The 67,445-nt window shown below is 43.3% G+C and overlaps 1 protein-coding gene across 1 annotated transcript; it reads right to left on the reverse strand.

The window, feature by feature from the left end:
- Positions 1–22,498: 22,498 nt before the first annotated feature.
- LOC306977575 (homeobox protein Mohawk-like) lies at positions 22,499–58,796 on the reverse strand. Its single transcript, XM_079575966.1, has 6 exons — positions 58,585–58,796; positions 53,518–53,677; positions 47,308–47,461; positions 43,856–44,203; positions 25,168–25,201; positions 22,499–23,095 (listed from the first exon to the last, which is right to left on the reverse strand). The coding sequence occupies exons 1-6, from the start codon at positions 58,767–58,769 to the stop codon at positions 22,864–22,866; spliced, it is 1,113 nt and encodes a 370-aa protein (XP_079432092.1). The 5' UTR covers positions 58,770–58,796; the 3' UTR covers positions 22,499–22,863.
- Between the last annotated feature and the right edge of the window lie 8,649 nt (positions 58,797–67,445).

The following is a 67,445-nucleotide window of genomic DNA, read 5'->3' on the forward strand; positions in this document are numbered from 1 at the left end:
CTCCGTGTCCATGAGCAAGGCTTCACAGACTCTCTTGGATTTGCCGTATTCCCTGTTGAGAGACTGCATCACACCTTTGACCACGTTATTCAAGTTCTTCTTTAGTTTTCTGCACTGCCAGCCCTGCAGGTCAATCTCCTCCAGGGCTTTTTGAGTCAGGCGATCTGCGAAGGGACGATAACTGTCCTCTTCTCTCTCAGGCAGAGGAACGTTCTTGTAGATTTTTCGCGTCAACTCCAAGACGACAGTTTGAGTCATGAACTGCCCTTCAGTCAGAGCTGTTGCCTCTTGTGGAGTTTGAGCAGAGACGGTTTTTGGAGACGACTCTGTTTTTGGAGAAGACTCTGTTTTTGGAGACGACTCTGTTTTCAGAGACGACTCTGCTTTCAGAGACGACTCTGCTTTTGGAGATGTTTCCTCTGGTGGAGTACGCAGGACGATGGCCGGTACATCTGCTGACACATTCGAGGGCACACATGCTTTGGGATGTGTCATGCTTCGCTGGAATATGTCGTACCGTTGGCTGTTGAAGGAACGCTGCTCCATGCAGATTTCATACAGGTCCACGTTGTTAAGATAATCCAACGAATCCTGCTGCGTGAAGTTGCAGAGGTTCTTGATGAATTTTCTCACTTGACCTTGTACAAAAGTGCCCAAGACGGTGAAATGTGAACCCGTCGTTTGTCCCATGTCAAACAGGAGGGCAGATTGTGAGCCAGCTTGTCCCGTGCGAGCGGCCTGCTTTCTGCACAAGTCATACACATGGAAGTGGCAAAACATAATATTAACAAGCTTGTCCAGAAGCCTTTTCATATCTTTGCTTTGGAGGTAATCATTGACCCTTCGTTGACCGGCGCGTGACCCAGAACACGGCCCCATATTCATCTGTCGAAAGATGTCGTCAACATCTTGCTGGATTTCGTTAAACTCTTTCTCTGGCGTTCTGAGCGGGCTGAGGCTCGGAGACCCCGCTGGGCTCGCCGCTCCGCCAGGGGGAGATCCTGCAGCTGACGACGGGCTGGCAGATGAAACTTCCATCATGATTTGACTCTCAATGCTTTCCTGCATTTTTTTGAAATTCTTCCTTGCAAAAACGTTGAAACAGGGATAGCAGGGACCGTTTTTGCGCTCGTCCACTGATCCCGCTGACCTCGCGCGCTTCTCTGGTTTGGCACAGGAACACGTCATCGCGTTCAGGCACATTTTGAGACATTTCTTGGCGCGATCCAGCATGTCCCGGCTTGTCTGCACGCTTGGCATTTTGAGAGGGACGCTTAACACCCTCTCCAGTGAGTCCTGTGACCCCGTGGAAAGGATGCTGTTGACGTTCTGAGAGACCTCGTTCTCTAAGAGCACGGTGAGCTCTTGAGATTCGTTGCTCAGATCCACAGCTTGAGTGAGGGGGACGTTCAGAGCCTGGCCAAACATTAAACCGACTGACTGTTGTAAAACGGCTGTTATGGTCTGAAACGCCCGGTTTGCCTCGTCTTCACTCAGACACCTCACTCTCACTTCGTCTCTGGGTATGACCAGTCTCAAAACGTTTGCTGACAAGGTCTGAATCAGCTGTACGAACATTGAGAGCAGAACGTTCGTCGTTTCAACATCACAAGTCCCGTTTGCCAGCATCGCCCACTCAGCAGGGCTGATCCGGTTAAAATGGCTCCTCACAATTTGTAGGAGACCTTCCGAGGTGACGGTGACCTCGCCGCGAGCCTGTAGCCTCATCATCTCCATCGTTTATTTTGTAGCTACGAAACAGTCGCAGAGAAATGTGTGAGACGCCTCTGTCCTTCACTGTCTGAGCTGTAATGGCCGACCCTCAGAGAACCACACGCTTACATCACCTTATCAAACATTCCGCATATCATTATAGAGTTCTATACCCATATATGGTCATGTTCAAAGCAGCCGACAGGGGAGAAGCAAAGAACACTTCTAATTCTCCACCGTAACTTTAAAGTACATATGACACTTTAGACACAATTAGATTTTAGATTTTGCTAAAGATCGTACTCAGCTTTCTATAGTTTGGACATTTCTTGTGATGTTTATAGTTTCACTTCCTTATTGGACACTGACAGGAAGTGACATCGTTGAAGGTAAATAATTCTAAACTGTTGCTATGCCAACCATGTTAAGTCAATGGGAAATGAGTTAAACTGCTTGTCATTAACTTAAACATTAGAACAACTTTTATTTTTTGTTACTTTATTGTGCCATAAATTTCATATTACAATTACATGATTAGCATATATATATATATATATATATATATATATATATATAAATGTATATATTTTTAATATATATTTAATAATAATAAATGAAAAAGAGTCCTCTTCGTGTAAGCCAAGCGCTTAACAAAAACTTAGACCAATGAAATGGCTTCCACTTGAACAAGAACTTTCCTCATGGGACATTTCAAACAAACGTACTGCAACATCAGACAGTTTACAAAATATTTGCCTTCTCGGATAATAATACAAAGGACAATAAAACACAAAATGTAATTCATTTTCAATATCATTTAACTGACACAAACAACATGTCCGCTCCTCCTCTGGGACCAAGTGAAATCGTCCCGTCTCCAGTCCCGAACCTCAGCTGAGCACAGACTGACCTCTGACCTCTAGATAGGTTCATGGTCACATAGGGCTCAGGACCAATATTATCTTAATCAAAATATAAGTTCTCAACTTTGGCTTAGACAAGATATCATTTAACCATTAAAGTTTATACTTTTCAAAGTAGACTTTTTTCATTTCTCCAACGTTACATCTCAACTAGTTTCTAAAAATAAACTGGAGATAAGCATCAACAAAAATGTTCTCCATCTGCACACTCTTTGCACAGTCTTGTGTCGGACATATTGATAAACCTATTCCATAACCGTACCATGTCACAAACATGCCTCTGTGACGGTCTCTCATGGATGTTTGGTGAACCTGAGCCAGAATCAAAGTGGATTCACTTTTATAACCAACGCGAGTCCCCAATGTGATGAGAGGCCAGGACAGAGCGGTGAGTCAAAACGCGTGTTAGCTTGTGTGTTAGCTTGTGTGTAAGTGTGTGTGTTAGCTTGTGTGTAAGTGTGTGTGTTAGCTTGTGTGTTAGCCATAATGAAGCTGTGTTGCAGATGTCAACTCCTTGTAACTGTATGGTGAAGTAACTTCACTTATTGCTGTGATATTTATATTTATTTTACTGCTAATAATGCATGGGCAGATCCGCTCGGAGAGAGGGGGCGGAGTTAACTGAATCGAAGCGTCTTGTCTTCCACGTTTGGAAAATACCCCCAGAAAATACTTATATTTCTCACAAAAAATAGTTCTCCATAGCGGAAGAGGTACAACATATCATATAAATGCCTATACTTTACTTTGGGATGGCTAAAATAGCATGACACAGATCCTTTAACATATTATAAAATGATTCAGTAGCCAGTGGATGTTTATCTGTTCCCCCCAAAAGCAGAAACTTGACGGAATATGGTTTAGCATTTAGCTAAGAGTCCACTTAATGATTCTGAACAAGGATTTGATCTCACCTAAATGTGGTCGATGGTGGACAACAGCTGAAAACATCTGGATTGCTCATCATTTGCGATGTTTGATGGCTAAATGCTAACGGCTACACACGTCACACACACACGGTGCTAATACTGTCCACGCGCTTCCTTTGTGCCAAAATCAAAAACATCAACATGCAGAGACCCCGGCGCATCCATCCGGGCCAGGCCACATTCCTCTGGCAGCTCGCCCCTCTCTCCGTACATCTGCTGCTGTGACATGCTCTCGCGCCGCAGTACGCAGGAATGTAAGTCGGGTTTTTTAAGAAGCGATGAAATATTACGGAGGCGAGTCGGCCCCGCGCAACTCTTCACGTGCCGCCCCCGGGCTGTCGTTAAGTTCTGAGCGGCTTCTGTTGGACGCTGTCTGCAAACTGCTACTACAACTTACACAGCCTGTAAACGAACGACACGAGTAATGGATCAGCGGCCCGGCGGTGTGCACGGAGCGGCTACAGGGACACAGTGTACAGCAGGCACAAGGAGATCATGCACATGGAGTCAAACCTTCTGTGAGATGAAAGTGAGGGTCAGCTCTGGTCACTAATGTTCTTACATAGCGCTGGTAGTTTTAATTTGCCAATAGCAAAAATCTGATGGTGAAAAGGTCGCGGTTGTCTTTCAAAATCTGAAGAAAACGTAAACCCCTTGGAGCAGCCCATAGTTCACCCGTCCACCGTGTGCTGGTCTGTCAAATAAACAGGCCAACAAGCCAAAATAATGGTATAACCCTCTGCAACACAGACGTGAGGTTGCCCAAAGACAACACTAGCTAAACTTTGCTGTTCGGTTCATGATCATAATACGAGCCAGACTGAATGATTTTCCCAATTCAGACGTGTGGTCTGGTGCTCGTCTGGTTCTTCTCCACGAGGTCTGAAGGGCGTGATTGACCGGCGGATTAACCAGTCAGAGAAACGCAAGAAAAAACAAGAAATATCTCACTGAAAAGTACGATCTTCTGCCCAATCAACAGAAAAACTACTGTACTGTTTCAAAGACGGGGGAAAGTTATAAGGTTTGTTCTGAATGAAAAAGATTTGAGTTTGTGCCACGTTTGAGTGTTGCATTACAAATTTGTGTCTGTGATTGGATCAATAAATAAAGTCCCAGACGCTCCTCTTTTAAACAGAAAGCAGGACAGTCTAGCTGGTTAGGCCAGGTGCAGACTGCAGCAACGGCCTTGTTATTCCCCCCACAAATGACTGGACAGTATACGCTATTCACCTTATCCCGGAAGTTTGCGTGGGCCGCCATCAATTGTACCAGTCACTCCTATTAACACTGGACTGGAGAAGTCAAGATAAAATCAGTTGCTACATGAATACAAAGCCGCAGAGAAACAGTGTAGTGTGCAGTGTCAATCTACTAAACATCAGATTTTTAGCAGCAAACATTTTCCTTCGTTCTCCGCTGAATGAACGACCGGAAGTGTCAATATAGTGGAAGTGGTATCCATGGCAAAAAGAGGCAAAAGTGGGCGGAATAAGGTGAATACAGTACAGAAACTCAGACCTATGGGCATTTTTCTCCCATATCATGCCCAAGGACACAACAACAGTTTGTCTTTTGACTCTGCAGGAGCTGGGATTGGAAGTGCCAAACCTTGCAGTCATGACCATGTCATACCTCATACAAGGAGCCAGACGCTCGGACAAGTCCCAGTGTTCCCTGTGAAATCCCTGGGAGATTCCCGTGTCCTCCCGAGTGTCATCCATCAGACCAAAGCCACATTTCAGAGCCTGGTGTAGGGCAGACCTCCACAGCATGGAAACTGTCTGCCGAGGATCTTCTCTTTGGGGCAAAGCGTCGCTGCTGGAGACGCCACAAAATGCCAAAACAGCAATCATACAATCACTGTGTTATTTCGGAATACGTCCATCCACGGGAGTGGAAATGACACTCGGAATAGCAGGCTTTCTCCAGATAAACGCCTTTGTTGGGAAGACTACGTGATTATGTCCTCAGCTACTGGGTTCAAATGGGATGGGAAACACTTTCTGTTTTGATCCATCAATTACCAATTATGAAGCCAAAACTACAGCGAAAACTGAAAATGGGAGAGATGAGATGAGAGTTAAGTTAAACTAAATTAATCCCTATGGGGAAATTCATTCTGACCCAGCCTTAAAGCAACAGGCCACCGTTTTTCCATACTGTGATATGTTCTTACCTGAGCTTAGACGAGTTGATACGTACCTGTCTGGTCTTTGTGCGTGTCCGTGGAAGAGCACGGTAGCTTGTAAGAAGAAGAAGAAGAAGAAGAAGAAGAAGAAGAAGAAGAAGCTTGTAACTTCAGCCCGTTTGGAGCAATAGGAAAATGCTGGGAGAGGCCAAATGCTAACAACATCTTTGGTCGTTTTGCGTGACTGAGGGTACGCACAAAGACCAGACAGGCACACATCAATTCGTCTAAGATCAGGCAAGAACATATGTCAGTATGAAAAAAACGGTGACCTCCTTAATGCCAACCTGTAGGAGCAGTCAGCAGCCAGCACAGGCCGGCGCTCGGGGACCCGTCTCCAGGTGTGGCTGGAGGATTCACCTATCGTACATGTTTTTAGTGGGAGGAGTAACTGGAGTACCTGGAGGAGACCTACCCGGACACAGGGGAACATGCAAACTCCACAGAGAAAGGACTCGTCCAGGTGGGAATCGAACCAGGGACCCTATAGCTATGAGGCCCGAGCTAACCATTGTGCCACAGTCCCAGTCCTGTTGACAACTTTGAACACCTCTAATACAACGGAAATCTCTTGGATAATTGAGAGTTTAAAGCAAATAGCAAATAGCAAACACACTTCAGTAACAGTAACTTATTCCAGCATACTCGCAGCTAAAATGTGACCTGACATGTTCAGCAAAATGTGCAAATATGTGGTTGTGCCTTCGAAATGCCCCCGGACTCCTGAATGGGCCCGTTCCAGGAGCCATGAATGCAGCGCTGGATGGAGGGGCCCCGCTGCTGTGACCTCACCCTGACTTGGACATCGGATCCACGGAGCTAATTCCCCGGCATTATCCCCCATAAACACAGGGATCCACGATACGCTCCATTTAAGTCCCAAATGGGTCCGAGCGGCCGGAGAACCTGAGCCGTGCTGCGGCGAGCGTCTCAGTGGATTACCCACAGTTTATGGCACAACACTTTTACACAGATGTAGTTATTGTAAGCTCGGTCGTACCGCCGAGAATGCACAGAGCACTTACGTTATTGTCAATGGACAGCATTAAAACATGTGGAGGTAATGGTATCCCAATCTAATATAGGATTATCACTGCACCAGGGGAGTGCACTGTTTAAAATAAGACTATGGACCAGTCGGGATATGAAATACTTGGCTTATTCATAGATTTAATTTGATATTTTTCAGCCACAGACTATTATCCTACATTACAGTAAGCTCCAAAGACAAAATGTTTACTCCAATGTAGACCTTTTCACCACAACTGCCTCTAAAATCCTGCGCTCAAAAGGTTGTTACTTCAGGTCGGAAGTGCCGTCATGCACGAGCTTAATATAGAAGCTGCAGTTACGCATAAGACCTGAGGTGGCAGTAGTGAGCATAAAGTGACCAACTTGCATCTAGTCTCTTTAAGTTCTTGTAAGAAGAATTTTGGATGTTTATTATTGATTGTTGGGCACAGAAAGACGCAACATTTCCGTAGCTGTTGATCTGCAACTGTACAGTAACAGTTAGAGTCTATGGAACTCTCCCTCCATCTTTGTCACTAACGTTCCAGAATATATATTTTTTTTTAACTTAATCAGCTTGATGATTACTATTTACCAGTGTGGTAGTTCGGGGTGCGCTACCCCTCCCTGCCTATAAAAGGCCACTACCTTCATCCGCACTTTCCCTCACCTGACCTCCCACCCCGTGACGTCACACGCTGGCGCAGCTGTCATGGCGGCGAGACTGGGGCTCCAAGCTGTTTGGGCACGATAAGGCGCACCGTAGCTTGTAAAGCGTCAAGCGCAGTAGCTCGAGATGGTGGCGTGGGCATCGTGGGTAAGCGTTGGAGCAGTCTTGTGGTTTTAAGTAACTTGGCGTGTGGCTAATGGCCCTGTTCTTTCTAGTCCTCGGCGGCTCGGGGATATTTGCGGCTGTTGCGGGCCAAAGGGTGGCGCAGCGTCGCTCTACGTCTCGGTATGTCCTTGGTGTCATGTCTTTGTTTATATGCGGATGTTGCCTACTCATGATTTGTATGTAAACTGAATGTATCAATGTTGTCCAGGCTTCTGCTGGCGGGAGTCTCCCCCTTTTTCCTGTGTGCACTGGCCTTCGGGTGCACAGTTGTAACCACTGGACTCACTAACGGACTGCATTTTTGTTTATACCCAGTTGTGAATGGGATGTTGCCCCACGTGTCTTTAAACGTCAAAGTCGAAATTATATTTTAATGCTGTTTTATATAGCAGAAAATAAATTAATCTAAGAAACGAAACTTCCGTCCTGTAATCATGTGTTTCTGTCACTTCAGTCAACGAACCTGCGTAGCCTTTTGGTGTATAGAACAAAATCTTTCTGGTTTAACCAGTGGCGTTGTCATGGATCGAACATAATTGTATAAACAAATATCACCATCGCCCTCACTTGGTCACACCAGCACTGTCAAACTGATTGAAAACAAATAATAGAATAAATAAAACATACTAAACATAATGGCTTTCACTTGAAATGGGACTAAAAAATACTTACTAAGACAAAAAAAGGCTTTATACTGATGATGTGACTGCAAGAGTAAAATGCAGACAAGAGCACTGAAGCACTGTTGGGAAAAAAAGTTCCAAGTCATCCGTCCGTCCGTCCGTCCGTCCGTCCATCCATCCATCCATCCATCGTTCGTTCGTTCTTTTCGTTCGTTCGTTCGTTTTGTTTAGCCCTTTATCACAACGGCACTACAGCAATGAAACACTAAACACGACAATGTTAAGTTCAGGCAGATGAAGTGTCCAGGCAAAGATAATGTCCGAGCCGCATGGGTGTCTCCTACACGGCGAGGAAAAACTCAAAAACCCAGAAAAAGAAATCTCGGGGGGAACCACAGAAGGAGAGATCCACTCCCATGGACGGACAGGCTATATAGATCCAGGGGCGATGGGAGTCCCTCAGCAGACAGGGCCAGGACCGCAGAAGAACATCTAGTCCTTGTTAGAGCTTCAGTTCTTCTTGCCCAGTCCTTGTAGGCGGGGTTCCTTCGTTCCCCCGTTTATCATAAGATGGACAAATAATGAACCAATAATCAAGAAGAAAAACAAAGCTTTATCTGTGGGTAAGCAAACTCAAGGCAAGTTCTACTTCAAGATAAGCACAAACTTGAGCAATTTTAAGTAATTTATCTCAATGGAGCCTTTTTTTGGGGTAACAATCGAGGCTTGGGAGTCCTCGTGTGATTTCTTCATGGCGGCTGCACTGAAATGTAACGTAGAGATTGTGTCTATGTCCATCAGGTCTTTGATCGTGCAGCGTGAACCAGAAGAATTGGAAGAGCAAGTCACTGGAATCTAAAACATATCGACGGGCGCCAAGGCAGAGTCTCTCGAACATACCGTCTCTCTTGCATCGCTCGCGGTTGACTCTGGCATCAAAACATCACGATTCAGAAACCATTTCCCATCACCCGCGGGTCAAAACAACGCGCATACCTCCGCCGCCTGCCCTCGCGACTGCATTTGACCCTTTTTTCTTCCGAACCTGGCGCGTGTCTCCTTTTTTCCAGCGCGTTTCAAACAGCGGCGCTCTCCCAAAGCATATCGGAGATGATGTGCACCTGCAATAACAGCGGCCTGTCCTCATTTGGCCAAGCGCGGCGCTCTCTTGTGGTTCTGGAGATCTCCGCACGTTTCTGGTGGTTTTTAAGAAGTTTATTTGGAGAAATGAAGGCAGGAAATGTTTGGGGCTGCAGAGGGTTAGCGCCGTAATGAACAGGAATAAGAATCATCCATGTAGGTTTAGGAGCAGTGGAACTCAATCAGCCTGATGTCAGTGAGATGAGAAGATTTTTACTTAAATGTTACGTTAAAAAGTCTAGCAGTTAATTGATCCACCGCCTCCACTCATCAGTAATAATCTAGGCTGTTTTCTTCGTTATGAGGAGACTGGTTTGTAAAATTTCTCTGATTAAAACCTCTCTGATTATAATTTATCCATTAACACTGAACACGAGTAACTGGAGTCACATGACCTGGGGCCAGGAGGAAGTAGTCTGAGTCACCGACAAGTAAACAGAGGGCACGATGGTCTGCTTCATGCAACATCATGTCGTGATTGAGGGGGTCAGAATGGCCAAGGTTCGGGGGTGTCTGGAGATGATAAGGATTGGGAATCACTGCACTGAATCACGACCAGGGGCGGACTGGCCAGATGTCCATTCTGGAAGAGCACAGAAGGGCCACTGGCTCTAGGGCCACCGGTCTGGCCTCTCACTTTACCTTACCCTTAACCCCCGGGCGAGACCGAGCTTTACCCAAATCTAAAAGCTTAAAGGAAAAGCATCCAAAAACAAAAATGTGCTGGAAACGCAACAAAAAAGTGACAAAAACACAACAAAATGTGACGAAAATGTGACGACAAAGCGATGAAAAGAGCGATGAAAAAACAACAATAACATGAAAAAAAAAGGAAAAACATAACGAAAAAGTGACAAATAAGTGACAAAAAAGTGACGAAAACACGGCAAAAGGCCACAAAAAAGTAATGAAAAAGCAGCAAAAAGCAACAAAAACATGACAAAAATGCAGCGACAACGTGACAAAAAGTTACCATCACTTCTCTAGATTTTCGCTTTCAAATGAGGCGTCACAGTGTTGCTCTTCAGTCAAGGAGCCTTTTGATTTGGGTAAAGCCGAACTGGAGAAAATGCTCTCGGTTAAGGCGGGTGGTAAGAGGTGAACATCTGTATTTGTGGAAGTGTCGCATTTACTCTTCTTTGGGCCAGGCTGGCCAGAGTCCAGGGCTGTTTTTCAGTCCCAGTCCGCCCCTGATCACGGCCCCAGAGTTGGTCAGTTAGATTCTTCTAATCAGTGGGGGCTGTGTCATTCTAAAGTCCAGAGCGTCCTTTGGAGAGTCCAGCTTCTCTTTCGAGGAGGTTGGCCGGTGGAACTCCCCTATAGCCTATAACTGCAGATTGACATTCCTGGTTATATGTCACCATATCACAAAAGCAACTAAACTGTGACAAAACTGTGACGCATAAACAAACTCTCAGAGAGCGCAGGTGCAGAGGTCCTGCGCGGGTTATCAATACAAAGCATTTGGAGAGGACCTAATGTATTATAACTTCAGCTAACACTTTATTTAACACTCCTCTTGATATATCACACCTGCCAAAGTTAGTACTATGTAATGCTCTATGGAACAATGTGTAATGTTTGGCCAGCTCGGGGTTTCCACAGGGCATTAAAACGTATTAAAAGTCAATGTTAAGATAAAATGTCATTTAAAAAGCATTCAATTTGATTAAATCTGACATTAAATCAAAATTGCTTGGATTATACAATGACATGACTATTTAAATTCGTACAAAGCAGTTTTGGTGGAATTTGGCAAGGGGTCACATGATCAGTGGAGCTCCAGATATCCACAGGAAATCTGCTCCTCTTTATTTCCCGCGATATATATTTAAATTAATCTCAATAAGACTCCTTCAGTAAACTCCTAAGGTTAAGATTAGGTTTAGGGTTAGTTTTTAGCATTCTCCTGTGGACAACTCCCCATCATTACTCTGATGGAATGGTTGCAAATCAAATATGCACAGATGATGGCATCAAAAATATATTATTTGGTGTTAAAGTGCAGTAAATTTGTCTCGATGCCGCCTGTATAAACCCTGCTACCTATAGTCAAGCAAAGCAGCAACATCTCCATAGAGATGAGCGGGTGTTGTCCTGCTCACTCTCAAGACACATGTTTTGCCAGAATTTGTATTTTGTTGTATTTACAGAGTAAGTTTTTACTCAGTTGGCCATGGCTGTAACATCTTTATCAGTAGTGGCTGCAATTGGTCTAAAATGAGCCATGTCTTTTTCATGTTGTGTGACTTGTATGGACTGGAGTTCAAAATTAGTAACACTTTACTAATACATTTTTCCTTAAATTGCTTTTGATTTATTTACTTTTTTATAAGCTGCTAAAGATGTTTATTTCCCACACGGCTCAGTCAAATCAAAGTCAAAGTCAGGCTGAAATGAATCAAAATGGAACGCAGAAACACATTACAATCCCCCGTGCGCGCCTCTTTCATTAACTTTTCCCCCTTAATCCAATAATGTTTGCCGGTTACGGATAATTTAACCAGCATTTCGCTACGAGCTTGTGTTATGTGTCACAGGATGGTCCAGTGGAAGCTTGGCCGATTATCTCCAGACGTAGCCTTTAGCGCGCTATGCTAATTTGTGATCTGTCTACAAAGAAATGCTTCCTCGTTGAACGGCGTGTGATTAGCTCCGCTCTTGTCCAGTCGGTAAGCCATAAACTCCATGATGTAAATTGATGAAATAATTGCAAAAACAGACCTTTTTTTTTTTTCTTCTTCAAAATCAAACAAATAGCTGTAATTTTCCAAAGGGCAACAAGTAAGCTAGCATCTCTCACAGCGAGGGTTGAGCTAATTGCTTCAGCCTGCCAGCGGAGTCTCGGTTCCTCATCAAATGGGGAAATGATTTTGGGAGCGTCTGAGTGCTCGGGTTTCGGTCTGGGTGGGTTTTTTCGCCTGTTGTCGGCAAAGCTGGGTTTTCTGGCAGCCCCGAGTCGCCGAGGTGAAGGTCTGGACATTGTCGGTTCTTCAGCGCAAGGAGCGATAGCAGCAGGTGGAGCGGAGCAGCGAGATTTTTACATGTCACACTGAAGACGAAGCTTTTATTTTATAACAGATATTTTCAGCTTTGAAAAAATATCTCAAACAAAAATGTAATTTTGCTGTGAGCGGCCTCAGCTCACCCAAAGACGTGACATAACTTTACCGGGAGTGGGTGCGTCTCCAGCTCGTTTCCATGGAGATGTCGACTAAAGTCAGCAGAGTTTGAGATTTAAACAGGTTAGGTTCCCAGCCAAATCCATTCTTTGATTACCCGCTGCAGAAATAGCATTTTCTGTGTCGAGCTGGTCATTAGAAAAATGTTTTGTGCTGATGGCAACAGTACAGTCCAAAATGTTACGCATTGTGCCTTAAATAGGTGCATCATGCTACTTTATAAGCGGAAACAAAAAGAGAAACAGGCAAGTATTAAAAGATTTGGTCACAGTGGTCTCTACAACGCTCCAGGATCAATGGTTTTGTAGGTTTTCTGGTTTTCAGTAGTAAAAACCTTCCAAACAATTGTCCTAGAGACCACTGTGATCGAAAGTAAAGGTGCCATGCTGACCACTGCGTCACTACAAGGTCAAATGTCAACTTTTTTGCATGAAAAGTTGCATAATGTACCTTTGACTGAAGAATTTCCTCACAATGAGTGATTGTTCATCACATGCAGCCAAAATCTTGCAGTGCACACTGGACTTGGAGACCGACATGAAATGATCCCTATAGTTAAACATAAGCAGTTTATACATTTACATTTATAAATTGTTACGTTTGTGGGACCATTGCAGAAGCCAGTGGTGCGCAAAGTGCGGCCTTGGGGCCAAATGCGGCCCTAAAGCCTCTTGTTGAATTGGCCAGATATGGTACTTTTACTGCAAATTTATATATAATACCATGCTGTTATATTCTCAAAATGTATTATTTTTCTCTGAATCTGAGCTGCATTCATCTTCTAAGTCTAAATGAAGGTGTGGGGCACAGTTAAAGCTTCTCTTAAATGCACACAGTTGAATGTTTCTTTGCATTGACCTCCGATTTGTGGCCCTTAATGCCGTATAAACATCAACATGTGGCCCTTGATAAAAAAAAAGTCATCCACGAGATCCTAGCTTCACAGAGGGGTACGTCCAGTGCTGTCAAAACTTGCCCATAAGTGTGTTTGAGAGCACAAATCCATATCTCTGGGACTATCTTTTTGTGAACACTTTGGACTGATGGAGGAAGCCAGAGCAGCAAGTACACAAGGAACATGCAGGAACCAAACCCAGGACCGTCTAGAGTGCTTTGTTTTTCTACAACCTATTCTTATATCTGTGTTCTACTAAGTCTGTCACAGTGATTACATTTGAGGTTCGAAATGATGATACAGTAAAGCAGACCAATATGTCAGTTTAACACTGATGCATGAAAATCAGTGTATACCTACTCCTAAATATACTTCAACCGTGTTCATGAAGCTGTCGATACGGCTCAATATGTGAGGGCACAAAGTTTACTTCATCTTAAATCCAAATGTGTTCACGTGGTGACACTGTCAGATCAAACTAAAATGGCGGTGAATAGAGATTTTGGCTTGCTTGGTTTTTTCACAGGAATGAAATGCAAAAGCCACCAAATTTTTGCATTTTGGCGAAAGAAATCTGAAATGAAGACAGCCGGCCTTAGATCACGCAGGGCCTCGCTGAATTACCCATCTCACACTCACTTTACCTTCTCCCTGAAATAACGCTTTGTGAACGGGTCTACGATAATCACGACCATAATGAAACGGTTTACCCGCGTTATCTTAAAGGCTCTTGAAGGTTGCTGTTATATTTCAAGCTCAGTTTGGTTGGAAATCAAAACCAAAGCTGCATTTCACGATGTCCGCCGGCTACATTTTAATGCTCTATGACAGACAGAAGAACCACAGCGGGGACAGTCTTCCAAGGCTGGGCAGTACCACAGTCTGTGGCATCTGAGCGGGCACCAAGAGCCAACTGTCGACATCTTCATCTGCCTCCATTCACAGCGGGGACGTTTCCAAACTGCTCTCAACCCCATGTGCTAGCTTTTGTAATCATGGACAGATGCAAGTCAGTAACAAATACTGCATTTACCTTCAGTGCGTCCTTCCTCGCCTTGTTGTGGAGTTTGTTCTTGACGTCTTCTGTCTGTCTCGTAGTCTCGTAGGACGGCCTGTGCAGATCCTTCCAGACCTGATCCTTGTGGTCCAGCAACACAGGGAAAGATCTGGGCAAGCACATCTGGTGTTCCATTGAGCTGGTCAGTCTTTTGAGTGTAGCGACGTTGTGGTTTTTCACAAACTCCTGCATTCTTTTAAGTCTCTGAGGTGACTCAACATGTGACATTTCAGTGTGAAATGAAGCTTATGCGCAAATTCAACCTGGAAGACCTACCAGCTGCATTCATTCATCACCTCATCACCGGCAGCGCACTCCAATCATCCAATCACGGACCCCGCTCAAGCCGCACCTTCACAACAGCCAATCACCGCAGCTGCTCATCCCCCTCACCAACCGCTCATCGCTCAGGATCCCCTTTTTATGCTCCCTGGCCGTTTGCCAGCCGTGCTACGACCCTCCTCTACCCCTTTCTCCGCCCGGCTCCTCCTCAGCTCCGCTCATCAAGTGGCCAACCCAGGTCTCTTCCACCATCACCAGGGTCTAGGCTTCGTGGAAGATCATGGCTATCATTCGTCAAAGCCGTGCATTCCATATCGTTCGTTCAGCCTTACGCCGGGGTCTGAGCCCCAATAATAATTCATGTTCGTCAATAAAACACTCATACCGTCATTCCGTTTCTGTGAGTCTTTTCAGGTTGAAGTTAGAATCGTCTTCATCTCTCATCAGCTTCTTCATTATCTGGCCTTCTAGATTTCATTAAAGGTTGTTCCTGTTAAGAGTTGTGTTCAGTCTGAATGGTGTTGCTTGTTGCTGTAGTGACTAGTGCAGCTACGGTTTTGTCTTTGGTCATATGAATGCAGTTTCCCGATGATAGAAACCCGAAAAATACCAGTTACCCAGTAATGAGAAACCTGGATTCTCCAACTGGGATTCTCCCAACAGAAACCGAGATACAACAGCATGTACAGTATATCAGCTATTTCCCGATTATATAAACAACTTTCCATTTCTTGGGCATGCAACGTTAATTGTAAACAAACATGAGCTCCCATTTCTGGAGTGAAGAGGAGATTGAGCTTTGTATTTTAACCATGACAGAACTAAAAGTTGTGAATATTTTAGATGGAAAGAAGCATCGTAATGATGATGTATGTCTCTGATTGTTTAAGGGGTGCTGGTTTTCGTACCGGCACTGTCCAACACTGAACTCCATCCGCTCGCTGGTCCATGCGGATGGCAAAGACAGACCTAAATCATTGGAATACTCAAGCACATGTAAACGCACTCACACAGGTTTATTAAAGGAACTCGTAGTGTTTCGTACGTCCCATTGTGATCATCCAGCATGGTGCCTTCAGTCCAGAATTGATGCCCCATAAGTTACTTTGTGGTGCAATTATTGTTTGGTGAGCTTTTTATGTCTACTCTTTATTCAGATTCTTCTCCATGAGCACATTCTATGACCCTACGACCACCTCAAACCTTCACTCCATCTCCACCTCAGTCCAGAGAACTCTCCTTTCCATCCGAAGCATCAGCGACTTGGCTCTGCTCACCAGAGTCCGTCGCATACATTCTTTTCTGCCAGGGTGAAGTGCCAGAATGCAATTTCCATAAATACAATTGTAATTTACTTGTTTGTAAATGTTTCAGTCTCAAAATCCGAAACGGTTTTGTCTCCTGGGAAGAATCCATCATTTCTGAAAGCATTTGTTCCTGATGTGAGGTCATCTTGTCTGAGAAAATATTTATTCATTAAATTGGTAACTTGTGGATAGATGTTCATGAAGTGAAATGTTCCAGCAAAGCCTAAGCAGGAGCCGCTCTTCACAACAGAGCAAACAAATCAAGTCCATTTGTATAATATTTAGACTGATACATTTAAACCATGTGTTTAAGGCATAACTTAGAATAATGTGTCTCGAGGGTTGATGTTGTCAAATGTAGTCGTACAATACAATACAAAAGTCAGAGAAACGTCATGGATTTGTCCGTGTGACGTGTCGGAGTATGGGCTGGCGTTTAGAGTGCAGACGAGGGAGACTAAATATACCGGATAAACATGTGTAAAGGGGCAGAGGTCAGTAACATAGTAAATTTACTTAAGTAGACTTTACTTGAGAAGTATTTTTGTTGAGGACTTATTACTTTCATTTTCACTTCATCATTACTTTGAAAGATAAATACAATACTGTCGACAGTACTTAAAAGCATTTCCACAAAGACTCATGTAAAAATAAGCAGTGTGTATTGTCTCACTAACAGGCCTTGTACTGCCCACTGCAGAACAGTAGGTGGCGATGTGCAGATGTACTGACAGTACGTGTCCCTGTTGTGTTCGGAGGTGAATCCTGCCGTGGCCTTATAGTTGTTATTCAAAACACTGATCTGTTTTGTGCTTTCTACTACAGCAAATACTTCAGTACTTTAACAAATAGCTACTCTTTCTTGTAGTGATAATATCTGTACTTTCTCTCAAATAATGAAATCATGTACCTTGACCACTTCTCATGAGGTTTGTAACATGGTTAAAAGCTACAAAAAAAGTCAGTTTTGAATGATATAAGACCATGTGAGGAGAAAGAAAAAAGGGAATTCAATACTTTGCTAATTTCAATGAAATTTATTCATTGCTATAACAAAAAACAACAGCTTAATAATAAAAAAGTACATAGAGACAAATTACACAACACAGAGATATGCATTTGGTCGTTGGATTGTAAATCCAGTCTCTATCAAAATGAAACAAAACTGAATTATATAACTTAACAATAAAAAAAACAACCTACTGTCACCACTTTCTTTGTTTGACAAAGTTCAAAATAATTTAAAGGCGTCAGTACATGCCTTTGCTTCCTGTTTCCAGAAAGGCTGAGAGTTCAGTTTTGTGCTGAGAAAAGGCGTCCAAACAGTGGAGAGCGGCGCTAATACTGTCTGCTGTCCGACAACAAAGGCTGAAGTGTCAGTCCCTGTGTGTGTGTGTGTGTGTGTGGTGTCCCGAGTTCTGAGGTGCCTTTGGAAACAGGAGGGGCCCAGCGCGGGATGGTCTGCCCGATCAGAAACACGTGTGGCCGCCCTGACCCCGGCCACTGAGCAGCCAGGACCCCCCGCCGCTGAGCGAGCAGCGCCCAAGGACCTGCGAGTACACTGAGGCTAACACCGACAGGGCCGTTACGGGCTAAACACACGCTGTGCAAGTGTTCAGGGGCCCACATCCACGAGGGGGCCCACAAGGAAGACTGTTTAGATAACTGACACCTGTTTAAAATTCAAAGTGATGATAGTCAGGAAACAACTTTTGAAACTTTGCAGCACATTACAGCATGGCACAGAAACAGCATGCTAACTGCTCACTAAAGGCGTGATTATGGTGCACGAGTCTTCATTCCTTCATCTCAACCCTGACACCAGAGCAAAACTGCACCAGGAAACATGGCTCATATTAGCGGCAAACATTATATCATAGCGCCAAATTATAGCTACCAAAATATCAGCTATCGTCTGCTAAAAATGTCTTAATTTGGCTAGTTTATATTGATATTAGCCTTGCATTGACCCTGCTTTTTTTTTAAGAGACAATTTCTTGTTTAAATTTAAGAGTGTGTTGAAAATGGCTTGGCAGAAAAAAATCGCAATAATATCAGACATGGCACATATTTGTGTAAACAGGGCGGCAGAAATGTGTTCTTAAACGTTAACCATATAGCAACCACGCTCATTTCATCCTATTGTTATTACTGTGCTGTAAATCTGATAAACAACTGATTAAAAACAGATCATTTTAACTTGGGGGACTTGGCAGAGGGGTTGCACTGGGCCCCCACAATGCTAGGAACGGCCCTGCACCAATTTTGTTTCCCTTTCTTTTCCAAGTGCAGCTTTGAAGATTTTCTCCTTCAACACAAAAAAAATGACAAAAGATAAGCCCAGTCTGGGTTTGTCCACGTTATGACAGAGTGTGTGCAGTTTGACACTTCTAAACAGCACCTTCGTGATATATTCGCTACTGTATATAAAGCCGAACAGTCCGCCTGCAGAGCCAACTGGACTCTCTCCCCCTAAGTCCCCGTTGATTTCCCCTGTTTGAGGAGTTGGCGACGGCGGCCGCTCGGACATGTGCGCAGTACATTAGTGCGTTTCAATAAAAGAGATTCTTTCCACTCAGCGACAGAAGAGGCTCCCTCTGCAGCCGAGGCCAATCCTCGATCGAAAACAAATAAACCACACAAATAAACACGGGCTCGGGAGACAGACAGAAGTGACAAGGGTTTTCAGACAGTCGGAAAGAATCTTCTGTTCCTTACACAAGTTTCAGATATATATTTTTTTCTTTCCCCATTTTGGTGGATTATGTCAAGTTGCTGTGCTGCGACTTTCAAACTTAAATAAACGTTTATGTTTTCCATTCTACATGATTAGATACGCATGTCCTTGAGCTTTAGTAATTGCCTAGTAACATTTCCCGTCTCTAAACACTGGCAACATTATTTTTTGAAATGTATTTCTTTTTTGCTCAAAACTGATGCAGAATTCTTTACGCCAGGGGTTGGTATTTTGGTTTATGCCACTTGGAGAAGATGATACTAGTGCAGTGGTGTAATCCATCCATGCGTCACACAACAAATCTTTTCCATAGCACCTTGTAAAAAGTTGTTTGGAAAATTTGAATGAAACGGCTGTATACTTCTGTGTTCTGGTGAATTTCAGGGCTTAGGTTTTAGGCATGTGACATCGACTTTTTGGAGCTTTTAGCCATGTTGTTATGCTATTTCCTTATTAAAAACACCCCCAGAGTGGTTTTTGACTTCATTCACGCAGCTCTCAGTAATCCTCCTGAATCCTGCTCTCTGAGCAGCTGCTCCGCCCTCTCCTGGTGAATGACTGATTTGTTCAGTTGTGTTGTCAGAGCGGAATGGAAGTGTTCGACGTCTGTAATGTAATGTCTTAATTCTATGCTTACGGCCTGATTTTAATTTGTAAAAAGCTTTTTCATTATTTCTGTCGTAAGAAAGAAAGAAAAAAAAAAAGGAAATGTCTGCGCTGCCCCTGTGGAGTAAACAAACACACCCCCGGGGCGAACAGATGCCGTGTTTGCACTGAAAGTTGTGAAGAAGGAGCTCTTTCTAACCTACTCTGGACACCTGATCTATTTTCTTACCTAACGATAATGTCACGGAGAACAAAAGCCTGTTTGGCTTCAAGGACAGGACTTGATTCAACCTTCCTTCAGAAGAGGCCACTTGCCAGAACTTGGAATTTCATTCCGGGATTCAACAACTATCAGCCAAAATAGTGTTTTTCTGTGACTGTCTCTGATGTTTGGTGAATCTTCACCAGAATCAAAGTGGATTCACTTTTATAACCAACGCCAGTCCCATTATTGTAAACACCTGATGATGAAGCGGCCAGGACAGAGCGGTGAGTCAAAACGCGTGTTAGCTTGTGCCATTTATGAAGCTGTGTTGCAGATGTCAACTCCTTATAACTACATCGTGAAGAAACTTCACTTATTGCTGTGGTATTTTTATTCATACAACGGTAAAGTTGTATGAGCGGAGAGAGGGGGCGGGGCTAACTGAATCCAAGCATTGTGTCTTCCGGGTTTGAAAAATACCTCCAGAAAACACTTATATTTATCACAAAAATGAGTGCTCCATCGTGGTAGTGGTAAAATATATCATATAAATGCCTATACTTTACTTTGGAATGGCTGAAATAGCATAATACAGATCCTTTAAGTAAGATAAATTGCATTGAACTGACAGAAAATGTAAACAGACCTCATCATTCTACTTTACACGTAAACGTCATTTTGCATAAATCTCGAGTGATTCCTTTTCTGTGCTCTGAACATTGTTAAAGCCAACAGGACATGTGTAAAGAACATTGTCTGAGATTCTTTCCGTCTGACAGAAGCCCTTCCCGAAGTCGTGATCAAAAACAAACAGACCACACACCGGCTCGGTCCGTAAGAGATAACGCTGACATGGATTCTGAAGGCGAAATGGGGAAGAAGAAAAAAAAAAAAAGAGCCCGTCTCTCTTTCGGCCTCTTGTAAACAGTCATTTGAAAGTAATGCTAAACAGCTGAAGGGGCAGAAGGCCGCGGCTCTATCTCCGCAACACTAACACGCAGCAGAAACATCCCTTTTAAGGCGGCCGCGTTGTTCCGACAGCGCTCACGTGTCACGGCGAGCGCGGCTACATCTCCGATAAGACGCCGACGCAGCCCAAACGCGGACCGGGGCTCGCGTTGGAGCAGCGCCCCCCGAGACAAAACAGTGTCGTGATTACGGCCCGGAACAAGGACAATGTGACTGTTTTCACACACGCACACGGGGGGGGGGCGGCTCCTTCAGACCTTGCTTTTCAATCCGAGGCAGTTCAGCTTGTTCTGGACACAGCTGCTGTTTACTGTCACTGTGGAAGGTCATCCCTGAAGCAACACTGTTTGCAAAGTCAATATGAGCCAATGATCATAGAAATAATGCACGGTTTAAAGGCCCTGTACCCCATTTTCTCCTAGTAGTGGATTGATGTCAGTTTTGAGTACATAGTAAAAGCCTATTTAATGTTGTGAGTGTGTGACAGCGTCCCTGATAGTGGTGAAAAGTGTTTAAAAACTCCTCCCTGTGAAGCTGGGGAAAGCGTTTGGACCACGGCTAACACGCTTAAAGGGGGGGTATTGGGCAAAATGGACTTTTTCAAGCTTTACATCATGTTATTATGTCATTCCCTCATTAAAAACATGCCTGAAGTGTTGCCTTGGCACATTCACGTATTTTTGAGTAATCTGTAAAAACTCTGATGGCGGCCATTTTAGGGACAGGTTTGCCTGAGTCCTCCTAGGAACGCCCCCACCTCCTGGAGACGCCTCCGAGCTTTCGTCACCAGCCGAGTAACCAACCACTGCCCCTCAGCAGAACCCCCTCCCCACTGATGCCACAGACTGCGTGTGGAGGGGGCGTGTCGGAAAGGCTCAGAGGTTCTTAAAGAGACAGAGGCCTATTTCAAGACATTCACTACAGCCATTTTGAGAGAGCAATTTTATACAAGGCAGTTATTCTAATTTACTGAATTTATAGACCAACAGAAGGTTTGGTCATCATTGTAGTGTGATATAGACTGATGCTATGTGACTGAAAAAAGAATAATACCCCCTCTTTAAGAGTAAAAGTACAAATACGACTGGTCAAATATTACTCCAGTAAAAGTAAAAGTTGCTCTGTCTAATTAGGTCCACATGGGCAAATAAAAACACAAAAAAAAAGGTGTACAGGGCCTTTAAGTGTATTTAACTATGTCAAATACCTTTTCAGTTTAGTTCAGAGAAATATGTGCTTTTACACAGTATCATTTCTGTTTTTGTGATTTGTGTGTTCAGCTCAGCTCAATTTTAGTCAGTGTCCAATAAATGCTGTCTTTAAAATCTAAAATGACTCAAATTAAGCATTTTATTTATTTGGGTGCATTGACATGACAAGAAAGGAAAAAAATCTGCCTGTGGATATAAATATCTTATTTCAAGTACTATAAGATGCTTTTGTACTAATGGCAGATTGTTTTTACTCACCTTCAAGGGCAACTGGTTGAAGATAGTGTAATGTTACTCAGTGGTTAGGGCTGAAGCTGTGAGGGCCAGTACGTCCTGTTCCTCTCCTGTTCCATCAAGCATATTTTCTTAAGATTCTGTGGTGAACAGCGAGTTCCTGTAATTAGCTATGGCTGTAATTGAATGAACTTATTTATTTTGATCTCATATATTATTGCACGTTAGGCTTTAGCATCATAACAAACTATGCTGACTATGTCTCCTCTTCTGAAGTATTTACATTCTACGTTAAGTTTTTATTTGGGAACTCACTGTCCACCATGTTGTCTTTAGGTTATTCAGATGGATCTGCGCTCATGTCCAAATGAAAAGAATCTGACGTGAACTGAAGTGTTAACACTCACAACTTCAGGTTAGCTTAGCCACATGGTGCAACGAGCCGATTAAGTGCTATAATGCTAACCTTCTATATACTTTAGTTACTCCTCTGTACAGCTGATAAGTTTATGTCTCTATTCCCCGATCTTAATGCCAGGTCTGAAGGGCCCTGAGTCCGCCCCGTCGTGTTAAGGCACCGCTGCAGTAAAGGTTTCATAAAATACTTTGTTTTCTTCAGGCACGTGTTCTAAGTGTTTACATTGGGCACAGTCGTAATTCTAAAAGGCACTTCGGCAAATACATCGCGTACAAAAAAAGGAAAATATCAAACTTATGAAAATAAGTTAACATTACAAAAGTGTCTCTGTCAGGAAACAATCATCAGCACTCATTGGTCCAGAGTTGTTGGTCCCGGCTGTTGCATAGTGCAGTCTAGTGTGAGTACTTGGGCAGGAGTGGTACTTTGACAGTCTTGATCTCTGCTATATGTGAGGACTTCTGGATGATGCAGCTGGTGGTCCCCGGGGGGCTGTCCTTGCCCTGGGCCAGGTTAGTGAGGGCCATGGCGGCGTTGATCTCCCTCCAGTAATTCTCGTCTTTACCCTTCACCTTGTCCTTGTGCGGTGGTGCCACGCCACTGCTGCCCCTGCTGCCTCGGCTGCCACTGCACAGAGGGAGGACATGCGTGAGACAAAGGGACGCTCTTTCTCACTGTGACATAACCCTAGGACTTAAGCTTAACCTGAGCTTGCATCTTTTATTATGGTTTTATTTAGGGCAAGAGCTAAATAGTGAGTGTGTGGACGTGTTGCACTGAATTTACCATTTGAAATTGCGTGTATGACAATATCAGGGCCCTAAGAAGTCTGCGAGAGAGTCTCCGCTGATGATCCACCTTTGAACATGCTACTGGTTTGCACATGAGCAAACGTTTGGTAAATGACCCCCAGTGTGTTTAACATGTTGTCATGTGACTGCCCATCAGCAAGTCTCTCTCCGCTAACTTTGCCTTTAAACCAAATTCTCGTAGTATTTGTGAGTTGAGAATCATTCTTGTGCCGTTTGTGCTGGTTTCTTTGAACCCGCACCAGGGGGTCTAGCCAACCACGTTGCAGTATCGCAGACTGTGGGAGGTGGCAACATTTGCAGACAAAAACAAGCACTTTTTATCTTTTTACCTTTTTTTTTTTTTTTTTTAACTAAATAACAACACAAAAATGGAAAAATACTAAGGGGTCATTTACCAAGCGTTTGCTCATGTGCAAAACAAGTAGCACATGCAAAAGTGGACCAGCTGCAGAGTCATTTGTGCATTCTTTAGTCACGTATCTTTCTCTCATTTACATATCCAATATGGGTCTTTAAAGCAGTACTAAGTAACTCTTCCCCCTAGAGGCCATAAGCGCAACTGCAGGTGTAGTAGCAAGTTACGATTTTTTAACTTATTAATTGTCTTGGAGAGTAAATACTACGCTGACAGGAAAGGCGAAGGGAGAGAGGGTTACTGTACAACCAATTATACAACGGAAATATTTTTTTTCACTCAAACTTGGCTGTAAATACTGTTTAAAGTGACGTTAGCCCGCAGTTAGCTTTGCCCGTTCTCCGCACCGGTGGCAGTCAAGTTGCAAACATGGTTTTCTGGCCAGAGACACCAGGGGGAGATGAAAGACCCTCCAATCATCCCATAAACACTTGTATTACCCCCACAGGGACTACGGAGAGGATTTATTATGGTAAACACGTTACTTAGTACTGCTTTAATATTGTAATATTGGCCATTTCAAAATGGTGAATTAGGTGCAATATGCCCACAAAATAGCGTGTTTAATTTTTCAGCTTGCACCTGTTATTCAGCATCTGTCTTGATAAATTACGACCGAGGTGTCGCTACAGACTTACAAACATGTAATATTTTATATAACATGTTTCAATACTAAATATTTGTTAGATCAGGAAGAATTTGACTTGATTAAGGCTGTATAGAACAAGTGCACGAGGTGAAGAAGTCAAAAAGTCTGAGGCACTCTGTACAATTTCCCATTAAAGGACTTTGAATTACATTTTTTAATTATTTATTTTTTTACTTTTGATTTCTTCACCTCCTGCTCTTGCTCTATACAGCCTTAATCAAATCAAATTCTTCCTGATCTTGCATTGCTGGCCCAGTCTTGGAAGAGCACCTGTTCGTTATCCTTCTACAACTACACGGACCCTCTGAAGTACTCAGGTCTCCTGTGTTGAACTAAATATTTGTTATTGTAGTGGTTTGTTGTTTTGTTCTCCTCAATAGATTTAAACTGGAGCATTCCCAGATTGATATCAGTGCTATCGTTTTTGGCATTGTAAAATCAATCTGGTTCTTACAAAGTTAGGAGGAGTTACCCAATCTTACAATATTTATTTGTGCGTGACGGTGCTAATGTTTCAGTTTTCTACACCTAAGATCTGGAGCAGCCATCCAGCAGAAGCGAGCCCGGCCACAGCTCAACACAACTGCTGAGCCGCCGCTACAGCGGGAAGGCGCTAGCTTTGGTGAGCTTCACTGGAGTCATGCTCTTTCTCATTTTTCCTTTTGTTTTACCATAAGTTAAGACCTTTGCAAATATTTCCCCACTGATGTCACAACTCATCGATTATAAATGCATAACATAATAAAATGAAAATAACAGGCCGATACTGTGCAGACGGGCTCTCTTTGAAATTCCTATCACATATTTGGAAAAGCCGACTTACTTGTCACACTTACTTGATCCATGGTCTGTGGTTTCTGAAAGAAAAAAGGGAAAAGAATGTTAATTTCTCAAACGTCGATTCCTCCGCGTCCCTCAGAACATGTCGGCTGGAGAAGGTGCGTGTTCCCGTGCAAACATGTGCGTCTCTGCCTTTTCTCCGCGTCAGAGTATTTGTGCGAGCGAAGACGCTGGGTGACGAATCGGACTCAGATGAAAGATGTGCGTTATGACTCATGCGCTCCGTTCGCTAATATTTTGTCGGAAAACAAATGGGGCCCGGCCAGCGCAATCGAAGCCGTCTGAGCGCTCACAAATGACTGAAAGGTTTGGAGTGGGGGAGAGACAGAGACTGATGGCCCAGTTCTTTTCCCTTTTTTTATATATCAAATGGGAGCAATCTCGGTAAGAATTTATGATAAGGCAAACCTACACACTGGAGGGTCATAGATGAGGGTCAATAAGAACAAACTTTAATTTTCCTCCGAGAGTGGGGTTAGCAATTTGGCGTGGTGGTGAACAGACTTTGTTTGTTATTTACTATGTACTGCACCTGCTTTTTGCACCACTTGAGCTATTTTGCAACATTGCCTGTAGAACAGCAATGGACTAAAGCGGGTGTTTTCCTCCACTGCATTCATCGCGGGCTAACTGAAGCTCGTTCATGCTAGCAATGTGGTTGTGCCTTTGGAGCCAGCTCCTACTGTACATTCAGAATAGGACAAAAATAAAAATAGAGAAAGGAAAAGCAGGATGACAAGTGGAGGTCAAAATGACAAAGCCTGTGTTCAATAATGACACGAAGAGGCAAAAAAGTTACAATGGCAAGTCTATGGGAGCCAGGCACTTCCGGAGCCAGCCCCCATTTCCTATTAGGGTTCAGCAGCTAATACTAAGTCCAGTATTCAGGATCTGAGGGGCTCAGAACTGCTCAGAGCAGATCTAATATTGGTTTAAGGGTTCAAAAACATGTGCTTTGTGTTTTTCCCATGACGCAGAAGGAAGTACAGCTCAGAGCGCTTCAACAGTAGAAGAAGAAACACGGAAGAAACAGCCAAAGTGCATGAATGAGGTCAAGTACTGTATTAGTGTGACCGGTGGACTTCTGCGTTGTGTAGTTTGTGCGTACTTATGAATGGGTTACATTAATCCAGATTTAATTTTAATGGAAGACCAACTATACAACATGGTTTAAAGCTGAAAAAAGTGGATTTCGCAAACATCACCTTTAATGCAGCTCACTAAAAAGTTATTGTGGTAAAATGTATGTAAAATGTTTAAACTTCAAGTAAACAGTGGCATCTCTGGCGATGTGGGCCAACTCAGAAAGAAGTTCTGAAGGCCGCATTTGGCCCCTGGGCCGTACTTTGTTCACCCCTGCTATAAAAGCACAAACAAACTCAAATTAATGCTGAACTAAAAATGCTTTACAAATCTGCCTGTTTCTAAAGGTTTACAAACGACTTTATTTATTGATGCCTCCTTGAGCATCTATTCCTAATGAGTTGATTAACTGGTGCTTGTAAATGCTTCATAAAGAGTCCTGCACCTCATATGAAACGCATTATCCGGAATAGCCAGGTCATTAAACATAGAAGCCGGGTGGAGAAAGAGCATGTGCGCCGCGGAGTGTGGGGGTGAGCGATCTCCACCTGCCTAGTGTCTCCTCCTCGTCCAGCTGTAGGTTGAGCCGTGCCCGCCAGCGATGACAAAAGCTTGGCGTTTGGCGAGGCGTCTGGATTTCCCCAACCCCCCCTTGAAACCATCTCCGTGAGCAAGCTAAACAACCCGCTAAGGCCCGCTGAGCTGTTAAGAAGTTCAGTCTGGGCAGCTCCATGACTTCACAGGCCCCGGGACTCACCCAAGATGACTGTTTGAGCCAAAGAAAGTGGGTCTAAGGTACTTTCTGGAAGAATTGTCCCAGCGCAAAAAGTACCAAAGATAAACACAGAAGAAGATTGTATTGCAAGAGAAGTAGAAGTAGTCAGAGTACTGTTTTACCGTTTACATTGAAGGAAGCATAATCACACAAAACTATGCTAGAACTTAGTTTCCAAGTGATGAAATGTGGAATATCAATCCTGAGGAACCAGCCTCAAGAGTAAATGTTGATCAGCCAGTTATACAGTTATACATTTTAACTTCAATTAAGATCTACAACAACAACATATAAGTGATTGCAACATTGCTAACATTGAATATCGCAAAGACGAATATTCCGTGATGAAACTTGGATCGAGCCAGGTTTAAGTTCATGGTCTTATTTTGATCATATACTGTATGGGTTACAAAGGGAATTTATAAACCTTGTTAAGTCAAACACTGGAAAGTTTGACTAAAGTCGAGATGTTGTTGCAAGAGTGTGGTCTCCCAAAAAGGAAATGACCATATCTGGATTCCAGCGCCAACAGAATCGCCCTTTGTGCTACACGTGGATACCGAATCTCTCGATGTTTGTGAATGGGGACACATGCGAAGACTGCGCTGTTGAAATTTCTTAAGGGTAAGATTGAAATCCAGCCCAAAGTCTCCTATAGAACTCGTTGGAAGCGGGTTTGGAGGTGGCCGGGACTGTTTTCAGATGTTCTCTTCGCTAACAGCCAGAGACAAACAGCCAAACTCTCCTGGTCTTCCCCAACGAGACGCAGAACACACAGCGGTATTAGCGCTCTGTTTCGTCACCTCTAAAGCCCTTTCGAAAGCGTTCCAAAGACCTGGATGTGGGCTCACGGCGAGCTGCTCCAAGCTCCTAAAGACTCCAGACGCCTCGCTCTCACTCTCTCCCTGCCTGTGTTGTTTCCCCCGACTGTTCCGATCGGGGTTCGCACAGCCCCGGGCTCAACGTAAGGCTGATTATGACATTTCCTGCACTTTTCTGTAATGGCTATATTCTGCAGAGAGGAGAGGCAGGTTTCACTCTCCCTGACTTTATCGGCTTGGTGCTTTGGTCGGGTTGTGTGTGAGAGCGAGATGAGGACATGATAGCCCGAAACCCAAACCGCAGACGGGATATTTCCGATTTGAATAAGTCCGATCGGTTCCAACAACATCTTTGCCTCTTTTCGCCGTGTTTCCCTCTAGTTTTATCTTGCATTATCGGTGGGACTTTTCACAGGTCATTCGTCCTCCGTGTTCCACTGAAAGGGTTTGTGGCGACACCCGCTGCTCTCGGTGCAAAGTGAATGAGCGCTCTCGGTCCGCCGGGCCAAGAGAAATGGAGAGTTTCCCGTATATGTTTTCAAAAAAGGGTTGGCTTTGTGCAGTCCAAAAGAAGCTGCAGGCTCCACTGAAGCACATGCATATATCAGGAAAATACATTTCATTGTACTCTTTTGTTTGAGGAGCTTTGGGGAGGTCATCGGATGGACAAAAAGAGCCTTTGATTTATTTTGTACACTCCTTATAGAATGTAAACAGAGATGAAGTTTACTTTAGTACTTGAGTGAACTTTTGAGGATCTGTACTTTACTGGAGAATTTTGTTTACGCCTCGACATTTGAACGATGAATGTAGTGTTTTCTGTTTGACTAAATGTCTATAAATATAAAGTCAATTTGCCTATGTGGTCCTAATTAGACAGAGCAACTTTTACTTTTACTGGAGTAATATTTGACCAGTCGTATTTGTACTTTTACTCTTAAAGAGGGGGTATTCTGCTTTTTTCAATCACATAGCACCAGTCTATAGCACACTACAATGATGATGAAACCTTCTGTTGGTCTGTAAATGCAGTAAATTAGAATAACTGCCTTGTATGAAATTGCTCTCTCAAAATGGCTGTAGTGAATGTCTTGAAATAGGCCTCTGTCTCTTTAAGAGCCTCTGACCCTTTCAGACACGCCCCCTCCACACGCTGTCTGTGGCATCAGTGGGGAGGGGGTTCTGCTGAGCTGAGGAGCAGTGGTTGGTTACTCGGCTGGTGACGAAAGCTCGGAGGCGTCTCCAGGAGGTGGGGGCGTTCCTAGGAGGACTCAGGCAAACCTATCCCTAAAATGGCCGCCATCAGAGTTTTTACAGATTACTCAAAAATACGTGAATGTGCCAAGGCAACACTTCATGCATGTTTTTAATGAGGGAGTGACATAATAACATGATGTAAAGCTTGAAAAAGTCCATTTTGCATAATACCCCCCCTTTAAGTACTAGTAACTCACCCCTCATTAAGAGCATGTCTTGTTTTGGCAACAGTAGAGTCCAAAATGTTGCGCAGTGTGCCTTTAAATATATAAACCTTCTACTTCTACTCAACTTTACTACTTTTGACTCGCTCAACCTACGTTCCACAGATAATTGAATCCTATTTTTGGTTTTCAAACGCCACAATCAGTGGTGTCAACAAAACAATGCTGAAACAATACGATGATCTTTTATTCAGTGCCAACAGTTGATTTAAAGCGCGTTTTCGTCCTTTGATCCCGCGCTCTCATTACACCCACATCACTCTGAAGGTTTGAGTCGACTTGAACGCTCCCCGTGGACATAGCGTTAGCTCAGTCCTCAGCTGGAGACGGAGATGTTCACTGCACTGGCATCAAAGACAAACAACGAGAGGATGAAGTGCCTCTCTTGTTGTGAAGTCACTGTGGCCTGTCAGAGCGCAGACTTTCCAAAGAGGCGAAAGTGTTTCCAGCCCGCACATGTGTGTGTGTGTGTGTGTGTGTGTGTGTGTGTGGCTACCACTGTCCAGATGGGCCACCGAGACAATGTTATTAGCACGTGGAGATAATCAACGGATAATGGAGTCAATTATAGCGCCTTCCAAAAGTCTTCAAGACACACTGCTGCCGCGGCGAAAAAAAAAAAAGCTGTGGTATTTCTCTGATTTAGGCGATTCACTGCAGGTGAATAAGGGGAAAAAAGTCCATTAAAAGATATTAGTTTGAATATTTGGCTTTAGATAGAGCCAGGTTTAAGTTAATGTTTGTAAATGTGCTGATTTAAGTTCTGAGGGGAATTTGGATCTCTGAAAAAGCCTTTAATATACTGTAAACACAAGAATGGAAAGTGTGGAGTCTGTACGAGCAGCTAAAGTGGAAATGTCATTGTAAGAGTGTGAAGAAAACCTCATTTCGAGAAAACGGGCCCTAAAGTTTTGTAATGTTTTTGCTGGAATGTCCGGGGACTTTGGCTGGAGTGATTTCAGACAATATACGACGTCGACAAAAGTTAACATCGTAAAAGTTTGAGTTTGGTCTATTTCTATCACATAAGGTAGAAAACTGGCTTAAAATCATTGACCACTCCATAGAATGGATGTTTTCTGCTGCAATATGCAATTAAATGTAGTTCCAAAATCGTCAAAGGTCATTGCACTAATAATTTCAGCCTTTATAAAACTCAGTGTTGAAAATAGTGTTTCGAAATGTTGCGTAACATTTCACCTGCTAAATATCAAGCATTTTTTTCTCACTACAGTTGTTTTTATGGGTGAAATATACTCAACATTCAAACCAATGAATGGAAACAAGGAATAAAGACTAATTTGCCCAACCAAAAACGCCACTTATCTCTATTTATTACAGTAAGTCTGAAGGAAAACTGCATGACAAATGATTCTGACCACCTCCATTAGGGCACCACATGCTGAACCCAAACCCCCGAGCTCCCTTTCGAATGAGAAAATTCCTCGGCGTGTACAAAAACTCCATTTCCAAAGCCCTGTGCCTAAAACATCTCAAAGTCACATTTTTGAAAACACGCCCTGTGCCAAGGACTCTATAAATCAGCCATAAATCACGCGGAGCTTTCATTATTCCTGCTACCGAACACTGCGTCCGCAGCGCTGTTGCCTTTGGGCGTCTCGGACGGCGGGGTTTCACGGACCGCCGACGGGGAAAGACGAGGAGGAGAATGGAGGGTCTTGGCGTTGAAGCTCCAGGGCCAAAAATACGATCTCACTTAACATCGCCACGGGATACCGTTTCACTTGGTCAACTCATATATTTCATCTTCGTTTTCGAGTAATGGAGGTTTATTTCTGAATAAAAGACAGAATTGAGTGAAGCTGAGACAGTTAGGCCTGTAATGTTTTGTGATGTATCGAATCGTGGCTTTGTAACATTGTATTTGTTTGACCACCTTGGATCGCAATACATTTAAATATTACACTTATATCACAATACAAAGCAGAGCTGGGACAAAATATCGGATCGGATTTGGATTGCAATACTTTGTGCTGCAATACCAAGTATCGATACATTTTCAAGTATCCCAATATTTTCAGTACATGTGTTTGGAGGCATTTTTATCCTGCCCTCCTTTGTTTTACAGTAAGAGCACTTTACATATTGTGTGACTGACTGCACTTAAAACTTCACTAAATGTCAAATTGAATTGGGTTTATAAACTTTGGACACATGACAATTTTCTTTTTTAAAAACATTTTAAGGTAAATATATTCTTACAAATCATAATTACTTCAAATTGGCCCCTGAGTGTCGTGATACGTATCGGATCGTGACAAAAGTGGATCGTCCCAGCCCTAATACAAAGGTTATGATTGAGTGACTAAATCTAATGATTATGACTTTGAGAGTGTTCTCCATATCAGTTTGTTGTGGATTGATATAAACTTTGAAGAGAAGTGTGAAGGCTGGTATTACAACTGAGCCCTTTTCATGTCTCATCAGAGTGACCCTCTTTCCAGTTTAAGCCTATGGACCGTCCAGTATATCTCAAGCAAATACGTCTATATTCAAACCTTTTCATTTGGATCATCACTGACACTGATCAGATTTTTCTAAACTTCAGACACGTACCCCTTGAGTTATTCTGCATATCCCTATAGTACCCGATCCGTATTACAGTCTGGGAACCACTAACTACTGGAGTAATAAAAACAAACCTAACACTAATCATTTCTTTCATGTAAGAAATATCTGTTGTGGCCGCCATTTTGAATGCAGAATCATTTAAACGCTGTGGAACTGTCTAATTTCAGACACAAACCATGTCAATTACACAGCACATAAACTAGTCTGGTCTTTTGTATATTTGCTACAAGGTCTATGTACGACTAATACTTTGTTAGTTTGTGGGTATTCTGTAAACTAAAGCAGACCAAAAAAAATAAATAAATAAATAAATAAAAGAAAATATTGCCAACATGGATGGTGCTGTGGGGTAATGAAGGCCAAAGACGGAAAGTGACAATGAGCATGTTCTGACAAATTACAGGGAGTTAGATCCACCTGTGAAACGGCGTGCACCAGAGCGGCTCGCTGCCATCATTACCATCTGGAGCTGTTGTTAGCAACATGCAACTGTAAACAAGGCCGGCCCCCGCTCTCTCCAACCAAAGGCCTGGGTCGAATTAAGGCAAAGAAAAGCACAAACAAAAGCATTTATGAGCTGGCTGCCGAGCACAATCATTTACATTATGAAGGATAAATGTTGTGGTACGAAAACCTGTTTATGATATGACTCTGACGGCTCCGAGTGATCAGCTCCATGTTTAGTCCAACGTGCATGTCTGGAGGGAGGGCTGCGCTGTCTGCTCCGTTCCAAAGATCAAAAATACATTTCACAGACCTCTGACCTCATTAAGGCACTTTGTTTCGACAAGTTTAAAAGATGACTCAGAGGTGGGTTTAGGAAGGATGAAGGATAGCAAGAGGACAAATCTTCCTTTGGGGTCAAAAACGTTCTTCTAAACCTGTAGAAACAAACTGTACAATATGAGGAAAAAGTGGCAATATTCAAAAAACTAGTATGATAAGGATGTCGTCGTATTGTTTTTTTTCTTTATAGAATATAGTGTCAAACCAAGACCAGAGTCAAAGCCAAGCAAACGTGGAAGTAAATTAGCATAAATGATGGCTAGAACAAACCATTTTCCCCATATGTTTTTGTTCTAGGCTGTGAGCACAAATGTGTAAATCTCAAGTCAGATGGAAGACCTCAGTGCGATAACAATACTTCATACAGAATGGTTCGCCAGACTCCACAAACGTTGACCATGAATCACCTAATAGCTTCTCGGATTTCTACCAAAGCAGAGGCAGTACCGAAAAATGACTCCAAAGTTTACCGTCAGCAGGTGAATCATTGCGCTGAAGAGGACAAAATACCGTGCTATTCTGCAGAAACGGTCATTGTCATCCGCTTCAAAATGGTGGACGCGCACGCAACCGGCCAGTCTGAGCCTTTTCTGAGCCATTTTCTTCCAATCTTTAGTTTGACCGCGGCCCAAGCTAAAGTTTAGGGTTGAGAGCGTAAAAGCGTTCACTCGCCACTCGGCTTGGCCCGCCGTACCCGATTGATCGTGTCATATTTTTTCGTTTTTTTTTTTGAAGCAGTGGCAGGTCTGTAAACGAAAGCCAGAGCCGCCTTTGGCATCGCCGCCTTGTCCGCGCGCTGCCAGCTTTCGGATCGCCCTCGCCGGCGCTCTCTCTCGGGTGGTGAAACGCTCCGAGGTCCCGTATAACTTAAAAAACTGTCAATTCGAGTCTGTTCGCCAAAGACATCATCCGCGGTGTGAACTTAATGCTTTCTCCATTCGCACTGACAACGCTTTTAGCAATGCGACACCGGAGGAGGGGAAAGAAGAGCACTACTTATATTTAAAAATGTATTTGTCTTGATTATGTCATTTACTTTCTAGCACTTTCCAAAACAAACATGTCAAGTTTTGAAGGGAAAAAAAGCAATAAAGTTCCCCAAAACATCACATAGGCCTAAAGAAATGAGAGGATTTGACGCATCCTTTTCCAAATTAGACATATTACTTTTCAGGGCAACACATTTAATCACAAATCTAAATCCCTATTGGGTTGGTTCCAATATAAATGATATATGTTCTATTAAATGTAAACAAAAATCTGTTTTCTTTTGCTTTTTTTTAAGACCTAGAAAATACAAAATCAGATACAAAACAGGAAAAAAATGGAAGAAAATCATAAGGAACAGCTTATGAGCTAAAGGCATTTGAGACCTTCAAATGTATTTTTCTGGAACACTGAAGAGGCACCAAGAGCCCCCCAGCGGAGGCGTCACAAGGGACAAACAAGGAGGTATCTGGGAAAGACTCGCAGCTAAGCCACACAAGCCTCTTTCCCTACTATTGTTCCGACTAGTGTTCGTTCACTGAAGAATAAGACAGATTTTATCCGCCTGCTAGGCTCTTCCCAGGAGATGGTGAGAGTTGTGGCGCGGAGGGAGCTGTGCAGGAGGAACTGACCAGTGCAGGACACCATGCTCTGAAACAGGGACAAACTCAGGAGGTGCTGCACCGTTTCAGAGGATCACTAAAGGCAGTGCTCACTTCCTTGTAATCATGACTAAAACTGAACTATTTGAAAATAGTCAATGAGTTTCAGTCTCAACCATACGCTGAATGTCTCTCCCTGCTCTCCAGAACCTTTATCTGCAGCATCTCGTCGATTGAACGTGTCTGCCAAATATGAATTAAACCTCACTGACATTGTCAACGTAATTGGTCAAAACAATTTCAGTCGAGCAACAGTGACGTCTGCGATCTTAATGAGCCACTTTTCTAAACAGCACATCTTTATTATTGACCGAGCCAGACAGATCGCGACAGAACCGCGGCTGTTTTGTCTCGAACACAGCCGAGCGTCAGAGCTTCCACTCAGCTGGATGGGGGGATAATAACAGTGTGTGTGGAAGTGCCAGCTTGTCCTTGTGTTTACGAGCATCGGTAAACAGAGAGAGAGAGAGTGAGAAAGAGAAAGAGAGAGAGTGTAATCAGGGCTCTCCTTAAATCTGCCAAAATGAGGGAAGCGTCTCGGTGCGGACGGGTGTCGCAAACAAGCTAAAAAAGACCCAACATCATCATTACCCCAGCAGCAGATTAGGCTGTGGGACTGGAGATGAGATGGAGTGACTCATCGCGGACTGGAAGCAGAGGTTAAGGGGAGAGTTGAGCTTAACGACGTAAGTTACAATCTGGCCAACAGACAGAATTATCCTGCGTTTATGGGCTCTGACCAAAGATCGAGCGTTGTTTAGGGAATGGAGAGCATGGAGACATCAGCGTCAGGCAAGATACGTATCGTGGACGGGTACATTTAGCGATTTCCTGATCCTGATCTGAAGTTGTCAAAATGTCATAAATTAAAAAGTTTGGTAAAGGCTGGGCTTGTTTTTTTTCTTTTTTTTCTATTCCGTTGCATCAAAACAAAGATGTTACGGGAGAAAACTAGCCCAAAATGTCAGTCTCGAAATTGACCACAACATGTAAAATATGTGTTTCCAATTATTCTCAATTATTCTATTTTCTGGCGTTTGGAGAATAGGGCAGATTTCCCATAAACATCAGAGAAAAGGGGATACTGGGGGAGACTTGTGCGAAGTAAAGACACTAAATTGACCAAGTAAATCTCGAGACATCTTCTCCAACTCTTCACAACGGGTGAATACAATCTTCCCACGGCTGCATCAGGTCGTGAACATCCTGGATGACTGAGGTTTATCCGAGGTTGGGCCGCACAGTCATTAAGTGAGATCAATAACATGATCTCCTGCGATATTTATGACAAAATGAAGCAAGGCTCGTAATTTGGGAAGTTCTTGCTTGGTGAAAGCTTGAAATGTGAGCGCGCCATCTGCAATTTTAGGACAAATAACACAAGGATCCCTGAGGCTCTTTGCACGTGGGATGCTAAACTGTATTTCGCATTGGAGTGCACAAACTAGGAGATAATGGTACTTGGAGAAAGGCATCTATTAATGCAGTGGTTTCCTGTGTTAGTTCAGCAGTTACTTTCACTCACCCTCTCTCTTCCTTGATTCATATCTTGGCAATCTTCTCACGAAAGTTTGAATTGCAATTTGATCGTTTTCCAACACGGTTCATCCCTGACATGGAGGATGACTCTTTTCTTGGCCTATCTATTTATTTCCTGAAATGAGACGCTTGCTGTATGAGTAACATTGATGGAACCAACATATGAAAAATCAGCTCTCCACTGGGAGCTGGTACGGCTTGCATTGTCTTGGTCAACTTCTCTTCATTCACATATTTCCGTATTTGGAATCCTCTGAAGATTTTCCAAATTTGGTAATGACTTCTGGCTGCGTAAACTGTGTGTGGAAGGGCCCATTTTGGTTTTATACGGGTGACATCACAGCACATTGTCTATGGCTCTTGTCTGCGGTGCACATTAGAGAAAACGACACCGGCCACAAGTAAACATTATTCAAATTTGTAAGTGTTTTCCTCTGCCCGCGTGTATCCTTTTTAGGGGCGCTGAAGGCCAAATGATATGTTTGCACTCTGCTCGCTGCATAATTATGTTACAATTCTTCACAGTGGTAGGTTTGAACAGGCCCGGGACGCTCCGAGTGGAACTGACCTCACCTCACTTCTCTCACTGAGGCCATGTATCGGTCCCGTGGGAACAGCCTCTGTCTTTGGGGACAGATAAGCACGGACAAAGTTATTCAAAACGCCGAGGCTGCAACAAAAAACGTCTCAAATCAGCGCTCTCGCCGCAACAGTGGAGCGATCTCTGTGTCTGCATAGGTTTCCTCTACCGCAGAAAACATGTAAAATAGGGTACACTCCAGGCCAGGAGATTCTGAATCTCTGGACTTTTCCTGGACAGATACATAAAATAAACTCAACGACGCCTTTCTGTTTTCTGCATGGAAACTGCATGCTCTTCCTTTGTCTAATGGGTTCCAGTTTCCAGTTTCCCCAACCAACCCAAAACATGCACAATAATCCCACTGCCCACAGCTCCTGACAGGTTTCTGTGAGGAACTGCTTCTTCTACTGCTATGACTACTACTTTGCAAACATGCCAGCAACAGCAAACAGGCTCTTAATGCTCAGCTAGACACCAACAATGCTATTTATGCTGCAAGTAAACAAAACAAAGCCTTGAGGAGAGAGCCTAATGTATTCAAACATCATGTTTGCCAGGGACAGGCAGAAACTGCAGCACATTGTGCGAGCTGTTGAGAAGGTGATCCCATCTCTCCAAGTCCCACACGCCTCCAGAGCTCGGGGGCATGCAGATCGGGTCACAGAGGACACATCTCACCCTGGACAGAAACGTTTGACCCTCTCCCCTCAGGCAGCAGGCCATGGTCCATCCACACCAGAACCTACTGCCACAAAAACATGTTTTCCTCTCTGCCATCAGACCCATGAACACTAAAAACCTGTTAGCTGCTATTTGCATTGTTACATTTGAACTACGTGATTATTCACCTCACATCTGCCACTTTGTCACGCTGCTGTTTGTCAGGACATGTATATTGTGTATATGCAGAAGTTAGATAATTTTACTATATTGTTTATTTTCTATCCTATTTTGTTGCATGCCCTTATAAGACTTGTTATTTATTGGACAAGTGTGGTTTAATGTACCCTCAGTTCCGTCATCATTGCTATGACAGTGACTGTGTCCTGAAGAGTCATGATTTAGAAGAGATCCCTTTAAGAGGCCTCATTACTCCACGCTGCCGCGCGTCTATGTTAAGAAGTGCATATAAACAGTCCGCACTGATGTTTGTCTGTTCACACTTGTCCAGTGTCTGGCCGTCCTCTCTTTAGCGGTCACGAGCCAACTTCCCATCGCCCAATAAGCCCTTTTCTTCCCCATTCTCTTCCTCTCTCACACGGCCACCTTTCCATTCGCCTGCACCGCACTTTAATGCCAGGATTAGACTTTCCCTTTGCCAACTTCCATTTGTTCCCATGTTGCACACGCCCAGAGCCTTTATAGAAATTGCAGATATCCACGGGGGAAAGCAGTTACTCGGCTATTGTTGTCCAAAATGGCTCACGCACCGGGCTAATCACTCAAAGTTCATCCACACGTAATGAATGGGTTTAAAAGTATCAGGATTTTGGAAGGGTGTAGCGAACGTCTAGACTTAAGAGCAATTTGGACGCAGTGGAAGTGGAACTGTTCAAAAACTTGAATAAAATGGAAAAAATCTAAATCTATATGTATACAGTATATATCCTCACTACTCCACATTGTAAAGAAACAGTTAGCATCTATCCAGTGCATTGAAGGATGAGTGTTGAAACATTTTTAATATATATTTATATAAAGCAAATTTCAGCCTTAACTAGTTGACGAACTTAATAGAACCCTGTATAAACATGACCCAAAGTTGACAAAGGATCTCAAGCCATTATCAGTGCTGGCTTGTTTTAATATTTAGGATGTTTCGCCTCTCACTTCATCAAGATTTAGTCAAATAATGCATTTAGTCGACAACTTTACATTTATATAAAGATGATCAGATTTGATAAAGGTTCACAGCTTCATGAAGCTTCTCCCAAATGATAAGGGACCAGATTTGTTCCTTGGGCACTGAATTTGAACTAAAAATAGAACATTTTGTCTTCGCTTCAGCCATCATGACCTACTTTTAATTTAGTTTTGATCGATTTTGATCTGTTTTGATAATTATTCTATGTACACTTCTACTGTTCGTGTTAAAAGGAGAGGTGGGGTAAGGCTACATAGTGACCTCGAACGCCTGCGATGTGCAGAACTATATTCTATCAAGTCAGTTTATTTCATTAAGAGTGTAATCAGGCTTTATTGAGAGGAATGTGGTGTGAAAGGCAGGCAGAGGACAGATATAGCCCAGACCCGTTTTGTGTAGTAGGACCCATTCATTAGGCTTGTTCGGGAGAAATGGAGCGTGCGGTACAAGTCCATTCATTTGATGTGCGTTCCGCCTGTGGTTCCGCACTGTTCCGCAGACCCTAAAACCGAGCCAGGCCAAATACCCCGAGACCAAACTAATGTGCTCATCGCTATCTTTGAACAGATAAATACACGGTACCGCTGCTTCTAAACGGCAAACCGCGACGTGGCTCCATCTCAAAACAATGTCCTGTCCCGGCAACCCCTGTATTACGCTATCTGGTGGAGCGTCGAGACTAGACAGAGGAGGGAAACTTTTCACCACAAACAAAGGAGACGTATGAGGTAAAGCACTGATAGAGAGCGGAGAGTGAACAAGGAAACCCCTCTATCTAGTCTACATTGATGAACTGTAAGAGATTGTGGTGTGGATAATCAATTCTAGTTTTGCTTTCGCCGAAGGGATGTATCAAACTCATTTTCCATGATTGCGTAAATAACGGATCAACGTTTTCTTGAACATTAACAAAATGTCATTTGGTGGCCCGAGATTTGATCATATATATATCTTTTTCTGTATCCCCACCGCTTTAGTTTTAAGACCGGCGAACGTGACTCAATAGAATCACTCCATTTGGACTATAGGAACGATCTTTCTTTTCCCATCGGTATCGCCTCAAAAATCTCCATTTGGAACGAGCCTCTCCTGTACTTCTACTCAGGGGCTGATTCCCCGAGCCTTTCGCGAAGCCCCGAGTGTGGAAAGACACCATCACCGCTCCCATTTCTGGATTTGCGACTGGATACAGAGATTGCATTCATCAAACTTTTGGGAGTGTCTCGCTCGCATTGTCTTTCCCCCCTCATTGCTCCGGTGCATTGCCTGGCCCCTGAACTGGATACTGCTAAGACTTTCCAAGATGGCTGGTGTATAAATCATCGCAGCAGGTTTTTTTCTCTTTTGGACGCGGAACGACAAGGACATGAGTAAAGTCGCGGAAATCCAGCCATCTCGCAAGCCGTGATAGACATCTAACATTATGGCAACCGACTTTAAGATTTGTCTTCGCTTTTTTTTTTTCACATCAAGACAAGGAAGCTAAACATTGGCGCCTTTTTTTCCACATTACAATCACCTCTCCGGGACCTGCCTGACTTTGACCGGCTTTGAAACGGCCCTTAGGATCTCAGCAGCTGCCGTCGAAAACGCTCTTGTTTTGCTTGAACCCGATTCTGAGAAAACGATGTGTTAAACATGGCCCTCTCGAGAAATAAGTCACTCGCTGTTAAGTCAAAAAAAAAAAAAAGATGTCAGTGACTTCAGGTCCACGCGCGGCCAAAAACAGCAGATAGAGAGTCATGAAATGTAGTAACGGGCAAATATTTGGGCAAAGTGGACACATAAATTGCGTTCGAAATGACTTTTGGGGGAGAAGCAGAGAATGAAAGTGACTCAAATATTTACAAGGCGGTTTTGATCCGCGGATTTTCAGAGGCCTGTAAAAAAAAAGAAATCCAATCACTGGAGACCGACTTCTGGTTTACAGACCACCTTTCACACACGCTGCGCTATTTAGGCTTCTTGTTTTCCAATGGGTTGAATGATCTCCCTAAATAGAGCAGAATGAGGAGGACGACTGTTAATGTGCATGACTGTAAGAGTTTCATGGTGGAGTGGTGAACACACTTTGAGAGCGGAGCACTTCAGGAGCGATTCACTGTTGGATTATGGGCTTTAAAAATATGGACAGTGTCGAATCAATTTTGCGTTTGTCTCCTTTAATCGGTCTGGAGAACTAGAAGCGTTATTTATATTGCATTAATGACGGGTTTGCAGAGGGACGATATCAAACAAAAAAGTACTGCCTGTTTTCCCTTAAGAAATACTTGGGGCAAGTTCGTAGGAGACGAGAGAGCAACCCAATAAGTTCATTAACAGGAAATTTCTGCTCACTGCCTAAGTTCATTATTTAGGAACAACTTTTCGGTGCTATGCCGGTGAGCAAAATCCAGAAAGTCTTTGTCCGATTATGGTACTAAAGCTAAACTAATTCCTTTTGCAAGTGATGAAAATGAGTGTTTGCCTTGGGGTATAGGCTGCCAACCTCGGCTTCTGAAATCGCACTCCTAATTCCAACAGTTTCAAGAAAGAGAGTTGAAACCCCAAGTCCAATCTCTATGAAGTTCACTTACTAACAGGTTCTATCCCTGCTCTTATTCATCTGGGTCTAAAATAATGAGGCTAAGTCAGAAAAGCACATTCTAAGTAGTGTGGTTGAAAGCACTCAGACCTTGCCCCCAAAACGCTGCCACTTATTTGGTCCACGATGATGTATAGGACTTTCGACGGGCTCAGAGTCTGGTGCGGAGCGTGGAGCACATCCCCGCGCCAGATTCCTGCCATTTAATATCCCATTAAAGGCTAATTTGGCGCGGCCCTCTGGCGTGTGCGATGGAACTGCGCCGTTCTCCTGTTCGGTGAAATTCCCCGCGGGCCTGGGGGCTGGTGGAGGTGTTTGGACTGGACGCGGCTGCATGTGGATATGAATACATTTGTGTGAAGTTTCCATCGGAGTAAATCGACTCCCTCCATCTCCTGCCACGTCTCACTGCCCTCTGTGGTCCCCGATAAGGGGGACAGGCGGCCAATAGACACACCGCCAGCTGGAGCACAATGGGCCTATAAGGAATAATTACGAGCATAAAGGAAGCCTATAGCTGGGATTTAGTTTTAATGGCATTACAATGGGGCTGGAATGGATTTATTACATAAGTCACTATATAAAATACACATTTATGAAAGGTCTTTGTACAGGGCAGAGGATATCAGGAAAAGGGGAGAGACCTGGGAGAGATGGGGTAGAGCAGGGGTCCCCAACAAAATCAACTCGAGGTCCGGAAACTTTTCTTTCGTAACTTTCGACATATGTCCAGGGTCCGCACATACGCAGTCATCACTCTTGATAATGTTAAAACATGAGCACTGGTTGTATACTTACATTTTATTTCACTGTTATTCAAATTGTTTCGATAATTTTTTAATTCAGCCTGAGAAATTAATTATATTGAGAGGATGAAATGGCTTTGGGGTCCGGACTAAAGCCTCTCGAGGTCCGGATCTGGACACAGGTCCACCAGTCGGAGACCCCTGGGCTAGAGCTAAGACACTTACATTTTTTAGGGAAAACATTTCATATTGTTTGAAAAGAGTGAATTCATATTGTTACGGGGGAATCTTTGGACAAGGCCTGATCAGACGTTATGAATCTGCCTAAATGTCCAAGGACCTCCACAGTTTTACTTAATAGCAGAGCTGAGTTTATAGTGAAATCAATACTGACTAATCCAACATCTGATCTACGTAAATCCGTTGTACAATTGTATAATGACAATAACAGTTCTTCTTCTTCTTCATGTCTCACTGCGTGGGCAGGAATGAATGACAATTGTAGATGAAAATGTAATGTCGGAGTTGTTACTGGACACTTCAATCAATCAACTCAAACTTCAACCCTAAAAAAAAGGCTAAATATGTAAAAAGAGAGAATGATTTCCAGGCTGACATGTCCCTAAGGAAATGAAGTCAACCTGTGTCCATAACCACTGGATTACAGGACAAATGCGCTTTTTATTGGAGCTCTTTGCGTTCGCTTTGGCGCCAGCTCAGAGATGGACGAGATCGGAGCGGCAGGGCAGGTGTTACTTCCCATGAGTCAACGGCGCTGTGGAGAACTTCCCACATGTGGACGTAACGCAGTAACACTTGTGAGAAAGATCCCGAGAAATCCAAGAGCGAATCCGCCATGAAGCGCTGAGATGAAATTGTTAAGAGCGGATTAGAAACGCAAGGGCAGGCCAGGTACATGAATCCTGCCCTGTTCAGTTGGAGCAGGCTATGGTTTTAGGCCAGTTTGTTTGTCTTAACATCTGGAAGCAAAGAAATAGGCTTTTCTACACAATAAAGGGTTTTAACATTTCATTCAAATTGATGTCTCTAACTTAAACAGTGCTTGAAGTGGGAGTAACAAGTCTCTCCTGGTCCATCCGTCTCCGTTTCCCTCGCCATATGTGAGTCCCAGCAGGTGCCGGGCCTCGCTGTGAAAAATGTGCTCCGCTCAGAAAGTTTGAAGAATTTGAACACGGAGGACTGCTGCTGTCGCAGGACTTTGACCCTAAAATCCGAAACACATTTGGCCTTGCATTGCAATGTAAGATGTTTATTTCCACGGCGCCACATTAACATATCAAAACTTTTCAATGGCACCGTTGTCATCATCCATGTTGTAAACTCAAAAAAAAGAATGATTTTGCTGAAATAGAACAACAGGTACTGACGTCAAGATTCATTTAAATGAAATGTTCGAAACAAAGCGAATCGTCCCCGAACAAAGTGTACATGTGGGCTGCACACCGATACAAAGTGTAAAACTGAAGCAGTGGCAGCGAAAGAGAGATAAGTGTTATCTCAGTCTGGAGGGAACGCATTGTCGCAGAACGGCCTTCTCCAATGACGTAAACGAGAGCATTTAGAAGATTAGAGTAACTTTAGTGAACTATAGTTTGCTAAGATTTATGCTGAAAGCTTTCAATAGGGTTTATTCCTATGTAAAGTAAACAGTGGAGGGCAGCATTTCACCAGGAAGTGTTGGTGCATTGAGAAACTGAAGAGTCAAAGACAATTTCCCTCAGCAGAAATATGTGAGTGTTTTCTTTAACATGACATGCATACAGTGTTCCTCAGGGCAGGATCAGAGACGTGAGGCCCAACAGTAGTCTCAAAGACAGCATGTTGTGTCTGGACATTGGGGTCAGAGGAGCATTACTCTGTGTGTGTGCGTGCGCTGTGTAATAGAGCATATTTCTGTCCTTTCAGCAGTCACAAGAAACACATTTAGCAACACAAACATTATTAAATTATAGGAGCAAGGTGGGAGAGAACAGTGGGAGCTGGCCGGGCTGGTGTAACACAAAGACGTCGGACAGCTGGAAATAATGGAGACGGAGCAGGAATTCAAACAAAAAGTGCAGATGTGAGGGACCAAAGCTCGCAGTGAAGGATGTCGTGTGTAGTGTCGATTGTGCAGAGGAAAGAATGTGAGAAATGTGGCGTCTTACCAGCGCGATAAACAAAGTTGGCCTCCGCCTCGGAGGAGGAGGGAGAGAGCAGCTCGTCCTCGTACTCGTTGGAGCTGAACGAGCCCGAGTGGTTCCTCCGGCGAGCGTCCATGACGGCGTTGGCCACCATGACGTGGCGCAGCGAGTCGTTCAGGTAGCGGTGTAACAGGCTGCTCTTGTATTTAGGCGGAGACACGTAGTCGTCAGGTTCAGCCGCCGAGCGCAGCCCGGCGCCCATTCCCATGGCCATGCCCATCATGGAGGCGCCCTCTTTCTTTATCACACTCTGGTACATGGGCTTGTTCAGCTCCTCTGGGCCGCTCTGTGTCCTCTGAGCAGTGTCCACATCTGGGATAAAGATGGAGGGAGAAAGGTCAACACCTGTAGCACCGGACATGGACGAAAACTGCCCCAAGAAAGATGTGGTTTTATGTTTCATTAAAGCATATTTCAGTCTCATGTACTGTTTGATTATGAACATTTAGCAAATTACGTGGCAGCTATTATGTTACCATGAATCACTATCCAGCAATGTGTGTGCTGTAACAACACTGTTTTCAAAATGTCCCTTTTAAATCAAACAGACCTTTTCCTATTTCCTTATGTGCTCCATGTTCATAACCACTACCAAAGCAGACTGGTTATTTTAGACTAATCACTAAATACCAGCAGAGGGAAACTTCTCGCAGGCCTTCTGTTCTTGCCCTGTTATTGGCATTGCCTCAAGTACAAAAAGCCAGGTCGAGACTTAAGACATATTACCAAACCATAACGGATGGTAGTCCATTTCCTCCTCATCTAAAGTGCCCGTGCAGAAATAAATAATTTCCAGCGCGCTTTGCGGCTGACGATATTGAACTGAACACAGGTCCCTACCTGATGAAAGAGAGGGGAAAGATAAAACACAGGACTGAAAAAACACACGTCCTCTGGCAGCACAAAATCAGGGAGAAGTTCACTCCAGATTCTGTCGCTGCCAACTCTGTAATTTTGTAATTTAGGCAGGTTGGACATTTGATTCAGTCTGGGCCGAATTAGAATTATAGCTCCCACATATCAAAACCACATGTAGGTAAACGCCTCCCTCTCTCTCCTTCTCCCTGCTCTGTTTGAGGAGGAATCGTCTGTCTGAATGGGTACGTCTGGATGTTGACCACATAGGCTGTACAATAATAATAGTCATGATAAGGCAGCGCTGAGTTAAAGAAGTAAAACAGTCCTCCAGAAAACAAGATGTGCTGTGTCCCCTGGTAGTCACACCATCTCACAAAAGTAATTTAAAACTGGTTATGGAGGAGTTAGCGTAGATAGCATTGACCCTAAAATGGAGCCTTGGGGAACACCCGTTACAAATACAATAATGGGCCTGAAAAATGCGACAAGATTAGGCATTCACGGTTAGATAAAGTAACATTGTAAGAAGCTATATTCTGGTAATAGAAACAGTTAGCTCTGCACTACTGTACGTGTCAAACATGCTGCTCATTTAGGGACAGCAGGAATGTTGGCCGGGTCAGTGGGGTCAGCTCGGGGCCCATAAATAGCCGGTGAGACAAAAGCACAGGCTTAAGAACATAATGGCGGGCTCTTTGTTGGCGCCCTCACAGAAGTGGGAGCAGCCTGCGGACAAGCTTCACGACCATAATGTGACAAGGAGAAGAGTCGGGCAGATATACCGAGCCTCTGGTGGTACAGCGGCCTGCGGCGCACACAATGCAAACAGCGCGCGCACATTCCACAGTCAGCCACACGCTCGGCTGCTCCCCCTGGGAAATGTAATTAAAGATTCCTCACACCAAAGCACTCGTCCGCTTTGTTCGTCTCTCAGTGCGTGAGGGCATGTGTTTGACTTTTTTTTTCTCTCTTAAGGATCATGTTTTAGGGCTCGGTCTCCCTGGAGAATCAGCAGTGTAGAACTGAACATATCAAACTATATCACAACTAAATGTATCAAACTAAACTAAACATATCACAATAACATGAAGGTCCTCCATGTGCACTGGAAAAGGAGAAGGCTTTTCAGGATTACATTTTTTTCTCCTGAAATATCAGAATTTGTGCTTAATTTGAGTAGGTGTGGACCATCTTATCGCCAATGGAACAAGAATGTTTTTTCTTGCCTTTGACTTATTCCTGTGACTGTGAAGGTTCCCTCCAAGTGCTCCAGTTTCCCCTGCCTCTAAAAATATGTACAATAGCTTCCCTGTGGGGCCAGGACTCCCCCGGAAATGGTGAAATCTCAATGGGATTTTCCTGGCTCAATGAAAAAGTGAAAATGGCCATGTGCTCATTCTGACTTATTTTTGTCCTGTTTTATAATGTTGCCAAAATATCACAAAGTAAAACATAGCATTTGCGTCTCCCTTTTGTCGCTCATGTCGTGTAATGTTTTCAGTATGTTTGCAGTAAATAGTCGCTGACCGAGCAGGCAGTCATTTCCAATTGCAGCCTGGGAGACAGAGGTTGGCTCAGCGGGGTGTCCTAATCACAGTGTGTCGCAGCCCGGCGTCTCAGCTGGGCCACACACTCTCCTCTCTCACAGCAGCAGCAGCAGCTCTGCCGGGACAAACCTGGCACAACCTTTGGCCTTCATTCACTTCAGGACAAGGATTACAACGGCGGGGCACGGACGAGGATGTAAGGCTGAATTACAGGTCACGGTGGATGGAAAATCATAACTTCAACAAGCAACGCCATTCCATTCTGACGTGGTGGAATCCGTGTGGCAAGATTTAGTGAAATGAACTGAATTTCAGTGAATTTCAGTGAATTTCAGTGAATTTCAGTGAATTGTGATTTAGTTTCGAATTGTGAACGTTGCAGGTGAGAAATCCCATGGGGTCAGATGAAAAGTATATAGTTAATCTGCGGATTTTGAGAAACGACTATATCAAAATCAGATAATGGACTGTAAGCGATGTGGTGTTCAACATTTGCGGATTATATCTTGGATTTTTACTAATGTGTGTATGGTTTCATTTGTTGATATATTAGTTAGAAAGATTTTATGATATTAAAAAGAGGATTTTGGATCGTTGGTTTTTGAATAAGATATTTAAAAAAAAAAAAAAAAAAAATCAGGTAGGAATTAAATATTGAAAATCCCTCTTTCAAAATAGTCCAAGAATGGAAAGTTTGGAGTCTGTCGGAGCTACTAAAGTGGAGATCTTGTTGCAAGAGTGGAGTGACAATAACATTTTGAGAAAACCGACCTAAAGTTTTGTTTCTCCCGTCTTTAGCCGCAGCTGTCTCCCAGAAATGAAATGACCATTTGACCAATGTAGTACACGGGGAAACCAAATAAATCAATATTTGTGAATGAATAGACATGGAAATCCTGGAAATCTCAGAATCTCCGGCTTCCAGGATATATCTGATGCTCATTTAATGACAAAATGTCATAAAATAAGCATCATTTCCTGAAAACGATTTGCAAAGGAAAGCGGACTGACCCTCGGAGCAGCTGTCGTCGCTGCTCACGCTCAGCCTCTCGGCGTTGCCCTGGACGTATTTGTTGTAGAGCTTGATCCTCAGCGCCCAGCTCAGGTCCGGCTGCCTCACCGTGTTCTTCAGTCGCCTGCGGGCATTGGCAAACCAGTTCGAGACCTGCGCATGAGATGGAAAAAAAAAAAAAAGAGCTAATGTCATTACACGTCCAAACAACCTCGCGTCCAAAGCAAAGCAGAGACCGCGCCGTGTGTGAGAATGGAAGTCTTTCTGGGCCTGCTTCTTCTCATTCACAAAAACAAGAGCGGGATGAAAAGAGTTGGGTTACAAAGCGGCTATCTCAACCCGGCGTTCGAGAAACATCCCAGGCGCCCCCGGAGTGCATCTTCTTCGCATCAGTGGCCATGTAGAAACACTTTAACACTTTCCAAATGCAAAAGCGACGTTCCATTTACCGACGTACATCCCCGCTGCTTATTCTGGACGCTCGCTCCGACTTGTAATAACAGATTCTTTCCAAACGGGGCCTTGAAGATGCAATAAAAAAAGGACACTTGAGCTGGTGCGCTCGCTTTCACAGGGAACAGAGACCATTAGACGTTATACAAGAATAACTTTTCATGCTCTATAGACTTCAAGCGGCTTATTGAGGGCCTGGGACGGTGAACTCATGCTAGAGCGCTTACTTTTCTGATCTGGCTTTTGGTTTTAGGTTTCTCATTAAATAAGATCGTCGCATACGCTTCGCGCTGTAGGCCCGAGGGGGAAGCGGCAATTCTGTGCAGAAAAGCGAAATCTGGAAGGTGGGAAAAGGTGGAAGGGAAGAAGGCAGAATCGCAAACTAATGCCTTTTGTTTGTTTTGTGATGCTCAATTGGCGTATTTTGCCTACAAAGGAGCGTGCGTGGCTTATCTGTGTATCATTCTGCCAGAGTGCAAGGCCAGAATCACTCAAAGTTTCTCCGTGCTCTCTGCCAACATTATTTCCTGTCTCTGAGCTTTCCGAAGGCCAGATAATCACTAATTTCACATTTTTTTGTAATATCGTTTTTCGAGTCTTGCATCGGCGAGTCCATTTCGTGTTGTTGTCGAATAGGGCTAGGGCGGGGTAAACATTAAACAATACCAGTATGTTATTGGGAAATAAAGTTTAGGTTCTACTGGTATCAAAAAAACCAAATGAAAAATCTTCTGCATTTTGATGCTGTTGGAAGGAAATGACTATTTTTTTAATAAATGATTATTTTTTTTCTCTATTTTTTTGCCCAATGTTTCCCCCATTTTCCCCAATATTTTCCTCCATTTTTTCTTGTTTTCCCATTCCCCCCTAATTTTTGTTAAATATTTATTACTAATATTTTCTCCCATTTTCCCCCTATAGTTACACCTTATTTTTCCGCGCATTTCCTGACATTGGAGAACCCAGTATTGTTAATTTGCATATCTTCCACACATTATTGCTCTGTCTTCTGGTATCGGTATCCAAAACCAATATTTGGTATTGAAAAAAGAATTAACGGTACCCAGCCCTCAAGAGGACCCATCATTGTTGCCTTCATTTAGTCTTCAGAGTGGAAGCAGAACATTGGCAGTTTACCTTTTATAATTTTTTTTTAACTTGCAATCAGACTAGTTATTGGCAACCACTCGAAGGATTGAAAAATACGGTATTGGACTAACACTAGATGGTAAAATAGGATTATAACCGTAATCACAATTGGTTTGAAATTGCATGTAGCAAATGCAGAGAACAACGTTTTGTTTTTTTAATAGTTGTGAAATGAAAATTATTCGGTATACTGAATAAGCAGTGGATTGTGTCCCTGTAATTATTCACCTTCTACGTCCCTGTGGTGGAAGCATTTCTGGTTCGTGGTAGCACTTCCAAAATCAAATGGGGATTAATGGAAAAACGTTGATGTTGCCTCAGACTGATCACAGAATAGCAATTAAAAAAAAAAGTGGTATCATATTATTTTTGGCGATATTTTTGTGTAGCTGAAGTTTGATCTGCAGCCAAGCTAGATGAAGCCGCCCACTGCGAGCTCCTGAACAAGGTGAGTAAATATTTTTTATCGATTGTGTTTCTTAGCAATACTGTGATAGTGACCCTGGAAAGTGACCCTGAAAGTTGGGAAACATGCTTATAAACACATCCCTGTGAGGAATGTGAACGTTAGAAATGCATTAGGAAAGTTGGGAATGAATTTGGACAAAATTTTCACTCTAACAAAAACAAAAATCAAGTATAGGGCCTTTAAGTGTAAAAAAAAAACATGTTTATCCTGTAGTTGAGACCTCTACAAACAAGCAAAACAAAGTGGTCATCATCATTTAACCTCTTAACTCCCACCTGAACAGATCCTATTTTCTCCAGTTTGGCTTTACCCTAATCAAAAAGCTTCTTGGGAAAAAAGCACCAAAACAGCCACACAAAATGAGAAGAAAACAAGGATGTAAACGCGACAAAAATGTGACAAAAATTCAACAAAAAATCAACAAAAATGTGACAAAAATTCAACAAAAAGTAACAAAAAGCTCAACCAAAAAGTGACAAAAATGTGACAAAAAATTCAACAAAAAGTAACAAAAAGCTCCACCAAAAAGTGACAAAAAAGTGACAAAAATTCAACAAAAATGTGACAAAAATGTGACAAAAATTCAACAAAAATGTGACAAAAATGTGACAAAAATTCAACAAAAATTCAACAAAAATTCAACAAAAATGTGACAAAAATTCAACAAAAAGCTCAACCAAAAAGTGACAAAAATTCAACAAAAATTTCACAAAAACTCAACAAAAATGTGACGAAAAAGAAAAAAGAAAAAAGAAAAAAAGAAAAAAGGTGACACAACACAGCAACAATGCGAGGAAAAAGATCAGCTTTGTGGGTCTTAGCTTTCAAATGAGGTGTTACACAGCCAAACGAGGACAGAATGCATTTGGTTTAGGCGGGTGGTAAGAGGTTAAAACATGAATCGCACGTCGAATTACAGCTGAAATCCTGTGTAGAAAATCACAATAAACTGTTTTCCAAATCATGACGCCATGAAGGATGTTTTGAGGAAAAACACTTAGGCCAGATCGCTAAGCCCCGTGTGGACTACTTGAGTCGTGTCGGGGCCGTGTACCGTAGAGGGGACTGTATGAGCCACAGCCAGACGGCCGAATGTCCAATAATGGAGCGCACGGGTATAAACTGTGAAGATTGTCCTAAACACACTGGGAACGCACTGGGCTGTTGTGAAGAACATGACAGATTTAGTGACTCCAACACCTGTGGGGCCCGGGTGGAAAGAGCGCCGGGACGGATGCGTTCTCCGTTACTGGCAGCCGGGACCGTTGGAACAACTGTGTGGTGTGAATGGGACAGGGGAAAGAACATGGGGCGGAGGCTGGTCTGAGGGATGTTACTCTCATCGAAAAAGGACGTGAGAATGGGGCTAAAAACAGAAAGTGTGAGTGACATTTGGTGCAACTTTACTGCATTCATTCGGGTTCATTCTCAGATGAAAATGCATGTTTAAAGTGATAGTCTGTAAGATTGCGTGCAAAATGAGGAGAGCGAGAAATAAAAAAAATAAAAACAATCAAGTCCACCGCTCCCCTCCAGTTTGGACCAGAAAGCCAAAATGAGGAGAGAGAAAGAGATGTGAAAAGCAAATGATCAAGCTCCCTCCCCCTCCCCCTGATTGGATCTGATAGGCCGGTAACGCTCATTGGTCAAAGTCATGGCAGGGCGGATTCTGATTAGTGTCTGAGACCATCGAAGGGAGGGACTTTAAAAAGAATAATTACTCAATATAACATACGTTGCGTTAAATCGTAGGCCCAGGTGGACAATTATAAGCAATCTATTACATTTGTCAAACATTTAAACTTACAGACAATCACTTTAATGCTTTTAATTAGGTAGGCAACATCGATTGGGTCGAGGTATCCAGATTCAAAGCTTGACACAATCTGGAAGCTCGTCTGAAGCGTGATTGTCAGGCGGATAACCCCCCGTCAGAACATCGGTTTGTATCAAAACTAGCATGAGGGCTTTCGAGAAGATTCATAATACGAAGAAATGAAAACAAATGAATGAGAAACAGTGCAGACTTGGTCAAAGCAGCAAGGAAAGCACTAAATGTTGTCAATCAGAGGAGAGAGAAGTTCAGAGAAGTGAGGAATCGGCACGCCTAGTCTTCAACAGACACGGAGGACTCCAGATTTCGAACCAGGCCATATCCAGGGACAAGCTCATTGTCAAAAACAAACATGCTGCTGCTCCGGACAGATCTTTATTTTCAGAAATGAACGGACTACTTCCCAGGTTTCAGAGGAAATGAGTAAAACCTTGAACCTGGACAAAACGAACAGCCGTGCTCATATCTGGAGGAGTCCTTTTTGAGTGAGCGTTTGCATATTTATTCAAAGCTGCTGATGCTAATGACCAGTGAAGTGGCTATGTTAGCACAACGTTACCGACGGCCGGGCTTTGGAGACGAGCCCGACCCCAGCTTCAGTAGCACACTCCACTTAACGCTACAAAATCACTCTTGGATCAAATGCAGCTTTTGAAAATATGGATCTAAAATGGCAGACGGGGAAGCCAGCAAGTCACTCACACTGTCGGCTGATCGCCCCAAAGGGTAAAGTAATTAGCCTGTTACCGATATCCCGACTTTGTACCGAAAGGGCAACGACTGACAAGTAAATCTCGAGAAATATGCTCAATTCTTGATCAGCAACCAATCCATCACTGAGCTGTTTTCATTCCATCTCCAGTCAGGACGTTGTTCCAAGTCTGTCTTTAATGATGTGTACATAAGATTGGAGATAAGTTTTTAAAATAACACCGAATCAAAGTGATGGACGGGGGGAACTGTAACCCTTGGACTTCACATGTGCCGTTTGGGTGTCATATCGTGTGTGAGTAGCACCAAAACAAACAGAGCAAGCGTCACGAGGAGCCGATTATAGGAACCGTGGGCCGAGAGCCTGTAAAAGCGTCCGCCGCAAACTCGCCGAGGTCCCGCTGCCCCGAGAGCGTCTGCCAAGTGATACTGTACGCAGCTGCAGGCACCAGATGCTGAGAGCAGTGTGAGGGGTCAGCAGCAGGGGGAGTCATGGAGTGAGAAGTTCAATAAAAGTGTTCAGGGGGAAACTAAATGAGGGAGTCCCTTAAAGAGCACATCTGAATGTTCTTCTCATGGTTCATTCTTAAAAGCCAAGGTCCTAAGTATCTACGTGAGGTCAGCAGCCTTTGGTTTGCAATCTGTTCCCAGAGTACGGACTCAACACAAGGACAAATGAACTTGAACGTTTTGATCAACAGGACTAGGTTGTCTTGTCATCCAGGAAACTTCTTTTACAGGACAGCTACACACTTCATTAGGGTTCGTTTGCACTTTTCTATTGATGCTCATCCCTTCATCCTTCATCAAGCTGGTTTTAAACTCTTGTCCTCAGGGAAGGAGCTTGATCTCCAAAAACATCACCATTGGAGATCTAGTCTAGGTATAACTACTATAGCCTACCGGATTTTTTACTTTACTTTTTTGACAATCACTGAAAGGATCTTTAGTTGTGGCTCTAAGTCATTTCTAAATGTAGGTAGGCATTTCTAACATCCCAAACCTTCACACAAACACACTGAAGGACTAAGTTGATTAATCTACTGGACACAAAGAAGGTGTAGTTTTTAAGATGAGAGGTGAAACATCCTCAACAACCCAGTGCAGTTCATGTCTTTGGAAACCTTTTACTACTATCTATATTTTCAAATATCGCATAATCTTTTGTTGTTTTAGCCTCGTGAAATTAGAGAATGAACTACTCAAAAATACTTCAAAATGACTGCTCATTTTCAAACTCAAAGTAAAAATATTTCACGTCTTTTTTGAGAATACTGTGGATAATGAATGTTGATAGAAGAGTTGGGAGATTTATCGTTTACTACAAATATCGTGGTGAGTAGACCCGACTGGCCTGCTTTAAATTTGTCCGACCGAACACCTCTTCGCCTTCGAACCCTCCGCGCTGTGTCTGGCTTCTAACAAGTGCTCTAAAAATAACCCATCTTCCAAACGGAGCAATCGCTTTTCCACATCAACCACATTTATGAAAATTAGAAGGAAAAAGTCCCGGCTGCCAGGAGCTCTTTGAGAGAATATTGCCTTGGATGCGCTGTGAGAAGTGAAAAATGAGAAGTGTGTGCTGCTCCAGACCTGCACGAGGGTCATCTGCGAGCCCAGGGCCAGCAGGATCTTCTCCGTCTTGGTGGGGTAGGGGTTGTCCCGGTGCTTGTACAGCCACTGTTTGAGCGGGCGAGCCATGTCCTGGAGGGCCTGCCGCTTGTGCCGCACTTTACCACCGTTCGGACGCCCGCTGGACAAGAGGAGAGATGGAAGAGACGTGAATGAAGAATCAAAATGACAAATCTGTGTAAAACTGACAGCAAAACCTGCAACAGAATGTGCTTTAGACCATGTTTTTTGAGCTGCGTCTATATTTCCAAGGCAATTTAGATCGAATGCCTTTTGGAATAAAATGTAATACTTTCTAATGACATTTAAGGCCTTAATTTTAGCACAAAGTTGAATGACTTTCCATATTTTCCAGGGGCACTATTGCTGTTAAGATACTTAAATGCATTCTCTGGGCTTTTCAAACCACTCTGTACAACTCAGCTTCGGTATTTTTGTCATATAGAATTACAATCATGGATTTAGGGTGAACATGGACGGTGTAAATAGCGCTGCACATTTTTTTTCGGCCAGATATTGAGATTTGGTTTGCGATTTTTTTTCAATTTCATATACAGCCTATAGCCTAGGTTTTATTTTCATGCAATTGATCATTGAGCCGCATATACAGCTACTTCTAAAACCATTAAACATCACGGTACTCATTTTAGCTTCACGTAGCAACAAGACACTAATCTGCAAGGAGTTTTGATTATTCTGATTGGGCCTACACATGCGCTCCATAAGACCTGTTGTAAAGACGAGACAATAAGACACAGCTTAATACAATGATACGTGCATAAGCGATGAGTGGAGGCAATCGGCTTTTTTTGACCACCTCAACCCGCTCCACAATTAAACGATCATCCCATGACCCAACCCGGCCCGCCAGACACATGTTGTCTGTTGCTAGCTGTGAAAATAGCTCGCAGTTTGTCCAGCGTAAGGCGCACACGTGGAGTTTATTTATAGCGCACTGCGGAGCATACAAACTTTATTGTTCTGCAGAACCCCTTTGATCGGCCGGCGGACCAAAGGCAGCGAGATGATTCTGATGCCGGACACGTCGATCACTCAAACGGCGGAAAAAAAATCAGCCTTGTGCGGCTACGTAGCGAAAACCCCAATATCGACCCGATAAAGGTTAATCGCGCAGCCTCAGTTGTTAAGGTTATGGACTAAAGTCTTTTGGAGCATCGTGGGAAAACCATAGATGATGTCTTGAGTTGCAGCACAGAGTTTAAAGCTCAACCACCAACACCAACCTATTCTGGAAACCTCTGGTCTAGAATATACTATCTGTACTACTTAGATAGAATGAAAAGTAGCTTTACAAAACACAAGTAACGGGCAGCAGACTCTATCTGGAAGGGCTCCTGCAAATTGAAGCCATTTTGAACAAACTAACAACAAAACGGCTAAGAGTAGCAGTAGATTTAAAGTAAAAGAACTTTAATGTGTGGTTTGAGTGCATGTATTATTGCACTGAGCGAGAGGTGCAGTAGGTGAACAGTCATATCTCTGTAACGTCAAGTGTCCCAGCGTGATGTCTTGTCCGCGCCTCTGTTCGTTATGACACTTGAAACGAGCGCGGTGTTCGCTGCACAATCTTCACACCCGGCGCACGGTAATTAGTCCGGGAGCGGTTTGACGGAGTCAGACGGACATGGAGACGTCGCGAGTCCGGAGGGAGACCGCTGGGAAGTTTATCCTGCAGTGGCTGTCCGCAGACCAGGCAAACAAAAACACTTCGCTTCACTTTTCGCACAGAGACGGGCCGGAGAACAATGTAGCGGGGTCAGGGTGCGAGCCAAGCCTTTCACACAAGGACAGACAAACAGCTGAAATTATACCGCTGGGTTTCCCTCACTGAGGACAACATGCAAGTCCAGGAGATGCTATTTAAGACTCTGACATTCTAGGTTACTTACAGTAGGCCGCGAAAGATGAATTATGCGTCACTTGATTTGTGAAAAAGCAAGAGGTTTTATTGTAAATATCAAACACACAAAGAGGACTTATGCAGACTCAAGTTTTTGGAGTTTTGAACCATGTTACACTCTCGTTCCTTTGTCAGAAACATTCCTGGTGTTTTTGCTTCTTTCACATAGTAACACTGTTCACTGCCGCTGTCTCGTTTTCTGCTGATGAAGCACTCCCTGTTCCTGAATTTGTTCCAGAACAGATTGAACACAGAAGCATCCTCTACATTTTTTTGGGGGTCCCAAACAAACCTTCCCTGAGCAGTCCTGCACTCAAACGACACTCATTAGGACGTCATTGATTTGTTAGCGCGCTGTTAGCAAAAAACGAGAGCTTGACTGTTTCCAAACAAACAATTCCCACGGCTGCCTACAGACTGCGATCCGACCAAACGCGATGCTGACAAAAATGCTGCATCTTGGCTGCATCTTTTGAAGTAACTGCACTTGTTAGAGTCATTTTATCATACATTAATATTTATTTCTACTTATTCATATCATAATGAAGTATCAGTCCTCTTTCTTCCTTTTTATATGGTTCTTTAGAAATATTAGGACTTTTACTGTTTAGGACAGTTACTGTTTATGCAGCAAGTGTCAAAATACGGCATGTTTAATGTCTAATGCCAACAAATCTGAGCTTATTTCATTTAAGATTTGATGAATTCATGAAACAGAGAAATAAGGGGAAATTACGATATTCAAAAGCTAATTCAAAGCAACAATACAGCAACATGATGCTTTTTTAATGATATTCAAGGCAATTAACACATTATTTAAAGTGATAATCTGTAAGATGAGGAGAGAGTGACAGTGAAATTAAAGTAAACTATCACGTTCCTCCCCTCCTGATTGGACCAGAAAGTCATTCCTCATTTGAAAACTTTAAAAAATAAAAAATCATCACAGGAAAGCTCGTCTGATTGGTCAAAGTGACGGCCTGTGGATTCTGATTAGGGACTGCAGTCTTTAGAACAAATATTCGTATTATTTGATATTACTTGCGTTATGTCAAATTTCAGATCAAGGCGGGCAATTGAGGGCAATCCATTTAATTTGCAAAAGATTTAAAATGACAGACTATCACTTTAATGTTAACACTTTTTATTGCCCCGCTGAAACCCTGGTAACTGTTCTACGTATACAAAATCTGATTTATGTTTAAGTGTTGATGTAGAACTGACAAATCCTAAAGTGAAGTGAAGTAACTGATATTTTTAAAGAATCCACCATGAAAGAAGGATAAAAGAAGCAACCCTCAAGATAACACACAAGAAAATTCTCACTTTCAACGAGATTACTCCAAGCAGTACAGTTACTTCAACAGACCGAAATACTACTACCCACTTCTCTAGTCCAACTCCAGTCCCACCTGCAGCTCCTGTAGGTGTCACTGTGGCGCCGCGCTTCCCTCCTCCTCCTCCTTCCTCCTCCTCCGCTGCACATGCTCCGCACTCGGAACGCTGAACAAATATTTCCCTTGTAATCTTGCGTGGCTGCGTGTGCATCCCAGAGAGGCACATATATCCACTTGCACTTTCCCCCACACACCCGCCCGCGCTCCCCCCCCAAGCCTTAACTCCTTTGATAACGCGGCAGACCTTGCGGAAAAAAAACAAAACAAAACAAAAAAAAACATTCACAGCGACATTTCCACATTCCCTTCCACCTGCTCCCTGCTCCTCCTCCGCCGCCGCCGCCGCCACTTCGCTTCCAGACGGGCCCGACCACACAGAAAGCTGAAGGACAGAACCATTCATTGGAAGCAGATGGGAAGCTTTTTTTTTTTGGAGGGGGGGGGAAGCGCTACTGCCATACATTTCTGACCCACTTATTAATTTCCAAAGATTAGCTGCGAACAACAACAGCGGAATGAGAAGCAGGCCCAGCGGAGAGAGCCGAGGGAGCAGCTGCCGGAGATGGAAACGCTGTCGTCTTCTCGAAACGCCGCGGCTTATTTTGACAATGAGAGCATCCGAAAAGAAAAGAAAAGAAAAGAAAAGAGAGATGACGTTCCACGAAGCTCGAGCAAATAGTTTCAGAGGCAAATTACCGAAAAACAAAGCTGACGTTTTCTGCTCGTCCCGTCACTTGTCGCTTCTGAACAGTGACTGAGCAAAGTCGAAGAGGAAAAACACTGAAAGTACTAGTTGGCTCAATGCAACAGGCAGAATGTAAAACAGTGAATATTCCGATTACGACCCTTGAAAGTCGACAATAAATCCAAGCTTTGCATTTGTTCTGTGTCAGATTTATTCACAGTGAGACGCTACAGAGTGTGTTACATTGAAAAGTTACTCCAGTACCTATGCGAGTATTTGTAGAGCAGATGAAATAGTGGCTCCTGTTGTTTTTGGACCACGTGTAAAGTAGTTTCTATGCAATATTTGTTCATAAAAATGTGTATTGAAACTGCATTTTTGTATAGTTGTAATTAAAGGTTATGATAGGCTACATATATTTGAGTTTTTGTCAAGAAAATAAAAATCTATTTTGCCTCCCTTCCCCAAATCGAGCTCTACATGTGATTTAAGCGACTTATGTTGAAATATGCAGACACACGAATATAGCTTTAGTTTAGATCTTGCACATGCACCGGCTGCTTCCAATCGAATATGATTTTTTTTAGGCATCTATAACAAGGTTTCTACAGGGAGCAAAAGGTCAAATTTCATGCTTTTTAACACCACAGATGCAAAAACTGTGCACATTTCATTTCTCACTCTTTGCAAACAATATTACATTCCATCGAACAGAGGACTGAGGGGAATTACGGATGTTTCAAAGCTAATCGGATGCACCTGACAACTTTTGAGCAGAAAAGTGTGCACAAATTCAGCCAAAACTGCAGCTGTGTGTTTTAAAGCATCGTTTTTGTAGGAACTTTCAGTAAAGACAGTCAATGTTTTCCGAGAAATTACGATTTGAATTCAACTTAATGCTTTTCTAATGACGTCTAAAGCCATTTTGGCACCGCGTGATGTAGGAAAAGCTCGATCTTATAAAAATGTTGAAAAAAAACCAAGACAGAATTCGGCAAACTGCTAAAGCCGGCGTGAGCACGTACCCGTTGCGCCTGTGCCTGATGGCCTGGTGGTCGTCTCGGATGCCCAAGTTGCCCGACAGCAGGTCCGGGTGATGCTGATGCCCGTCGATGACCTCCAGGTAGTTCCTGCTGGTCATCTCCACCTCCTGAGCCTTCTCCTCGAACAGGACCTGGCTGCTCAGCTTGTTAAAGACGATGGTGTTCATGTCGGCGGCAAAAAAAATAGTCCTTCAAAACTTTCTCTCGTGAACAATAAAAAAAGATTAAGAAAAAAAAAAGTCAAATTCCTTCTTGAGCGTCGGTCAAAGCGTCCCCGAGTCACTCCTTGAAAGGAAACGGGGACAGTCATTAATTGGAAAAAAGACAAACAAATTCACTAATCACTTGGTGGATAAAAAAGAGGAGAGCTCCTGCACACTTGTCACGCTCCCTCCAGCTCGCTGCCTCCTGCGCCGCTGCGGTCTGTCACTGTAAACCCGGAGCGGTTTATTTTGCTTGCCTCGCTTTAGCTCTCCCCCCTCCACTTTTTCCTTTTTTTTTTTTTATAAGAGAAAACAAACCAAAACGCGCCGGTTGGTTCCACATGTGTGCGACATTTAAACTTTTCACGAGCCTGCTTCCATTAAAACATCCCGCGGTTGCAACTACATCGGCAATAATAAGGCTTTACAGCAACTGCGGAAAGATGAAGGTGATCAATGGGAAAGTTGTGTTTAGCCAGTGAAGTTTATTAGCTTATCTTTATATTCATATGTTCCATTTAGGCTAATTAGCAAAGGGGCTAGCTCAAATTAGAACTAACCTAATGACTATTTCTGTTAAATAGCGTCTTTGAGTGTCCAGAAAAGCGCTATATAAAACCGATGCATTATTATTATTATTCAATTTCCGGCTCCTTAACCATCCAAACATATCCTATATTAAAAAAACCTTATTGTTTCCTAGTTTTTTATTGCACAAATTCATGTTACCGAAAGATCTGCAAACTAAACTGAGCTTAGCCTATATTTGTATATAATTTTAATTTCATTGCGTGTAATAGCCGATGCAAAACCATGAAACTGAAACCATTAACAAATATTTTTTAATAAAAATGTTAAAAAAAAAAAAAAAAATGGTGCCTTCCGGGTTCCCTCAGGTTTTGTTACACTATCAATATTCATGGCATAACACTTGCTAGCATCACTCTTTTATCTCCACAATTTAGTTTGTAAATGACAAACCTGGTCACTCTATTAGTCTCCCATAAATGTCAATGTCCTATCAGTAGCATAATAACTTTTTAAACATTTCCCCCCCTTCAGTAAGTCATAAGTCTCTAAACCCAAAATAAAAGTGAGCTTAGGTGAGTTACCTGTCCCAGACCCCCCTCGCGCTCTCTGCAGTGATTGAGCTCGTGCAGTAATCCACCATCCGCTCACATGTTCCCCACGCTCGCGTCTGCAGCTCGTACCGCACGCGCAGCCCGGTCCCAGCGCTCTTTATACCGCGCCCCCCCCTCCTCCTCCTCCTCTTGATGTGAAGAAGCCTCTGATGTGTGCGCGAGCCGCGAGACGAGACGCCGCCCCGCCCGGGAGTCTGAATACAGCACCGTTCTCGTGTTACCCGCGGCTCGGTCCCAGGCTGCGTACATAGAGCGGATGGACTACACGGCTTCAGGGGCGGGAGCCGGGGAGGGAGAGAGAGAGGCTACATGAACACGGGGAGGAAAGAAGGGAAAGGGAAGGAGGGAGGGAGAGGCGGAGGGAGGGAGGGAGGCTGCAGCTACTGTACAAGCGGCCGGGATGCTGCTGTTGGTGACTCAGGGAACTGACATGCTAATAAGAATATGCTAATGTATGCTAATTACTCTCGCATTAAAATATTTTGTCTATTGGCCATTTTTCTTTTCGAATTCAGCCTTTTCTTCGACAACTTAATCATGGATAGTGTATAAGACCAATTAAAACTTTTAAAGAACAAATGAATGCGGGTCAAAAATTGAGATCCACTGTTTAATTTTTTTTTTTTTCAAGGGTCTCCTTCTCTAAATGGCATATGAATAACTTATCATTGTGCAGCATCGCCAATAACTTTAGCAATCGTTTTCTTGCACTCAAACATATGCAATATTTAGTTCTTCCTCTTTTTAAGTGGAGTAGCCTAAATAAAATACTTTGGATCGACTGAGTTTGCGATTGAGCCACGGGAGTCGAACGTTTTCCAAATCCTTTCCGAATCCGAAACATTCAATTACATGAATTGATCGATAATGTGAGGCATTATGAGCATCACATACCTCCAGTCAATGCTCGCTTCCGAGAGGGCCACGCCTCCACCTCAGCCATCAGCGTAAGAGCCGCACCTCCGTAGCAGCCGATCACCGCCCTCGGTCCTGCTTTTAAGCCCCAGCAATCATGGTTCATTCGCTTCCCAGCTGCGCTGCGACCCACCTCCGCCCCATCTCCGCCTCTTCCATCCACGGCTTCTCCCTGCTGCATCTTCACGGGTCTTCCACACCACCACCAGTGTCCAGGCTCCGGGGGAGAGACATCCCTAACTACAAGCTGTTCATCCATACTGACTTTCATACATCGATGTTACCGCCGGGGTCTGATCGCCAAAACTAATATACATGTCAATAAATCTTCCTAATCACTGCTTTTGTCTGTTTGAGTCTATCCAGGTTGAACTACTTACAGGTACAGCTTATGACTTCAGATTTCGAAGAATGAATAATGAATATTTTCAACCTCATTATGGCTATGTTGAATATTGACCCCTGAGCGCCACAACACTGATTGCAACAGTTCAAATAAGCAAAGTAACGGAGGTGCAAAAATCCAATAAGCTTTTCATAATGAAGTGTAATAGCATTTTGCCACAGCCAGACAACCCAAATACTGTATGTAGCTATTCCACACATAATCGGCCTGCAGCTGAACTGAAAAGAATGATCCCTAGAAGCACTTAGTCACAGTTTGGCTCTTTTCAGACTGCTGTTCTGGCAGTGTAATCCCGTGAGGTAATAAGAGGTGACTGAGGAATGCAGAGATAACAAAGACTATCAAATTGTTAACAATGTTTCATGTAAAAAAAAAGTCCATGACACAGGAGGAAAGGCCACTGTGATGCCAGTTACCATGCTTAATGCGTTTGTGTAAAAATAATGATTATAATAGCTGTATGTGAAGGTGTTTCACGGCACTGGTACCTTATTAAAACATTTTCCACTTTTAAAGGCAAGGTGGGTAAAGAATGAGCATATTACATCGTTTTAACACGAACAAAAAAAAAGGAAAACAAAGTTTAATAAGTATTTAAAAAATATTGACGCCAATTCCCTTGAACGTTTGCTCCTTCTCGCCCCAATACAGAACTCCATTGTCCCAGCAGCAGATGTGCAACATTTAAACAAGGAGATTTGTTGTCAGGGGAGTAAATACATTTCCTTGTTGCATTTTGAACATACTTTGTTGAATTCAACAGAGAACACTGTGGAAGATGGTAGGGGGAGGTGGATCAAGATGAAAAGGTAATCTGCCATATGAGACGGTAAATCTAGCCTTAAACACAGAGGGGGCATCAGTGTTAAAAGTCATTGAATGAAATCTGCTCAAATGAAATACCTACACATATACATGACTTTTCTTTTTTGGTGGGGTAACATTATTTGTGTTGTAAATGCAGCAATTTGTAAGAAAAAAAAGATGATTTGTTGATGAAAGGTCAACATTTTGACTCCAAAGGACGAACGTGAGCAAAAATACCTCTTTCACCACATTCTAATGAATTGGGTAAAAGCATTCAATTTGTTGATTAGATGATTAGAATTGAATATAATTTTTCTATCGTCTTTTTTTACTTTTATTTTTTATTTATTTATTTTTTCCCCATTACACACGAAAGCTCTCACATGCACACACGCACATAAACGCGCTCACACACACCCGCCCAGTACGCCTACCAATACAGCCTATGAAATTCTTCTCAAAAGTTTTCTGGTTTAATGTCTCGTGGGATCTGTTGTCTGTTCTTTGTAATGTCTGTTGTTCTTGTTTTTTTAAAATTTGTAATTGTAACAATAAAATTCACAAAAAAAAAAAAAAAAAACATTCAATTTGATTCTAACTGGCATTCAATATTAATTCCCTTGGAAACGGTGACATTGCATACGTTTTTTTGAAAATGCAAAAATATGGTCCAAAACACATTCATTCTGCAGGTTTTGGGGAAAGTCCCTGTCAGTTTCATATAAAGTTTTCTTCTTAAACGTCTAAATTTCCCCTCTGTCCTCTAAAGAGAATGGTCACAAAGTGCCAGTGCTTAGATTTGTTACATTTGTGGCAGTAAAACTATAGTTTCGGGATCATTAAAATGTCACCGAAAACCATTACATTTGTCTTGCTGCTACTTGGACAAACCCTGTTCTTGCACTAAACACACACAAGTCCACATCCTCTCACGCATGTTCTCCTGTTTAGAGCCGCACCGATCCGAGTCCAAGCTGAAGTTGCTATCACAAACAAAACTGTTATGTCCTCTCTCCGACCATTAACCCGATAACCCAGCCCTCCGGCAGCCACAGCTGATTACCCAGCGTGAAGCCTGTCATTGGGGCAGTATAAGAGCTGTCGCGTTATGGCCTCTGACTCATATGTTCTAACAAAGCCAGCCGGGGTTTATCCAAGGTAGTGATTCGCTCAAACGTGACTAAGACATAGCTGTAATTACCGTTTATTTGCGCTTATTTTCATTTAAAAGGGGAAGTTGACTTTCACTAACGGCTTGTGCAAACATGCTATGAACGGCCCAGTCATGTCACTTTTAGTTAAGGTTCGCTTGGTTTTGGTTTCGCGCGATCTCCAGGTTTGACCGCTCGCGTACGTCGGATTTGCGCGACCCGCTGTGACCTGTGAGCGTCAGCGAGAGCTCAAGAGTTTCTGTTCACGTATGTTCAATTAATGACACTTAAATTGTCCAAATACTGTACGTAAGCACAAACATAAAGGTGGCAGTAAGTAGCCTGGACTGACTGTTTACAGACTTGAACATAGTTACGCAAAGTGCTTTCTGGTAAATCTATTAAAGAAAACTGAGGTTCTGAAATCAGGAAGAAAAAAGCAAACGCTCCATCCAAACATATAAAAAAAAATGGAACAATGGAATTACAAAGCCTAATTTGAAACAACAACTGAGATAAAAGAGAACAGAAATCTATAAGTCCTTCATTTTGTGTACAGAAAGTTGAACTCAGCCCACAGAGGATGGCAGGGGTTTAAGAAGATCCATATACAAGCATTTATTTTAGATTTGACTTACTTTTTTGGAAGTGGGACGTCTCCAGCTCATCTCCATTGTTTGCAGGAGACGAGATGTTGACCAAATGTGAAGCTTAAATAAGTTAGGTCCTCATCCATTCTTTGATCACCCGCTGCAAACAAAGCTTGTTCAGTGTCTAGCTGTCATTAGGAGTGCAACAACCATCACTCTGCAGGTACTTTGTGTTTTTCAAAGAAAGTCCACCGAACCAACATATCAAGAAAAGGTCAAAATGCAACCGTTTGATCATCTCATATCAATTCATCTAATCTTATCTTACTTGTTTGTAGCGGAAATTAAAGTAACACAAGAGCTGTTGGTGAGATCTAAACTTGACACAATGAAACAACAAAACATGCTAGCAATAAGTTTACCCCATAAAACTGGACATTCAACCAAACACAGCCTACTTCGGGTGACATTTACGGAAATGAAGAGTGCTTTTCTACACAAGAGAAAGTTTACATATCACAGTAAATGCTACCAATAAAAAAACTATTTGTGCTTTGGTAGGTATCGAAGCTTTTTGTGATTTTTTTTCCACCAAAATCCAAAGACAACATGTTGATTTCGAGCTCGGGCTTTTTCGTTTTTTCATGGGCCAAATTGGACACGGTTCGAACCTGCCGATGACGTGTGATCAAAATGCATCTTGGTCGAGCATATGATTACGTGGCTTTGTCCAACTTTATTCTTAGGTGCTACACGGAGTCCGGGACGCCAGAGGAAATGGTGGTCACCTGAGCTGCTCCCAGAGGATTGTGGGACGCTCCGCTCGTTCAAAGGAGCGGCGTGACGTATGGGCTGGGGTTTCTCTGAAGTGGTGAGCTCCACAGTTCTGCCGTGTGCCCTTTTCCATAGTCTGTGTGGAAGTGAAAATATCCCGTGAAAACCCAGAGGTGAGTCACCCGGGTCTGCAGAGGTAAGATCAGTTATGTTCTGACATCCAAGCAGAGCAAAGACTTCAACATAAAACGTAACTGTAACAAAAGCCTTTCCTTGAGTTGTCAATATCGACCCTCACTTAACTTAAGAGGCTCCAGGTTGAACAAGTTAAGTATAGCTTTTGAGACTAAAGATGGGTGGAGCCAATAAGAAGGAAAACCTCACCCTACTATAAATATAGCCTGCTGTTAAGAAAGGATTTAAACCACACAACACATAGCCAGCCAGAATACACGCTTTTCCTTTTCTTCCATTCATCCATTTTCTTCCACTTTTCCATTTCCAGGTCGTGGGGGCAGCTGTTGGAGCTGCCCATTTCACATCCACCAGCCCCCATTGCTCCTCCTGCAGGTGGTGGGTCCACAGAAGGACGGCCTCATGGTTCAAACGGGGCCTGTTGGTCTCTCATAAGGGGCTTCTGACATCAAGGCCCCGACAACAGAGCCCCCAGGATCATTCGGGTGCTCAAACCCCTCCACCACGTTAAGGTGGCGGTTCCAGGAGGGGTTTCCTATTCTTTACAAAGAATATATTTTCTAAAGTCCCTCCCTTTGCCGAGACGAGCTTTCCTGTAAACCGGTCTGCCAGGAGGCAAAAGGGAAGGAGCTTGGTCTGTTACTTTTCAAACTTCTCTCTCCTCGTTTTGCAAACTAAGAGTGGCTATCAGACCCAATGAGGAGGAATGGAAACTTTATTGTTAACTTGTGAAATGTCTCCGTCCCTCCTCATTTTGCAATCTTACAGACTATCACTAACTCCCACCTGAATCGAGCACATTTTCTCCAGCTTTACCCCAATCCAAAAGCTTCTGGGAAAAAAGGCGTGAAAATAGCAACAAAACTGAGACGAAAACAAGGATGAAAATGTGAAAAAAGTTAGAAAAAATGGACGAAAAAGTGACAAAAAATGTGAAAAAATTTGACAAAAAAGTGAGAAAAATTTGACGAAAAGTTTAGAAAAAATGGACAAAAATGTGACAAAAAAGTCACGAAAATTTGACAAAAATGAGATGACTGCCCAACAAAAAAAGTGATGAAAAAAAATCTGATGATGTGAGGAAAAAGATCATTTTAGTTTTGTAGATTCAATGTAGTTCAAATGAGACGTTACACTGGCCTACAGGATTTGGGTAAAGCTGAACTGGAGAAAATGCTCTCGGTTCAGGTGTGAGTTAAGAGATTAAAAAGTTGTTGATAACTAAACTTTATTCATGTTGGTTTCACTTGAACCAATGGACATATACTGAGCGCAGCGGTTGGCGTTCGTGCTTTACAGCTGGAAGGTCCCGGGTTCGATTCCCACCTAGACGGGGCCTTTTTATATGGAGTTTGCATGTTCTCCCCGTGGCTGCGTAGGTTCCTCCGGGCACAATGTGCAATAGGTGAATCCTCCAGCCAGGTGATTCTGACCATCAGCCAAGGTCCACATCTGGAAATGGGTAACTGGGTGTGGTACTGCCCCCGCCCACAGGTCATCCCAGCGGCATTGAATGATGGGTCAAATGCAGAGGACAAATTTCGTTGTACGGTTGTTGTATGATGACAAATAAAGCACCTTGACCTGAACCTGAACCTAAAACGGGCAGATATACGGTATTTTCGCTGTGAACTTGGCCGTCCCAGGCAGAAGGGAGATTTTGGCCATGGACAAGATCAGAACAGGTTTGGTGAAGGTGTCGAGACTGTGACACAGTAGAACATCAGGGAAAGATTGGAGTGTGCATGGGCTCGTGTTTTGAGTATGGAAGAGCAAGATGAACTGAACAAGCAGGATGAACATGCAGATAAAACGCCACTTCTGGTTTGTGTTTGATGAGGGTTTAACATTATCACATGGTCAAAGCAAGTTTAATACACCCAAATGACCATTTCCATGTTCTCTGATCAATAAGCACCACCGGATTAGCACCCCAAAAACAAAGGAAACAAGCAAGTTCTAGACTTTCTTTATCGGCAGCCCCGACATCAGTCAGTGAGCCAAAAATAACTGCTTTTGATACACAGCTATTACTTAGAGTCGGCTATTGCTCTGTGTCAGCACCTCGCCCCATTACAACCCAAATTATTTTTTAAAACCTCGGGGCCACAACGATGGTCGCTCGTTCAGCTGAATGTTTTCACTCCGGAGCGGGGCCTAATACCCGCCATGTAAACCGGGTCCGAATTATATGTTGCGGCATACTTGCAAAGCCACAGGCATATTTGCTCAATACTCTGCGCCAGCTTAAGTGGAAAAAATGACTGCGGAGAAAATTTGCAGCTCGAGTAAAAAAAATAAAATTAAAATAAAAAACGACCCAATTACAGATTTTTGGGGGTGTTTCGTTCATTTTGGGCCAGTCCTGTCCGTCTGCTCCAGGTAATCAAGTGCCATTAAGCAACACTGAGGCTGTTCATGGGAATTACGGCGGGCAATAATTAAGAGTTGGATCCCTCTCTGCTCTGCAACCTCTTGACAGTTTAAGTGCGGCTTTCTAAAAATACATGGACACAATGAACAGAGGCTTTCAGGTTTGAGGGATTTGGCTTGACTTGTTTGAGAGAAGAGACACCCACCGCAACATCCTGATTACTCACAGGGATGCTGCTTCGCCTTAGCTGTAGCTTCCCCAATAAAGTCTTGTTTTCAGTGGATGG

This window comes from Gobius niger (genome assembly GCF_951799975.1).
Source record: "Gobius niger genome assembly, chromosome: 18".
Classification (NCBI taxonomy): Eukaryota; Metazoa; Chordata; class Actinopteri; order Gobiiformes; family Gobiidae; genus Gobius; species Gobius niger.

Coding starts and splice junctions, on each gene's coding strand:
- LOC306977575 (XM_079575966.1), bottom strand. CDS start 58,769: ATGAACACCATCGTCTTTAACAAGCTGAGCAGCCAGGTCCTGTTCGAG. Junction 53,678..58,584: donor ATCAGGCACAGGCGCAACGG/GTACGTGCTCAC, acceptor CCTCTTGTCCAG/CGGGCGTCCGAACGGTGGTA. Junction 23,096..25,167: donor GGATCAAGTAAGTGTGACAA/GTAAGTCGGCTT, acceptor CCCTCTGTGCAG/TGGCAGCCGAGGCAGCAGGG.